This window comes from Gopherus evgoodei, chromosome 3 (assembly GCF_007399415.2).
Source record: "Gopherus evgoodei ecotype Sinaloan lineage chromosome 3, rGopEvg1_v1.p, whole genome shotgun sequence".
Lineage (NCBI taxonomy): Eukaryota > Metazoa > Chordata > Testudines > Testudinidae > Gopherus > Gopherus evgoodei.
This window is the reverse complement of record NC_044324.1, coordinates 124070601-124131548: the sequence shown is the minus strand read 5'-3', so window position 1 is coordinate 124131548 and position 60948 is coordinate 124070601. Positions and strand designations below refer to the sequence as shown.

The following is a 60948-nucleotide window of genomic DNA, read 5'->3' as shown; positions in this document are numbered from 1 at the left end:
CCATGCCTATTATTTCAGGCATATTTACATCCACTCTTCTACCATAGTTAAGGATATGATTTGGTCACAATTCTGTAACTGCACTGGTCTGCTTCAGCTGGAGCCAGGGCTGTATGCCCCCTTGCAGCTGTGGCAGGAGCTGGGGTTGTGTCCCCCCAACATTGCTGTGGGCAGAGCTAGGGCTGTGTATTCCTGACCAGTGGCTTCAGCTGGGACTGGAGCCAGGGATGTGCTTCCCCTCCCCGCAGTATAGCTGTGGCCAGGGCTCAGGTCAGGGCTGTGTGCCCCTGTGTGCATCTGGGCCTGCATCTGTGCACCCCTACCCTGTGGCTTTGGCCGGGGCTGTGCAACCCTAACCCTTGGCTTCAGCCAGAGCTGTGTCTCCCCCTCAGCTGCAGCCAGGGCTGGCGCTACGGTTGTGCACCCCCTGTTGCAGTGGGGCTGTAACTCTCCCTCACGCTTTGCAGTAGGGCTTGGGCTCTCAGTCTCCCCAGTTGTGACTCACCCCCCTTATTCTTAGTAAAAGTCAAAGACAGGTCATGGCTCCCATGCATTTTTGTGTATTGCCAGAGACCTATCTGTAACTTTTAGTAAAAATAACCGTGACAAAATCTTAACCTTAACCATAGTTGCCAGTTCTCTGCAATACTGCTCCAGTCAGTGTTGTAGAGTGGAAAGTGTAGCAAAGCTTGTGACAAAAACTGCTAAATATTTAATCCACCCTACCGTCTACCCTCGTGCTGCCGGTTATGAATAAGCGTGGGGTGACGGATTTACGGTAGAGGACCGGGACCCGTGGCGAACTTCAGGACCCGCAGAGAAAGTGATATATAGTCATGTTGCTTTGCACCCCAGTCAGTGCCAACCCGGGTTTGATTTCCCACTAAGGCAATGGAGCCTTCTGAACCGGTTTCGTATGGGGCACGGAATTTGCGCCGCAGCGGAACTTCAGTGGCGTTTGAGAGACAGGTCACTGTGGGCAGCCACAAACCACGATACGCAGGGATGAGGGCTGCAAAATGACTCAGCTTCTTGGAGGCCTCCCTGCCTGGAACCCGCTGATACCAACCCACCGCCCCGGCCTGGCTCCGCCACCTGACTGTGCATGCACCAAATAACCCTGCACCCGGCAGCGGGGCGGCTGGCAGGAGATCGGAATCCTCCTGCATCAGCCAACCACAGACGGCGCCTTTCCCGGGGGGCGGAGCTGTGCTACGGGCCGCTGCAGGAGCCAGCACGAGAGCGCGCGCGGCCCGTTCCCCCACCCCCCCCGCGCAGGGCCCGGCCCGGAATGCTGACTCCGAGCTACTCGCATTCCAGCCCAGGGGGAGCAGCAGGGAATACGCGCAAAGGAGGCCGGGAACTGCCCATATCCGGGAAACCCTCTGCGCCAGACCCACCGAGAACATGGCGGCCCGGAACTGAGCCCCACGGGGGGTGGGGGAGGGGACGAGCTGCCACCAGCACCGGGGACCCGAACGGCGCTGCCGCCACCCCCCTCGGGCGGAGCCCAGCGCCGCACGCAGCGCGCCGCGGCCCACAACACGCGTGGGCCTGGGGCGACGCCGCCGCCTTGTCCCCGCAGGTAGGTCCGGCTCCGCGAGCACCCGCGCCCCGCTCTGTCCCGGGAGGCGAGCGCGACCAGGGGGATCCCGCGCCCGGGGGAGGCGAGTCCCGACCGCGCCTCGTGCGTGACTGTGACCCGGCCGCCGCCTCTCGGCACGGTGGGGGGCGCTGCCCCGCGAGTGAGTGGAGACAATAACAGCCCCTCCCCGCCCCGTGCCCTCGGGAGCCGCAAGCGGGGGGGTTGCTCCTGTCTCCCCGCTTGGCTCAGCCCGTTTGCAACTCTGCCCGGCTGCTGCATTTCCCCCCTCCAGTCCTCCAAGCTCCTGCTCAGATCCCCTCGCCCCGGTACAGCGCTTTATCCCTGGGGGTGTCCCTCACATCCATGTCTCCGGCGGGGATTCCCCGTCTGCTGCCCAGCGCCTCTCCCTAGCTGCTCTGGGGACTGGAGAGGGGCTGGGCGGCGCCGACTAGAATCCAGTTTGTGCCCCGGGGTGGGTACGGTCTGGGGTCTCTGCCTCTCTGCGCGCTTCTCCCCTGCAGCTGGAGCTTTTGTATATTTCAACCTTGGATTAAACTTTGAAACGTTTCCCCTCGGTCCTACAAAATAAAGATAGGGGAGAGGGGTAATTGAAAGCTTGTGCGTAACTGACTGGAGACCCAAATCTATTAATCTTTGAGGACTATGGGGTTGGGATGACACCAGGTTGAGGAAGAGACACTGGATGAGAGATTATTCCCTCAACATGGTGCTCCTATATGGTCTCTTCAGCTGTTACTGGCACTGACCTCTAGTCAAATAAATTGTTGTATGAAACTAGGTCAGCTTTGGCTAACATACTTTCATTTAAGTGAAACTTGGTTTAATTTGTTTGTCTATTGGTGTCCAATGAATATCCCATTATAGTGATTTAAATTTGGTGGATGTTCACACATTAGTCCAATCTTCAGCTCCAACTACCCAGCTGTCACAGATAAGGGAGAATCTGATACTTTGGCAGATAGTATTTATGTTGCTCTGAATTTTTGTATATAGGTTGAAAACTAAATTGGTCCCAGGTCTGGTATGTGCTATACATTCATGGTCTGTGCCAAAATACAATGCTGATCTGAGGGATCAGTGACTGTCCTGTTCCAATATTTTGCAAAGCACCAGAGTTAGAAACAAAAGCTGTTAACCATTGTAATACTATGGAAGAGGAAATCATAAGAACATGGGAATCGCCGTACTGTCTCAGATTATTGGTCCATGTAGCCCAGTATTCTGGCTTCAAACAGTGGCTGGTGCCAGAGACTTCAGAGGAAATGAACAGAACAAGGGCAGTTACCAACTGATCCCTTGTCATCCATGCCCAGCTTCTGACAGTCAGAGGCTTAGGGACACCCAGAGTATGGGGGTTGTGTCCCTGACCATCTTGCTAATAACTATTGACAGACCTATCCTCTGTGAATGTATCTAATTATTTTTTTAACCCAGTTATGCTTTTGGCCTTCACAAGATCCCCTGGCAATGAGTTCCACAGATTGACTGCATTGTGTGAAGTACTTATGTTTGCTTTAAACCTGCTGCCTATTACTTTCATTGGGTGACCCCTAGTTCTAATGTTATGTGAAGGGATAAATAACACTTCCTTCTTCACTGTCTCCATACCATCTGTGAACTTTTCCTATATCATATCATATTTGTCTTCTAAACTAAACAGTTAAAAGTCTTTTTAATCTCTCTTCATATGCAAGCTGTTCCATACCCTCTCTCCCTCCCCAATAATTTTTGTTACTTTTCTCTGGACTTTTTCCAATTCTAATATATCTTTTTTGAGATGGAGCAACCAGAACTGCAGGCATTGTTCAAAGAGTGGGCATACCATGGATTTATACAGTGGCATTGTGATATTTTCTGTTTTATTTTCTGACCATTCTCTAATGATTCCTAAGATTCTGTTAACTTTTTTGACCGCCGCTGTACACTGAGCGTGTTTTTCAGAAAATTATCCATGATTACTCCAAGAGCTCTTTCTTGTGTGGAAACAGCTAACTGAGACCCTATCGCTTTGTATGTATAGTTGGGATTATGTTTTCTAATGTGCATTACTTTGGCAACACTGAATTTCATCTGCAGTATCACATTCATTTCTAGCCCTGGTGGTCTATGAGCTGCTGTACCTCTAAAATTGCTTTATTCTAATTACTTTAGTACGTCTCTGTCATTATGGCAAATACAATGTGATTTTAGTGGCTACTGTCCTTGTAGCTACTAGGATCACTTCTGTACACTATGTGAAAGCAACTAAGAATACCAGCTTTTAAATGGGTGTAAAGAATTTACCTCTAACATGACAGTCTTGATTGAGAAATTTGGACTGGTTAAATTATTTAGAAGTGAAGCATGGCGGGAGAAATGAGTTTATTCTAATTACAGTTTTTAAGGATTGAGTGTTTAAATATTGTTGCAGTTATGAAATAATAACTATGTACAACTTTGTGATAGTTTTATAAAACTTAAACATTAATATTTTTACCACTCAAATGGTTCTCTTTCCCAGTGAAGTTTGAAAGGCCTTACGTGGTACTGTCAGAAGCTGCAACTGTTCACATTCTCTCAAATTGAGCTACAACTACCTAAATTGTCAGACTTTCTCTTCCCAGCTCTCAAGTTTTATATTTTCTTGGCTTAAACAACCTCCATTTTTAAGGCCCAATATTTTGTGAAATACAGGGGTATAGAAGTACTAGGGCAGATCAGTACAGATATTTCTAGGATCAATAAACATATTCTGAGAATTTGGCCTGGAAAGTAAGAAACCTGTTACCCTGGTTTTTGTCTCCTTAAAAGGAAAGAAAGGGCAAACTGATGCAGCTTCATTTGAGAAGTGGAGATAGATGCAGCTGAAAATGTACTGATGGACAATGTTTACAGAATTGCAAGTGGGGCTATCATCGGTTCTTCAAATACAGAGAGAATAGTTATTGTCTCCTGGCTCAGTGTGCAAGATGAAGGGAGTGGTGTTGACCACCCAGCAAAGACTTTTTTACTTTTAAAGTGGGCATGTAAATTCCTTGTTTATGAAATGTGATGACTTGACAGCCTTGGGGTTTGAGGTTCCCTATACACAGAACAAATATATCACAGTCTGTGGCAATACTTGCTTCCTCATACTTCCCTAAGATAGAGGGACAATCTCAGTTGAGGAACCAACTCAGTTTGGCTTCAAAGCAATTCAGTTTTCAAGCCCGTTGGTCTTTGGTCTGTCTTGCTGAAACCATCAAGAAAACAATAATTTATATGTAACACTTATTACATAATATTCCTCATCTGAAGATCTCAAAGCAGTTTACAAAGAAAGATAAGTATAATTATCTCCATTTTATAGATGGGGAAAATTGATGCACAACGTTAAGTGGCTTGCCAGCGGCCACATAAGTAACTGTCAAACAGAATAGAATCCGAGTCATCTGACTCCCAGTTAAGTGCCCTATCCATTTGACCACAGAGCCTTTCAAGGGTGGCAAGTCTGTTTAGCTTAGGTATTTAAAAGATACTTATCCCCTAGATATCTAAGCACCAAACAATATTATGGAAAAGCATAAGAGTGCAAAGCAACTTTTTTTCCCCCTCACACTCCACTTTTCCCCATAGTTACAGGGGTATGCAAATTTTATATAGGAAAATTCCTTCAGTCCGCATTGTTCCCTGAAAAATATGTAGTCAGATTAAATTGCAGTGGTTGTCTATCATAGCGTGGACTGACAAAACTCATTTTAAGTAGCTTATGTAGTAGTGGTGAGATAGTAATTACTTCTGGGTGCTACCAGCTTCAACTGAATTCTAATCAGTAACCTAAATGTTCTGTTACTAATCTTCTGAGTCATCTAGTCTTACAGATAATTTTGAATGGAGTCTTGAATAAGTTTATACCCCCTGAGTACCTTCTTACTGGATGATGGTGGGTTTTTTTGCAGAACTATTAAAATGTAACGCCATGTTCACTTTTGTAGCCAATTATTCTTTGTAGCTGTTAATGCAATCTCTTGGAGGCAGAAAAACTTCCTTCTCCATTATGTTGGCCAAGCAAGAACAAGTCCCACTTAAAATTGGCAATAAGTTACCCTTGCCTTCACCTTTCTTTGGGACACGAGGGTGCTGGGCTGCCTCAAGGAGGTGGGACTGATGGTAAAAGCTGTAAGTGTAGATGGGGACGGCAGAGGTGTTGTATCTGGGCCACAAGGCGGGGAGCCCAAGCCCAGAGCTGGCCAGGGAGGTGGGGGGGGCTCTTAACCAAGAGAGCCCGAATTGCAGACCAGAGTGCTGGAAGAATCCCAGTTTGAACCCCTGGGGTATTGGGGTGGCAAAAGGGTTCAGGCCACATAAACCTTCCTACATGCGGCCTGCAAGTGCCATCAAGCACACTCGACCTAAGGGAGGGAGCAAAACTGGACTGTCCTGGGGTAACTCGCAGCAAGGAATGGGACAGATGCTGGGGCTTCCCCAGGTCACTGGCTGAAGTGACCTTGCTCAGTTCGGTCTCGAAGGGGGGAGAGATGTGATGAACTAGGAATGTTCTTAATGTTTTCTCTGAATACTGTGTTGGTGCCTCAGTGTCCCCTATGCAGTTCTTAAATATCTAGGTGTTGGGATAAGGGTGTATGGTTGCTACAGAGCAAAGGGCCAGTGCACCTAAATGTCTGACACTCTGTCTTCTGGCAACTAATGGCCTGGGCCCCTCCCCTGCAAGGTGCCAACTGAAGGTGTTGGAGACAAAGAGATCAGGTGACCTCCTGGTGCAGGGAAGGAACTGAGCAGAGGAGGGGCTGGAGGGGTTTTCAGTCTGGAGCTGGCAGGGGACAAGGAGTGAGTGCAGACGTGGGGGTCTGGCTCACTGCCCCCCAGAATGGACCCGGCGGAGGTACCTACAAGCTCTGTTTTAGACCGTGTTCCTGTCATCAAATAAACTTCTGTTTTACTGGCTGGCTGAGAGTCACATCTGACTGCAAATTGCGGGTGCAGGACCCTGTGGCTTCCCCAGGACCCTGCTGGGGCGGCCTCGCTGTGGGAAGCGCACGGAGGGGCGGAGGATGCTGGATGCTCCAAGGAGAGACCCAGGAGGTGAAGACATGAGCTTCTTGTCCTAAAAAAGTCTGCTCCAAGGGAGAGGAGGCTCTCCAAAGTCCTGACTGGCTTTGTGGGGAGCAGTTCCAGAGCATTGCCTGGGGACTCTGTGACAACTGTGTCTTTATTCAAACACTCGCATTGAAGTCACATTTCAAACATTAAAGGCAATAAAAAATAAAGAAAATGAAGTAAAGAACAAAAATCAGTTTATCTAAGCATAATGATTTTAAACAGTTTTTAATAACTCATTGCACACTTCTTGCTTTATCATATTTCACTTCAACTACTTATTTATTAAACTTCTGACTTTTTGAAGTTTTTTAATGTTAAAGTTGCAGTTAACTTTTACATTTCCTGACTTAAGAGTTTAAGGTTGCACAGAGAAGCTTAACTATGTTCTCTTGCCTATATGTATTATAACTCTTGATACACACCTCTAGCGTGATATAACACGACCCGATATAACGCGAATTTGGATATAACACGGTAAAGCAGTGCTCTGGGGGAGGCGGGGCTGTGCGCACCGGTGGATCAAAGCAAGTTCAATATAACACGGTTACACCTATAACATGGTAAGTTTTTTTGGCTCCTGAAGACAATGTTATATCAGGGTAGAGGTGTAATCCCATACTATTTCTGTAATAGATATTATACAGGGCTGAGGGTTTTTTGTTGTTTTTTACAATTTATATTCAAACGTTGCATCTTGTAATATTTTATATATGCCTGCTAGTCTCTGGAAGTATATACCTAAAGATTTCTGCTTTATTCACTGAGCAGCATAAAAACGCACATTACAAGACTACAAAAAAATTGATTATATATTGTGTTAAAATAACATGAACAAGTAGAGATTTGTGACATGAGAGAGATCATAAAAATGAAAACTGGATTGAGAGAGAGAGTAATTGTTATGCAAACTGTTAAAAGTACTTACATACACCAGTTTAACTCAAATGCCTGATAAGACAAAGGCTTTTGTGTACATCCTGTCTCTTTAACTTAGGGATGAGAGAGTGCCCTTTCCACTTGTCTGGGTCCTCCAAGGAAAGCATCCAGCAAAACCATATAGAGAAGGTTTGGCATTGCTGATATTTCTAAGATGATGAAGCAGAAAAACTTTTTTGGGCAGTCACAGTGCAGCACTTTCAGGCCACCTTTACATGTAATAAAGAGGGGATTTGTGCCTTTGTTTTCTTCAGGTTGCCTATAAAAAAAAAATAAAATTAAGGTATCACAAGAATGCCCCATTCCTTGCACCTTACTTTGTTGGTAGGATGGAGTTCCTTTCCTGGGGAGCCTTAGAAGCTGCATGGGTTTTACTTTATAAGATGCATGCTGAGTGAGCAGGGGCCCATTGTGTTTCTGCACACCTCTGCTTGTCTTGTTCCACCACCTGAAACTTTTTACCACATAAGTTAACCAATATGATCTTCCTTATCTGTGCACACCTTATGAGCTTGGTTTAAAAGCTTACTCTGTGTATACAGTGTCATTTGTTTCCTTACTGAGTCAAAATAAAAAAACAACTTTTACAGGAACATTCAAAGGCATCTCACACTGAGGATTATTTTCATGAAATATGGCATGGTTCTACCCATGTTAGTTAACCTTTTTCTTTAAATTTAAAATATTTTTACAATAGGAAAACCTTTTTTTGAATTTTTTTTGTTCAGACTCTTCTTCTCTCCCCCCCCCCCCCGGATTCTCCTCATCCCCAAAATGGCTGAATTTGCGACAATGACCAGTCATGGGAGAACTTAGGGGTGACATTTGTAGAAGTTTAAGAGCATGTGAAAACAGGGTTGGAATGGAAATGGCATAGGAAACTACTGTCACTAGCATGACAAATGCAGGCAAATGTTTGGTTTTATGCACAAGGTGGGTAAAATCAATGGTTAAGATCCTACTGCAGAACTAAAAACTAGTTGGTCTGTTTTTAAGAGGTGCTGAGCATCCACAAGAGAGGGAGCTGCAAGTGTTTGGCACATCTAACACTTCTCTCCCCCCTCAGCTGTAATGCTTGTAAGAGAAACATACATGCCTACCCCATAATTTGTTTTATAATCTGAAGTAGTTTTCTGTAAATATAGTCATTTTACTGTTCGTTACTCTTTGTGAAGTTTTAAGAGTATTTCATCACATGCCCCCATTCCAAGAAGGGATGGCGGAGGAAAGATTGTAACACTTGGACCAATTTACATAGGGACGTAATGGATTCTTCATTACATGCAATATTTAAATCAGGACTGTATAGTATCTCCTTTTAGAAAGATATAGTTCTAACATAAGTTATGGACTGGGTGTAGAATTTGTCGGATGAGGTTTTGGCCTCTGTTATGCAGGATGACAGATTAGATGATCCTAATGGTCCCTTCTGACCTTAAAATCTATGACATATTATAAAAATAAATTACTAGAACTATTAAAGTTTGTATGTAGGTTGTTTTCAATTCACAACCTTATTAGTGTCACCGTCCTTCCTCTCCCATTGTTTTCTTCCCCAACTGGTTTGCTTGATGCCAATTTTTGTCATGTTAGACCTGTACACAGCAGATGATTTTTACTTGGTTTTGTAAGGCATTCATTTGGGAGCTTAAAAAATGATGAGTCTTATACATTATTCTCATATTCAGGCATATATTGTGCATTATAAAGGGAGCATAAGACAAGGGGTATCAGAACCAGCTTGTATGGTTTGACTGGGCATGGAAGAAGTACAATTCTTCATGCTAACTCAAACCAACATATAAAATTTTGATTGAAAATTATATTTAATGAGAACTTGCAGTGTTATCATTTTGTATAAAACACTGAAAAATTTCTTTTGAAACCGTTTACTGTATTGAGTTCACTTTTGCTAATTTAAATATATTTCAGTTTTTGTGATACTGTAAGAGCACATAGTCTGTTGCACTGAAGTTTTTACAATATCACAGTTTCAGATAGCCTGCTATTTGAAATTGTTTGCAGAGTTGTAGTCGTGTTGGTCCCAGGATATTAGAGAGATAAGATGGGTAAGGTAATATCTTTTTAGACCAACTTCTATTGGTGAGAGAGACAGTCTTTCGAGCTTACACAGAGCTCTTCTCTTCAAGCAAAGCTGATATCGGACATCTGCATTTAGCTAGGAAATTGAAACAGATGATATTCATAAAAAAATCTGTTTTATGATTAAATTATTAATGTCCTTTAAAATGAAAGGTGGGAGGAATGATGGGGAACAAACTCCAGTGCATTGATGTGATGGAGAGCCAAATGACTTGACTCAAGGTATCACAGTGAGTAGAAATAGAGCAAGAAACAGGATCAAGGAGTCCAGGTTCCTACTCTCCATTCTTTGTCCATTAGATCACATTCTTTTTGATGTGTAGATCTTTGATAATCCTTCAGCTGTGCTAATAGGTTGTGTTTCAAATAGTAGCATAGTAAAGCAACCTGTTAGGACAGTGATCAGGATAAACTACTGTCAAGAGGAAAGTAAATTATATATATTTTCCTCTCTTGTCTTCTAGGTGAGATTAAATTCAAGCAAGTTTCAGGATTTAAACATTTGGGCCATAATTTAAAATAACTCAAGCATGCAGTTAGTTTTTGTAGCAGGTACCAAGGGATTCTTTCAAAGATTATAGTTAAGTTTGCAGTTAACTGATGGCTGTACACTCCCTGCTTGAAAAAAATCAGCAGTGTTTATCATTGTCAATAATTTTAAGACAAGTTTACTCCCAAAGTTTGATAAACCTGATTTCAATCCCCCCCAATTTTGGGATCTTTAGACTTGAGAGGCAACTAAAACATTGTTTACTAATTAAATGTTGCCAGGCCAAAATAGTTCTTAATTTAGAATGGTTAAAGACTGCATGAATGATAAGTTGCATATGATGAATTTAGTAAATATGGAGGAAATATATGCCCTGCAAATGTTTCACTGTTAACAGCATGTGTAACTTGAATGTTCTTTTGTTACAGGGTGGCTGACTTTGTTGTTGTGAATTTCAGCACTGTTGGAACTACAAGTAGTGGTGAATGTTTTCACTCTTGCTTAAGAGTGAGTTCTGAAACTACCAACGAGCCTTTCTTGAAATTTTTGTGACTGAATCCTTGGTGGAGGTTACATAGATACATGTTTTCATGAAGAGAAGTGAGAAGCCGGAAGGATATAGACAAATGAGGCCTAAGACTTTTCCTGCTAGTAACTACACTGGCAGCAGCCGGCAAATGTTACAAGAAATACGAGAGAGCCTTAGGAATTTGCCTAAGCCCTCAGATGCTGCTAAAGCTGAGCACAATATGGGTAAAATGTCAGCTGAAGATCCCAGACAAGGCCGAAATCCCCCCAAATTTGTAACATACCATAAAGCTTTGCAAGAAATTCGAAACTCCCTGCTGCCTTTTGCAAATGAAACCAGCTCCTCAGCCAGGGGAACATCTGAAATCAATCGACAAATGCTACAAGACTTACAGGCGGCTGGGTTTGATGAGGTAAGCATTTTTGTTGAATATTAATCATGCACACACATTTTAGCTGTATGTTACCCTTTTCGTAATTAAAGAGTGTAAGTAGCATGATAGTCAAAATATTTCCCTGAAATACAAATTAATTTTTTACTGTGACCGGGCCAAAAAGAAAATGGGGTTGGGGCATTAGTTTGGTTAAAATAACCCATGTTTTTTCCTCTACATCCAGTGTAATCTATTCTTTCTATGAGATTAGTAGTAGTTTGATTAGTCATTTACATCCCTGTGTGTGGAAATGAGTGGATTCAAAGTCTGGAATTTTCCTCAGAGTAATTTAATGGCATTTTGGATTATGTAGTTTAAAATGTGTTGTGAGAACAATACAGTTGAGAATAGTAAGACAAGGATACCAAATGTAAGTAACTTCACAATATTTAAATACTTTTATTCTCTTTTAGATGAGTATTTCAGAAGCCCCGATTTATGAGTAACTTAAACTTGTTCAGAAAAATGATTCATTATCTGAGCTGAATATTAACAAAAAACTGCATTTGTTGTCTTATCTGAACACTTCAGTCTTAGTTATATGCAAATGATGTACATTATCCTAAATCAGATACTAAAGAATGTACAATAAATATACCGCAAGGAGAACCGTGCAGAATGCCTTCAACAATGTAGTGTCTTCTAGGAAAAAATGTAGACGTTATATAGCAGAGCCCCATAATGATGTCTTTGAAAGTTGGTATTGTTGGTCAGTATAAAGACATGGATGAAGTGATTGACAGGCATCTGTCTGAAGTCCTGTCATCTATTTCAATACCAGCTGAACTTGTTTTCATTTTAGTATGGAAAGTGTGTAATGTCATTTATTGACAAAATATCTGGTTTCCATGAATAAAGAATTAATACATTTAGAGACCTTTGTATGTGTTTATTTGCAGTGTATGCATTGGCAAGTGGGTCTAAAAGACCCTTTTATACATGCACTTGTAAACCTGAGCACAAAAGTACACTTACAAAATGAGCACAGACCTCAGGCCCATCACTTTCAAAAATTTGTAATAGCAGGCCAAGGATAGCTTACAAGCAAACAAGGTAGAATGGTGTCAAGTATCAGAGGGGTAGCCGTGTTAGTCTGGATCTGTAAAAGCAGCAGAGTTCTGTGCCACCTTATAGACTAACAAACGTATTGGAGCATGAGCTTTTGTGGGTGAATACCCACTTCGTTGGATGCATGAATGAATAAGGTAGAATGGTTTATTCATAATTGTACTAGTCAAAATAATGATCGTATCCAAAGTTGTAATTGCAGGTTAATATTAAAGAATCAACGTATTTTGCACTAATTTCCTTTAAAGGTTAGGCAGAGTGTTTTGGTGTGCCATATTTGTTGTACACCAACATAATGTTGTTAGCAAAGACTTCAAGAAGGAGTGGTTAAGCGATCGCCATATTATTGCCCATACAGAAGGATTATGAAAAAGAGCTCCTCAATGACATACAAATGCATTCAGCTCATATAAATGATATATCAGCTCAGTACATTTACTTTAGCTGCTGAAAGAACTCATTGACAACAGGGGTTTTCATAGTATCTGTTCTCCATTGGCTTTCTTGTCTCCATTTTGTTGAATGATAAACAATTGTGTCTAGTTTTCAAATATCCAATTAAAAAAAAATTCCTACATCCTTGTTGAAAATGGCATTTCACACATCAGTATCTAAACGGTTGACATTTACAAAGATTTCACTGTGCTTCTGTACTTGGCTTAAGAAATGGTGACACTGCATCAGGGAAAATCTGCTTAAATTATGGATTTTGCGGTGATGTCTGATTTCATTTGGTGGGGCACAGAGATGTTAGATACCTCAGTGTTTTCAAAAAGAAGCCTTTTTTAAAGGAATCTTGTAATCTCAAAAAGTGCTTTAATTTATTCAAAAATATCAGACATTTTAATTATTAATGAGCCTGAATTCTAAACTTTTAAAAGCAGAAGGTTTTTTTGGGCGGTTACAAGAAAGATCAAGATAGATCAGTTATAGTTACGGAAAGACTACTACTGCTCCAAAGTGAACTACACCTTGGCAGAGCAGGGAGTAGTCAGCTGGTCCTATAGACATCTATTACTTGAGCTACAGGAACATTTCTTATTTGTCACCCATTGAAGGACCCTTTATACTTTGGTTTGGTTTGTTTCTCTCCAAAAGCTACAACCAGTTGTCAAAGTTAGAATCAGGACTCACAATTTGTCAGACCACTCTGTTTTATTAGCACAGCGCTCTGCCAATAACATTCAGAATATGTGAGCGCCCATGCAAGGCTCAAACAGTCTTATTTATACAGATAAAAGAGCGGGAATTAGACAAAGGGACAAAGATACCAAAACAGTAAAATTCAGCTGGGGCACAGCATGCATATCCTATTTCCTTACTAACTGTTATCGATCTAAGGCTAATGCTTCACCAATTGCCCTTAAACGGTGCAATTGTTCTATGTTAATGTCGTATTCCTGACACCTGGTTGCAACATTCCAACATCTTTGCTTAAAGATACAGACAACATTTCTTTAATCCTTTCTATTTTCACAATATAATTCATTCTACTTTCACAATCCCTCCTTTTGGTCAAGCGCACGCCATGACCAACAATTACTGGGTTCCACAAATTAACCGTTTCTTATCTTTTTGTTCATCAGTGATATTCAAAATCATTATATTAGCACTCTGTTTTGGGGCAGCCATCTGGGTGACACAATTCTGGATACAACAGATTAACTGAAAGCATACAAAAATCACTAAGATTTCAAACAGGATAGTTAGGGCTCCCTGAAACAACCAGTTTCCTATGCCAGAGAAATTGAACAGGTTACTTAGCCACTTCCATAAAGAACTCAGCTCTTCATGAGGAAGATATGCGATTTGTTCTAAGTGGCTATAGCGATCTATTACCTTATTGGTATTGTATAAACATACAACATTGTTTTCCAGTGAGAGCACAGGTCCCTCCTTTGGCCGCGAGCACTATGTCCAATGCCTGACGGTTCTGGAGGGCCACCTGTCCGATCGCCTCTGTTTCCTTGGCCAGGGCTCTTAAACTTTCTCTGGTTTTATTTGCCATAATTTAACTACTTAGGAGCCTTTTTGCCTGGTGTATTGCTCCCCCAAGTGGGGTAAAGGAACTGCCAATAGCCTCTTCCCAGGTGTCATTACTGTTCCATATTGTGTTAAACAGACAAGGTCCTCCAGTGAGGTCTGGGTAATTGAGTGGGATAGCCAGGACAGGAACACCAGTTTGAGAGTGGGCTGGGATGTGGCTGCAGACCCAGCATTTAGAAATAATAAGGGTCTGAGCTATTCACACTTGCTGCTGGATAAAAGAATTGTCATTGTGTGCACCCCAGACCTTAAGATACCAGCAGCCGAGGAACAGGCGCTACCAGAGCTGCATGTTGGAGGCAAGGCCCTTCTGGTTCTGACAACCTCAACTGAGGGAACTGCACTCACAGTTTTAAGTCCACCAGGCAGCAGGCGCTCGGCTCACTACTGCTTCTTCTTGGGCCTTGCTTTATGTAGTCATCTGCTTCTGGCAACCCTTACGAGAGCGTAGATTGTAAGGTATTGCAGGCTGTTCCTCTACGTCTTCTTCTGGAGTCAAAAAAATTGACTCTGCGTGGTCCTGAGGTGGTGGTTGGTTCACTGGGGTCTGTGCATTCTTACACTGCAAAGCATGTATCCACTCTGAGATGCCAGACAGTTTAACAGCCATCCCTTGACTCTGGCTGTAACAATGGCCTTCACACCTTATCTTTTCCTGATGCATACATTCCTCATTCACACAAATAGATTTGAGAATACAAACAGTACTATTTTATATTGAACAAAAAAAACATTGCAAATTAAACCTTGCTAAGTTTTACAATTGATAACTAAGACAATTTACATTGAGACCCAGGCCTTAAATGTTTCTCTAATTTACTTAACACAGACACAATAGAGAATCCTGTCTCTTACTATCTAAATCTTAAAACAAAGAGTTAGAGAGGGCCCAATTTGTAATGCATATGGGAAAACAGAATCCTATAGTCCCAGGGGGTCATTTCTTTCTGGTATTTAAAAAAGATGGCTAGCAGGATGAAATCAAATTATACTGTAATTCTTATGGGACACTGTAATTCTTATGGGACATTATAAAATCCTGCTCCTACATATCCCCCTTTTGACACTAAGATTATTAATCGCCAGTGTCACTTCTTATTTAGTCCACGTAATAGAAAATACTGGGAGGTGATTTGGGCCTGTGGCTTTAGCTTTACATACATTTGTTTTATCCACCAGCACATTTTAAACATTTCAATTAAACACATACAATTTAAAACCAAAAACAATTAGGGGTAGTAACATTAGTATGCCAGTAGTTGTGGGAGACCATCCAGAAAATGTTATACCAATGGTAAGCTGTTATGCTTTTATGCAGTGGCAATTTTTAACATGTTTCCATTTGCGTGTATAATATGAATAGTTCAGTTTTCGACATTTTTGTTTTTATTTTTTTAGGAGCCATGTTACCTTTTTACCTTTTAACAGATGATTGGTAACTGTTTGCCATTTAATGCCAAGGTTGATAGAGAACTCAGCTAAATCAGTGCTTACAGTAAGCGGAGACTCTTTTGTTGTTGTTGTTGTGGCAAATAGTAAATGTGATTATTGGTAAACACAGTACTTACATTACATGTACATTTGTCTTCTGGTAAGTTGCTAACACTTTTTAAACACTTTTCCCCAAGAATTAACACATACACATAGTCCATTATACAGTACTTTGGATTATCTGAAAGACAAAAAGAACATTTTTCTGCCCCTTTTGGGGTGGCATTGATTATTGCTTAAAGATTCCATTCTTTTACAAATACCCTTCCTGACTGCAGGCAAAACAGAGGAATTACCCCCATATTTTCCTGTGTGTTTTTTTTATTTTAAATAGGCAGGCCAGGTTTTAATGGCTTCTACATTTTAAGGGTTATGCAAGAATTATTTCACTGTTTAGTTATTAAATTCATGAGGTGGTGTACCTCAAGTTTTGCCTCTTATATAGCAGACCAAGTTTGTAATGTTTTCCCTGCTGTGTTAAGCTTTAAGTTTATTTACAGGTAATAGCTGAGAAGCATTATTACCATATTACTTTAAAGGATTTTTCCAAAAATCATACACACTACAAGTTGTTACAGGGGTACTCACTAACATTAAAGTTATTTTAATGTTTAATATTAACAGTAACATTAGCATCAAATTTATTAAAGGTATCTTGTTATACCATGCCTTTTATGTAGGCAGTTTGTTTGCTGACCAGGTATGTTCTTTATTTGCAGCTTCGTTTGTGCTGGCAGTTTTCACCTTTCTTTATCAGTTAGGTAATTTGCATTAACACAGGCTAGGCTTTTGGATTCAAAGCCATCAGCAGAGCTCAGAGACTCTGTTTTAACACACAGGGATCTGAAAAAGAAAACACAGCCTATTGCGGCTCTTTTTGGAGCCCTAATAGGATTTTAATTCAGCAGCATGTTTCATTTGCATTTTATTTTTTTTACATCCCTTTTTACAATATACGCTGCACATATCCTACGGAAAATGCACATTCTTTCTATACTATAACTTTTCAAAAACATTAGCCATATTAGTTTTTACATAAGGTATAACTGTTTGTTTTGTTTTTACAGAGTTTTCATGTACTTTTATTAAAGTGACAGTCTGATTACACATAGTCATTTTAAGGCTCAGTGTTTTTAACATTGCTTCTTTTTGTTTTGTGCACCTCACCTCTGCTGTTGCTTCAGAGGGTCACTGTTAACTTTTTATTCTGTCATTACAGCTCTTATCTGCTATTGTTACAAAAAAACAAACCAACCAAACAAAAAGACTCCAGAATCTCTACCTATTCTCCTGATTCTGACTGCCCTATTGCAGCCATGACTTGGTCTTCATTTAAAAACATTTTAATTTTTGTAAAGAATCAAGTTACCCCTTAAGGGTTAAATGCTAAATCCCAAAGCCAAACAACACTAATTACCTGTGTCTTGCAAAAAGGTCTGTCAGTTTTGCAACTTTGAATTAAAGAGTCAAATGAATTTTTAGTGGCATTAAAAACAAAAACAAAATCAATTTATCTTACACCTACAAAACAGTAGTTTTACAAACCAGATGTGCTGGTTTAGATTCTTAGAACTTTACATATTTTCACAGACATAGATACATACACATTTTCTTTTCCTTAACATTCCTTTACACTGTTTTGTTTTTACATAGCTGTATATATATATGGATTATTTACAGGCACTCTTCTGGAAAAGGGCCCATTTTCCCTTCAGAATGTCTGCAAAGAAACCAAGAATTCTCTCTCTTTAACATGGTCCTTTTTAACATTTTCCACAAAGTTTAACTGCTTAATTTTCTCCAGCCTTTATAGTTAACTTTTCACTCTCTTTTCTTAAAGCACTTGTTTATGTTCCAAAATGACACCTTTATCACCTTAGATTTCACCCTTTTAAGTATTGTTCCAGGGGTTCATGCCTGCACTTACTACTTTTTTTTTTTACTCCTGACACTATTCCCTTAGGGCTTTCAACCTGTTTCTTTTCTGTTGCTTGCCTGCTTGTCTGGGCCCGATCCTGCTTTTTTCAATGAACCGTTTGTGAATGATATTGTGGTCATTTCACAATTTTGAAAGAAATGTTCAAGGAAAGGGACCAGAAAGGGTGGGGGCTAGTTGAGGAGCCCCCTCCTCGCCCCCAACCTTGCTGAATTGGTAGTGGGACACTATAAAGAATCAGTTTCTGAGGCAGACAACAAAGGGGAACAGAATAAGGGACTTTTTGTCCTTTTTACAATGAGATGGGAGTATGAAGGGGTTTGGATCGATCCGGGGTTTGGAGAACGGGGTAAAGGGGAGCGCTCGGTCTAGTGGTGGGAGAGGAGGCTTTTAATAAAGCTTTTAAACTTATTATTTGAATAAGTGAGAGAGGCCAGTTTTGATTTTGTCTACCTATGGTTTGCCTCTTCCCACCACTGCATGAAACAATTAACCTCTCCTTTAGCCAATTTAGTTTTAGGTTGGCCGAGTTTGTCCTTTAAGACGTCCACTCAGTCTTTGTTCCAAGATTTTAACAGTGGCCACTGAGTTTTGGGATCCTCCTGAGTTAGCCTAGACCATTTTCCCAGAAATTTACAGGAGTCTGGACCCTTTTTACAGGAGTCTGGACCCATCCTAAATACATAAATGAGCCGGCGTTCATTTAGGGAACTGTCCCAGCTTAGACGTCTGGTTACCAGTACAGGAGGACTTTCACACACCAATCACACAAGAAGGAAATTCAGGTTTGTCAGAGCGATGCCTGCTGCAACACATAAAAGGAGCCCACAGGCTACTGCCTCAATTGCCCTTGCTTTCTAAGGGTTTTACCCAAGGTGTGGTGCGGCTGCAATTGTGCAGATTTTACTCACTCAGACCGCAGGGACAGGAACCCCTTGGTCGGCCGATCCCCAGACAGAGACGGCACCCAGACTCAAACACTCCACAAGAGGACAGATAGACACAGAGACAGGACAGTCCTCAGTCCGGACAAAACACAGAAATAATTACCTGACCAGATTCCTGATGTCAGATCCCGGGATCCCTACCAGAACAGAGTGGGAACCAACAGGTTCGATGGCGTAGACCTCACTGTGGCTGTGCACCTTTCCGCTCTAGTGGGGGACCGCTTGGGCCAAATGCCCAGGTGCCGGCTGCCACGGTCATCCCACAAAAACAGTCAGGAATCACACAGCCCCAGTGAAGACGGTTGCCATCTCGGTGGAACCTCCAAATTGTCAAAGTTAGAATCAGGACTCACAATTTGTCAGACCACTCTGTTTTATTAGCACAGCGCTCTGCCAATAACATTCAGAATATGTGAGCGCCCATGCAAGGCTCAAACAGTCTTATTTATACAGAAAAGAGCGGGAATTAGACAAAGGGACAAAGATACCAAAACAGTAAAATTCAGCTGGGGCACAGCATGCATATCCTATTTCCTTACTAACTGTTATCGATCTAAGGCTAATGCTTCACCAATTGCCCTTAAACGGTGCAATTGTTCTATGTTAATGTCGTATTCCTGACACCTGGTTGCAACATTCCAACATCTTTGCTTAAAGATACAGACAACATTTCTTTAATCCTTTCTATTTTCACAATATAATTCATTCTACTTTCACACAGTCAGTAGAAGACATGTTCAAGGTTTTTTTAAAGGAGTCTAGGAGAGTTAGGCACACAAATCTCACTGAAATTCAGTGAGTATTGAGTGCCTAACTCTTCATCCTTTTTAAAAATCCAACCCAAGTGTCTGATGCTACTGTCACTGAGATCAGTAGCAAAAAATGTTGCCTTTGAACAGAAATAATTAAGAACATAATGGCCATATTTGATCAGACCAATGGTCCATTTGGCCAATATCCTGTCTTCTGACTTTGGCCAACGCCAGGTTCTTCAGAGGGAATGAGCAGAACAGACAGTTATCGAGTGATCCATCCCCTGTGGTCCACTCCCAGCTTCTGACAGCCTAGAGGTTAAAGACATTCAGAGCATGAGGTTGCAGCCCTCACCATCTTAGCTAATAGCCACTGATGGATCTATCCTCCATTAACTTACTTATTGTGAACCCTGTTGCAGTTTTGGCATACACAACATCCCCTGGCAATGAGTTCCACAGGCTGACTTCTTCTGTATAAAGAAATACTTCCTTTTGTTTTAAACTTGTTGCTATTAATTTAATTGGGGGACCATAGTTTCTCCACACTGTTCATGATTTTATACGCCTCTATCATATCCCCCCCTTAGCCGTCTCTTTTCCAAACTGAAGAGTCTCACTTTTTAATCTCTCCTCATATGAAAATTATATACCTTTATTAATGTATGTTGCCCTTCTCTGTACCTTTTCTAATTCTAATATAGTTTTTTTTTTTGAGATGCGGCAACTAGAACTCCATGCAAGTATTCAAGGTTTCGGCATACTATGGATTTATATAGTGGCATTACATTTTCCGTCTTATTGTCTATCCCTTTCCTAATGGTTCCTAACATTGTTAGCTTTTTTGACTGCAGCTGCACATTGAGCAGATGTTTTCAGAGATCTATCCATAATGACTCCAAGATCTTTCTTGAGTGGTAACAGCTAATTTAGATTCCATCATTTTGTACGTATAGTTGGGATTGTGTTTTCCAATGTGAATTACTTCACATTGATCAAATCTGAATATCATCTACCATTTTGTTGCCTAGTCACCCAGTTTTGTGAGATCCCTTTGTAACTCTTCGCAGTCTGCTTTGGACTTGACTGTCTTGAGTAATTTTTTATACTCCGCAAACTTTTCCACCTCGCTGTTTACCCCTGTTTCCAGATCATTTATGAATATTGTGACAAAGTTCCTCCTCTACCTTGGTAGGTCCTGCGCTTATTGGCGGATTTGTTCACCTCAGTGATCTTTCCCTCTGGTGGAACCCACAGTCTGGGTCAGCTCTTCCTGTGTCTGATCAGGAGTTGGGAGGTTTGGGGGGGAACCCGGGCCCGCCCTCTACTCTGGGTTCCAGCCCAGGGCCCTGTGGATCGTAGCTGTCTCTAGTGTCTCCTGTAACAGCTGCATGACAGCTACAACTCCCTGGGCTACTTCCCCATGGCCTCCTCCAAACACCTTCTTTATCCTCACCACAGGACCTTCCTCCTGGTTTCTGATAATGCTTGTCCTCCTCAGTCCTCCAGCAGTACACTCTCTCTTACTCTCAGCTCCTTGCCCTGTTGCTCCCAGCTCCTCACGCACGCTCCTTCTCCTCTGGCTCCTCCCTGGCTGACTGGAGTGAGCTCCTTTTTAAACCCAGGTGCCCTGATTAGCCTGCCTTGATTGGCTGCAGGTGTTCTAATTAAAGTAGCTATCTTCACTGCCTTCTAGAAAGATCTTAATTGGCCCCAGGTGCCTTGATTTACCTGGAGCAACTGCCATTTGGTTACCAGGGTACTAGGGATTTGTTTAGCCTGGGGCAAACATACCTGTTTCTCAGTACTTTACTGTAATCATCTGGCCTTGCCCCATCACATATCCCCCCCTCTGCTCAACACCATAGGGTTGGGCAACTTGGGATGCCAGGCAGTGTGCTCGTGAAAGACTATCAGCGTTGCCGTGGTGGCGTCCAGCCCTGTGCTGAATGCGGAACTGGAATGGTTGGAGGGACAAGAACCACCTGGTAACCACTGCATTATTTTCCTTATTTCTCTGCATCCACTGGAGGGGTGCATGGTCTGTCACAAGAGTAAATCGCCAGCCTAAGAAGTAATAAGGCAGTGTCTCCATGGTCCATTTGACAGCAAGGCATTCTCTCTCGACTACTGCATACTTCTGTTCTCTTGGGAGCAGCTTTCTGCTTAGGTAGAGGATTGGGTGTTCTTCTTCTCCAATCATTTGCGACAGAACCGCCCACAATCCCACCTCGGAAGCATCTGTTTGCAAAATAAATTTCTTGGTAAAGTCCAGGGCTATGAGTATGGGGTCATTACAGAGAGCTGTCTGAAGGTCTATGAACGCCCTCTCTGCTGCGTCGGTCCACTTCACCATGTCTGGACCTCGGGCCTTCACCAGATCCGTTAGAGGACTTGTCATACTGGCGAAGTGAGGAATAAAACGTTGGTAGTAGCCTACCACACCTAGGAACGCACGGACCTGCTTCTTTCGGGTCAGCCGGGGCCAGTTTTGAATCACCTCTAGCGTATTAGTTTGGGGCTTCACTATACCCCTTCCTGCAATATATCCCAGGTACCTAGCATCTGCTAGTCCTATGGCACATTTAGCAGGATTAGTGGTGAGGCCAGCCCACCTTAAGATGCGTAGTACGGCCCCAACTTTCTCCAAGTGGGTTCCCCAGTCTGGCGTATGGATGATGACATTATCTAGATATGCGGCTGCATAACTAGTATGGGGGCGCAGCTGCTTATCTATGAGGCGCTGGAATGTGGCTGGGATCCCATGTAGCCCAAAAGGGAGGACTGTGTACTGGAATAGCCTGTCCGGGGTGGAGAACACTGTCTTTTCTTTAGCTGCTTTGATCAGGGGAATCTGCCAATACCCTTTTGTCAGATCCAGTGTAGTCAAGAATTGGGCACTACCCAGTCGGTCAACCAGTTCATAGATGCGTGGTATGGGGTATGCATCGAATTGGGATACTTCATTCAGTTGGCGAAAGTCATTACAGAATCTCATGGTACTGTCAGGTTTAGGCACTAGAACTATTGGACTGCACCACTGACTGTAGGATTCTTCAGTAACGCCTAATTCTAACATTTTCTTTACTTCAGCCTTGATTTCCTCTCTTTTGGCTGCTGAGATTCGGCAGGGTCTCAGTGTTACCTTGGCTCCGGGGATCATGCAGATATGGTGATAGGTCTCAGTCGTCCGCCCTGGTTTTGTAGAGAACACATCTCGATTGCGATTAATCATGTCGGCTGCCTCAACCTTTTGATTTGGTGTTAAGTCGGGTGATATCCTCACTTGCTCGTGTAAGTTATCCTTCTGGGGAAGGGTCTCCTGGGTGACTAAGCATGCCTCTCGATCATCCCAAGGTTTTAGAAGATTGATGTGGTAAATTTGCTCAGGTTTCCTGCGGCCTGGCTGCCGCACCTTATAGTTTACCTCTCCCACGGCATCAATCACTTCGTAGAGTCCCTGCCACTGGGCCAACAGCTTGCTTTCTGCTCTGGGCACCAGGACCATTACTCGATCCCCTGGTTGGAACTGTCGAAGCTTTGCTTGGTGGTTATAATGGGTTCGTTGGGTCTCCTGTGCTTTCTCCAAGTGTTCCTGTACAATGGGTGTAACTCAAGCTATCCGATCGCTCATCTGTAGTACATGCTCGACTGTGTTCCTTCTGGGATTTGGCTCTTCTTCCCAGGCTTCTCTGGCTATATCCAATATGCCCTGGGGAGTGGCGCCCGTATAGTAGTTCGAATGGAGAGAAACCTGTGGAGGCTTGTGGGACTTCCCGGATGGCAAACATGAGGTAAGGCAATAGGGTATCCCAGTCTTTCCCATCCCAGCTTACCACTTTCCTGATCATGGCCTTGAGGGTCCTATTGAACCTTTCCACAAGGCTGTCTGTTTGTGGGTGGTATACAGAGGTCCGTAGGGCTTGTACATGGAGCAATGAACAGAGATCTTTCATCAGCTTGGACACAAAAGGGGTCCCTTGATCAGTCAGTATCTCCTTGGGTAGCCCAACCCAGGAAAAGAACTGTAGTAGCTCCTTAGCTATTGTCTTGGAAGCTGTGTTGCGTAGGGGAACGGCTTCTGGGTACCGGGTTGCATAGTCTAGTACAACCAGAACATGTTGGTGGCCTCGAGCTGTCTTCTTTAGGGGCCCAATCAGATTTGTGACTATGCGTTCAAATGGTACCTCTATTATTGGAAGAGGTATCAAAGGGGCCTGCAAGTGTGGGCGAGGGCTATGTAGCTGACACTCTGGACAAGAGGTGCAGTATCGCTTGACATCTTCATGTACTCCTGGCCTGGGTTTTCTCTACCCCTAGGTGTCCTCCAAACAGGTGACTGTGGGCGAGGCTCAGTATGGCTTTTTGATGTTTTTGTGGCACCAGAAGTTGATGTATCTCCTGCTCCTGCATTTGCACCACATGGTACAGGAGATATTTTTTCACTATAGAGTAGGGTCCTGGACCCTGGACCTTCCCCTCCACTGGTGTCCCATCTATCTCAGCCACCTCTTTCCTGATTTTATCATATCTTGGGTCCTCTGCCTGGTCCCTCCTGAAAGTGTCTCTCCCAGGACTAACCTGCCTGAGCTCCCAGGGGCCAGCTTCTGTTTCTTCCAACGGCTCATCACCATCATGGCTGGGGCCAGCCTCTGGCTCATCTTCCATGTTGGTAGTTTCTCTGATGGCTGCTCGTGTCCATCTGCCTATTAGCGCGGTCTTCTGGCCCTGAGTCAGGATCCGGGTTCCCAAGGCCTTCACGGCCTTCCTCTCTTTTTTTTGTCTTCCGGGCCTTTTGGGGGGCTGAGAATAGATCCTGAGAAAACTCTGAAAACGTTGGGGCTTGACATTCCCCCAACGATGAGTCGCTGCCAACAGGGTCCCCATCTCCCTCCATCCTCTCTGGGGAGAGTAAATTATCAAACCCTGGATAGTCCCTCCTAATGACTAGGATATGTGAGTTTAGGAACTGCACCCACTGTCACCTCAATGGGGTTCCCCTGAACCTCTGTCTCCACTGGGATGGTGGGGTAATGGCTCATGGCCCCATGCACACATGTCACTGCTACGCGTTTGGCTTGTAGCAGCTGGCTAGTTTTTACCAGCTTACCCGATATAAGGGTGATAGCACTCCCCGAGTCCACAAGCGCTGTAGTCTCTACTCCATTTATCTTCACCAGCCTGGTATAGTTATGCGGGGCTAATGCGATGCCTGCAAGGTGGATAAGGGAGCATGGGACTTCCCAATCCCCCAAGTTGCATTGCATAGGCTCCTCGGTGCTGGGACACTGTGCTGCTATGTGTCCCCACTCCCCACATGCATAACATTTATAATTGTTTCTAATCATTCCCCTATCATGTGGATTAGGGGGTTTAGTCTCAGGGTTTCCCCCACTCAGGCCAATCCCTTCCTTCTGGGGTCTCCGCTGGTTTTCGGCCCCCCTTCCTCCACCTGGGACACCCCAGGGGTTTGGCTGCCCCACCTTCCAGGGTTGGGGTTGGGCGTTTGCTATGAAAGGGGCTTTCCTTGGGTAGTTGGGTCAATTCCCTGGCTGTCATGCGTCTTTCTACCAGCGTGATCATCTCATCATAGGTGGATGGATCGTTCTGGCCTACCCATTTGCGGAGATCTGGTGGCAGTGCCCTCATGTATCGGTTGATGACCAGACCTCTAGTATATCTTCCGGACTCCGGGACTCTGTTTGCAACCACTTTCGTGCAAGATGGATGAGGTCATACAGTTGGGACCGCGAGGTTTTGTCTTCCTGGTACCTCCACTCATGATACTGCTGGGCCCGCACTGCAGTCGTTACCCCAGATCTGGCCAGGATCTCTGCTTTCAGCTGGGGGTAGTCTGCTGCAGCCTCTTCAGGCAGATCATGGTAGGCCTTCTGGGCCTCCACACACAGGAATGGGGCAAGGATGCCAGACCACTGATCTCTAGGCCAGGCCTCCCGTAGGGCTGTCCTCTCAAAGGCCAGAAGGTATGCCTCTACATAATCCTCCCGCGTCATTTTCTGCAGCCAATGGCTGGCCCGTATGAGCTGCGTCCCATCATGGCCACGGTTCAGCTCTGTAAGGGTCTTTACCTGGTTTACCATTTCCCGCAACGTAGCTCGGTCTTGAGAAGCCTGGTCCATCAGCAGGCAATTAGTCTCTTGCTGCAGCCGCACTGCCTCCTGTTGGGCGGCTGCCTGGACACGGGTAGCCTCCTGCTGCGCTGCTGTGGCTTGTATCAGTGCCCGCACTACTTCATCCATTGTGGTGGGGAAAAAAAAATAACCCCTTTTTTTCTTTCTTAAATCACTCTCCTTTTTCCCGCCGCAATGTGTACACCAAGGATCCCACTCCGGACACCAGTTGTGATAAAGTTCCTCCTCTGCCTTGGTGGGTCCTGTGCTTATTGGTGGATTTGTTCATCTCAGTGATCTTCCCCTCTTGTGGAACCCACAGTCTGGGTCAGCTCCTCCTGTGTCTGATCAGGAGTTGGGAGGTTTAGGGGGGAACCCAGGCCTGCCCTCTGCTCCGGGTTCCAGCCCAGGGCCCTGTGGATCGTAGCTGTCTCTAGTGTCTCCTGTAACAGCTGCATGACAGCTACAACTCCCTGGGCTACTTCCCCATGGCCTCCTCCAAACACCTTCTTTATCCTCACCACAGGACCTTCCTCCTGGTGTCTGATAATGCTTGTCCTCCTCAATCCTCCAGCAGTACACTCTCTCTTACTCTCAGCTCCTTGCCCTGTTGCTCCCAGCTCCTCACGCACGCTCCTTCTCCTCTGGCTTCTCCCTGCCTGACTGGAGTGAGCTCCTTTTTAAACCCAGGTGCCCTGATTAGCTTGCCTTGATTGGCTGCAGGTGTTCTAATTAAAGTAGCTATCTCCACTGCCTTCTAGAAAGATCTTAATTGGCCCCAGGTGCCTTGATTTACTTGGAGCAACTGCCATTAGGTTACCAGGGTACTAGGGATTTGTTTAGCCTGGGGCTAACATACCTGTTTCTCAGTACTTTACTGTAGCCATCTGGCCTTGCCCCATCACAATATGTTGAACAGCACTGGGCCCAGTACAGGTCCCTGGGAGCCACCACTAACTCTTCCCATTCTGAAAACTGACCATTTATCTCTACCCTTTGTTTCCTGTCTTTTAATCGGTTACGAGCCATGAGAGGACCTTCTATCTTATCCTATGACTGCTTACTTTGCTTAAGAGCCTTTGGTGAGGGACCTCATCAAAGGCTTTTAATGTTACTTGATATCAGCCTATCTTCTTCCAATATAGTCAGTTCATTAGTGTACAAGGAGATTCAGAGTTAATGCTGAAGTAACAGTAAAAAGCCAACATTCACAATTTCAAATCAGAGTACTTTTTGTGACCTGTAATTCATTATTTCCTTTGCTTCCACAATAAATCAGTTGATTTTCAGCCATACAGTTTTTAGCTATTTTGAAAGTTTCAGTGGGGGCTAAAAATAGAGCCTCATATTGGAAGCTGGTTGCAACCTTAATTGTGTAGAGGTTACTGTCTTTCAGTAATATATAGGCACATGAACAAATTGTAACAACAGTAATTTTGAGACTCAGGCCACACAGTAGATACACTAAAATGAGACTCTAACATGTTAATTTTTTGGGGCATCTCAGCAGTGTGAGATGTAACTGTAGTTTTTCTGACTCAAGGAGATGCTTTGAGATTTTACGGATCTGTCAGTGAGATTTAGCCATACATTTTCTATTAAAATTAATGGAAGATGTGTGGCAAAATCCCTCTGCAGTGCTTTGAAAATCTCAACTGTGCTTTTGACTCTTTCTTCTGTTAATTTTAAAAATAAAATATTTTAACTTAATTTTCCCTTTAGGATATGGTTGTACGAGCTCTTAGGCAAACCAACAGCCGTAGTATAGAAGCAGCAATTGAATTCATAAGTAAAATGAGCTACCAAGATCCTCGTCGGGAGCAGATGGCTGCAGCAGCTGCCAGACCTGTTAATGCAGGCATGAAACCACCAGGTATGTGTATCAAATAGGTATTTTTCTTATAAGAAGAAATCATAAATTAGCCAAACATTTCAATTAATGCACTCTCAACTGGAGGATGGAGGGGAAGTGAAGCATAAACTTTAACAATTAAATAGGAGGTTGAAATACCATTTTTATTGAAAATGGTGAAATTTGTTAGTATAATTTATAAAGTAATCCACTTAAATGACAGTACTTGACATTAGTTTATAACAAGCTTTTAGGTTATATTTTCAACATCATACATAATCACGTTCAGACCTCTAATTGTGGTGGTCGTTTCCTGTGTTGAATAATTTTAAATAATTTCTTAATTTTGGGAGTCATATCACTTAATTTCTGTGCAGTTACAGTTAAATTGTTAATTTATGTACAAGAAAGTAACATAAAAACAACACTAGCAAAGTAAAACAGGTCTTTCATTTTCAGTACACTATCTTTCAACCTGTTAAATTGAGTTAACTAGAATTTGTGCAAAGCTTTTGGTGGGATACTGGAATTTAGCCATGATTTTCATTCTTACTTGCACAGTTTATCACAATTTACCAATTTTTCATTTATGGAAAAAGTGTTGATTTGCAGCCGTGACAATAATGAACGAAAACTTTCAAAATTAAACACAAAATTGCCCTGTTCATATGACGTAATGTCTCTGTTTTGTAATTACTTTCTGGTACCTCCAATAAAAGATTGCTATGTAATTCTTAAAGGAGTTAAATTTTAAGAATTCAACGGAGAGATGGTCATTGTAAATTTTGCATGTATGCAGTCTTATCTTACACTTACAAACATATATCAGAGGGGTAGCCGTGTTAGTCTGGATCTGTAAAAGCAGCAAAGAATCCTGTGGCACCTTATAGACTAACAGACGTTTTGGAGCATGAGCTTTCGTGGGTGACATGCATCTGAGGAAGTGGGTATTCACCCACGAAAGCTCATGCTCCAAAACATCTGTTAGTCTATAAGGTGCCACAGGATTCTTTGCTGCTTTTACAAACATATAGTATCTTTCAGACGAATTTAAAACAAAACCTTTTGATGAACAGAATTTTGCATACAAGGAACATAATACACTTAGATTAAACTGTGTTAAGTGCATGATCTTTTTAATTTAATGTGCTCATTTACAGGTGTACAAGTCTTAGCCATCTTTCAGCTGACTAACTCAAAGGTTATGAACCCCTCAAGTACATCACTGAGTTGTCACTTTATCAGATTGATTTGATGTAATGTTTATATTATCAATGTTACGTAAAATGTAGGTCAATACATTTTTCTTTGCTCAGCTTTTCTGTGCTAGAAATAGTTCTATAGCTTCCTTTCTGATTAGTCGCAAATCAGTCATGTGACTTATTGTGGCTTACATTAAAATTTATTATCTAATTCATAGCAGTAAGGTAACTTCCAAAAAAAGGAAAAGTAACTGAATTAGAATAGTAGTAAAATATTGCAAGATGCAACTAGAGCTTTTACTTTATAACAAATGCTGTGCTTTTTTTTTTTCTTTTGTAAAAGCAGGTGGTGTGCAGCAATCAATTAACCGCAAACAGAGCTGGAAAGGTTCTAAAGAGTCCTTGGTACCTCAGAGACATGGCCCTCCATTGGGAGATAGTGTAGCTTATCGTTCAGAAAGTCCAAGTTCTCAGTCAGATGTAGGAAGGCCCTTATCTGGTTCTGGGTTAGCAGCATTTGCTCAGGCTCATCCTGGCAATGGACAAAGAGTGAATCCACCTCCTCCACCACAAGTAAGGAGTGTTACTCCCCCTCCTCCTCCTCCAAGAGGGCAGACTCCTCCACCAAGAGGAACAACTCCTCCACCTCCTTCCTGGGAACCAAATGCTCAAACAAAACGTTATTCTGGAAACATGGAATATATGATCTCTCGCATTTCTCCAGTACCACCAGGAGCATGGCAGGATGGCTATCCGCCGCCGCCAATGAATCCATCACCCATAAGTTCTTCTACACAGGGACAAAGAGGCATTAATTCTGTTCCTCTTGGCAGGCAACCAATAATCATGCAGAGTTCTGCCAATAGCAAGTTTAGTTTTCCATCAGGAAGAGCTGGAATGCAAAATGGCAATTGTCAGACTGATTTCATGGTTCATCAGAATGTTATATCTGGGAACTCAGTCAATCGTCAGCCACCCCCTCCGTACCCAATATCCCCAACTAATAGGCAAAGTCCTACAGCATTGCAGATGCAAGCAGGAGGATCTGTTCCTCCTTCAGCATACACCAATGGAAACATTCCTCAGTCCATGATGGTGCCAAATAGAAACAGCCACAACGTGGAACTTTACAGTATAAATCTACCTGGAATACCAATGTCCTGGTCACAGCCTTCATCTGCTCCACCCCAATCACCACCTGGCAGTGGACATGAAATCCCTACATGGCAACCCAACATTCCAGTAAGATCAAATTCTTTCAATAACCCTCATGGAAATAGACAGAGTCACTCTAGCAGTTCTCAGCCTTCAGCCACCACAGTAACAGCTATAACCCCAGCTCCCATTCAGCAGCCAGTAAAAAGTATGCGAGTATTAAAGCCAGAGCTGCAGACTGCCTTAGCACCAACTCATCCTTCTTGGATGCCGCAGCCAATGCAAGCTATCCAACCAGTCCCCTTCTCTGAGAGCCCATCTACCAACATGGCAGTTATGACACCTGTTGCAGAAGCTCCAAATTACCAAGGTCCTCCACCACCTTACCCAAAACACTTGCTACACCAGAATCCATCTGTCAGTCCATATGAGACAGGAACCAAACCTAGCAAAGAAGATCATCCCAGCTTACCTAAGGAAGAAGAGAGTGAAAAGAATAATGAATGTGTTGATGGGACAGACAAAGAAAAAAAACAAATAACAACCTCACCTGTTCCTGTTAGGAAAAATAAGAGAGATGAAGAGCGAAGGGAGTCTCGCATTCAAAGCTATTCTCCTCAGGCCTTTAAATTCTTCATGGAGCAACATGTGGAAAACATACTCAAGTCTCATCAGCAACGATTGCATCGTAAGAAACAACTAGAGAATGAAATGATGCGGGTAAAACCTTTATTTTCTTTAATATTTGAATGGAACTACTTTAGCTTTTGGAAAATTTTTTTTAAAACTGAATATCTAGACAGGTTTCTTGATTTATACTGCAATTTTGTGGGCAGTTGTAGTATCTTTTGGTATTGAAGTTCATTTTTAGTTTGACCACATGTTTAAGAAGCAACCAGCCTTTCGGTATTTGTTTAGGTAATCCCATTCCTCTCTTTAGAAAGTACAGTTTTAAATTAATCAAACCAAACCAAAATATTTTGTATTCTAAACACTAATAATCTGAGTCATTTATGAGAAGACTGAAGTAAACTTATTGAAGCTTGCATTGGGCGTAGCTGTATGGCTCCCAGGTTTTTATCACTGATGATATTAATGCTGATTTGTGGGAAACTATTTGTTAAAATTGTCACAATTAAGTATTATTAAAGATTTTTGTATATGCAGTTTAGGAAGAAATGGTAATAAGGCTGGCTAAAGTCTCCATATAGAGCCTCAAAGAATGATTACTCCCTTCACTTTCACCAGTTTGACACCACTGTGTGATGGTATTTGTCCAGGAAATTTCGTTCTAAAAAATGTAGTTCTAATAGTCTACTCAGCTAAATGTACTGAGGGTTTGATCCTCTATTCCATAGTCCTTCCATACTGTGCAATATTGCTATTAATATCCGTGAGAATTCTGGGTACACAAGGAATGCAGGGTTGGGCTGTCATAGTACATTAACTGAACCTTGGGTAGGGAATTTAAAACTCATTTTAATCTCCACTTTAAAACACTGTAGCAAGCAACAAAAGTGCCACAGTTCTGTAAAACCTATACTCTTTTATCTAGCACTGGCACAAGAGTACATGTTCTATTAATTGAAGTTTTTTTTGTTTTGTTTTTTTTTTTTAAAGATTGCTTTTTGTTTAAAAACTGGCTTTAGGTGATAAATCTGATGACCCTTGCCAGTTTGTGTTTTTTACAGTCGCATTTTGTCTCTTTTACAGTTGCATTTTTTGTCTGTCTTGGTGCTATGTAAAGACCCACACAACAGAGGAAACAGTGAAACTGACTTTATAGAAAACATTGAGAAACACCCACATTAAAACAAGAAAATAGAGAATTTTAGCTATGATTTTTATAATAATCTTAGGTTTTATTTGTAATCTTAGTTTTTCTGGGAATATTAGTGGGTAACAGAATTTTAGACAAAAGTGGTTCTTTAAAATTGATACCTTTTTAACTGAATTTTTTTTGCTTGACTGAGACAATATTTCAAAATCCATACTCCTGCTCTTAAAAAAATCTTGCTTTAAACTGTACTCTTATATAAGTGTCTACTTAATCACAACATAATTAAATGTTAGCAAATAAGATTTATTCCTGGAAGTCTCTCTAGATGTTTATTCTTAGTCTTCTTTTTCCTTTTCACTTTCACTAACAGCTGATTTAAACTCTTAAGGTGTTGGAAGCTTTGCTGACTTCTATAGCCTCCATTACTGTGTGGGCAAGTAAGACTTTGAAGTAACAGTATTATATTAAGAATAGCATGAACCCTTTCCAAAGGACTTTGCATGTATACCTGCATCAGAACTAAAGCATGAAGTTGATGTATTTTTTTAATATTACATTTGGGTACTTAAGTGCAAGATCATAACTAATTTTGATTTGCAAACCTCAATTTCATTTCTTATTTGGAGCACTTTATTGAGTGTGCTCTGCAATGGTGTAAACACAGTTACTTATGTGACACACATCCCTCTTAGTGGTAATGATTGTTTTTCCCCCTGCATGCTTGACATAGATAATAACATTTTGATTTTAATTGACTATTTTACACTAAATATGTTTTATGGTAATTGTGCTCAATTCACATAAAATGTGTTTAATTCAGAAGGAGGGTCTTTGGGGGGTTGGATGGTGAAAAATGGGGTGTCATTATGGGAGAAGTGGCTCCCATTAGTATGCAATGGGAGAGAAATCTGACAGGAATAGGCCAACTCACCTTACATCTTGAGTAGGAAGAGAAGAAGTGAAACTTGATGGCCATGTGTCTCTCCTAGCATTTTTTTCATCGTTATTTGCAGGAGAGTTAAGAGGATTAAACCAGGAGTGGATTTCCTCATTTCTCTCCTTCTGCAGGAAGTTGAGGGAAAAGGGTGACCAAAATGTTTCAGCCAGTGTATATTCCGTGTGGGAGGGCAGGTGTCTAAAGGAAGATGCTTAGTGGAGAGACTGGGTTTTTTGGGTGTGAAGCAGCTGTCTCACAGGTGGAATAGTAATGTATTTAGAGGTATGCACTTGCTTCTATATCTTATTCTGTCTAAGGGTGCTAAAAGTGGTCTGAGGCACCTCCCAGAACGCACACACTTTTCTGCTCTGAAGAGTGTGAAAACAAAATTAGTTATGATGTAGGAGTACCAAGACCATAGGGAAGGAAAATAGAGGTAATGTCAATGAGATCACATGGCTATTCAGCAAGGGCTAGTGCAAGGCATGGAGTAAAGAGAATGGAGTATTTTGTGGGGGAGTGTGGAGTGTATGTATGTGTACATATATAGTTTAAAAATAATAGATTTCTTGGTTAATTCTTGTAGCCATCATAGAAGTGGGTCCTAAAAGCAATATTAATAAGGAAGAGGAGGGGACTTTGCAGATCAGCTCAGGAAGGGTGTTTGAGGTACAGTGTGGGTGGTGTGGAGGAAAGTGTGTAGGTCTTTTGGGGGGAAAAGAAGATAAATAAGATATTGATTCTGAGATTTTGGATGGAGCAAAGGGGTTGGCAAGCAGCATGAAGAGATAAGGCTAGTGGAGAGCAGAAGCTTGTTGGTTCTTGAAGATAAGGACAAAACACTTAAATTTGATGCCATGGAGGAAGGAGAGCTAGTACACTGAGGTTAGAGAGGATGGAATGGTGTGACTGATGGGCAAAGAATATGATCTTGGCAGTGTTTTGGTGGAGCCAAAGGAGAGCATCGTTAGTGTTCAAAGGCCACAGAGGAGGAGGCTGCAGAAGTCAAGCCTGGAGATTGTGAGGACTGCACCAGATATTTTTGTTGTATGGACAGACACAAGGTCAAATTTTCAAATCTCTGCTTGAGACCCACTGTTGCTGTGATGCCTGTAAGAAATCTGCTATGGTTTAGTGTATGCCAATTGGCTAGTTGATTTTCATTTTAAAACAAAAAGTGCCTTCAGGAATCATTACACTGTACAGTAGCTACCTATGAACCATGATTTCTATTGTTCTTGTTCTTGTTCTCCCTCATTTCTTCTTTTTGTTTACCTATTTTGTCTCAAATTAGACTGTAAGGTAGTGAATGTAGGGACTATCTCTTACATGTGTTCATAGAGTGGTTCTCTAATACAGATTGCTGTTGCTAGATGCTACTATGGTACAAATATTAACTTAATATTTTGAGATGTTATGGAGGTAGAAATGGCAAGATTTGGGTACCACCTGAATGAATAGGTAATGAAAAAGGGAGGAGTGAAAGACCTCTAGATTATGGGCCTGAATGCTGATGCTGTTTTCTCTGGTAACATCATGGAGGGTGTTGGAAAGAGATTGGGAAGTTAGCTTAGAAATTCAGTTTAAACTGATTGAGCTATCCAGAAGAAAACATCAGAGAATCTGAAATCCAGAATTGAATTTGCAAGTATATTTGCTATATATATATATAATTGAAAGAATTTGCTATAAAGATTACTGAAGTCATGGAATTGCAGGTAAATCACCAAAAGAGAAAAGGAAGAGATTTTGAGAAAAGAAGGGAGTATGGAGAGGTGGAGGACTAATAATCCTTTTATAGTGCTTTTATCAGCATCATTCCCATTACAGATGGTGAGGCTGCTCAGTCACCCAGCAGGCCAGTGGCTGAGCCCAGAATAGAGCTCATCTCCTAGTTCCTGTTAAGTGACCCATCCAATTAAGCAAGTTGGGAATCGGAAAAGGCAATAAAATAATGAATTATGTAACCAAATATGACCTGAACAGGTGTGTTGGTAGAAAAAGTCTTATGTCCTATTTTGCTGTTCTGAATCTCAGATGGCCCTAAATGGTTTAAAAACAATTTATTGTGCATTTGTTCTGCCTGAGAAATATCAGGAGTATCAAATTTGGTTTTTCATATCTTTATATGAGATCTCTTTAGGGTTCCAGAGGATGTTTATTGTGAAGTCTAATACCTTACTTAAAAAGATACCCTTTATCAAAATATTAATTTGCATTAGACAATAGTAACGAAAACAAGAAGTATTAAATACCCTGACTGAAAATCTTCTCTCCACTCAATTGGCTCCCCTTTTGCTATCTTGGCTTCTGTTATTTGATAGTTTCATTACTTCTCCAGCCACTATAGTATCTTCCACGATAGACAAGACTTGTCTTTTTAATGTAAAAACACAAGCAGAACCACCTTTCATTGTGCCTTTTGTATTTTCATAAGAAGCAAAATAGGACAGAAGCCTTGAAGGACACCTTTAATTAAGAACCAAATGGAAATAGTTATGCAAAAACAACTAAGTATGCAAAGAATCAGTGATCAAACAGTGGATAACTAATTGGAAAATCTACAGAGCAATACATTCAGTTAATGTGTCAGGAATCAAGCAAGTAATGACTCCCATTAATGCAGAGAATCAAGTAAAAGTTAGGTATGCAGGGAATCATGGACAAATCTGTACAGTTGTCAATAGTAAGGGACGTATTCCCATCTGGGAACATCTCTGTGAAGGATAGTGGGTTACCAGTGGCCTGCCTCCTACCTACAATCCTGTTTCCTTCTACAGAGGACATGAAAGGCAACCACCGTCAGCTTGTCTTTTTCTCCCATCCTATTCCGTTCCCAAAAAGTGGCTCCCTTAATCAAGAGCATGGTGGTGCATGGCACCTTGTGCAATTGTTGTTATAACTGCCCCTTAGATTGCACATTTTGTGGGGATTTTTTGTTTCAACCTTAAGTGTTTTTATAGAGACCTAATGTGTATTAGGGAAAAAACGTGAAGGATTACTTCTCATTTTACATGCAAGTTTTTACTTCACTTTGCCTGAACCTTCTAAATGTATGATGATCACAACAACGAGAAAAGTGTTTTTCACTTGTGAAATTTAACTTTGTTACATAGGTTGGGTTGTCCCAAGATGCCCAGGATCAAATGAGAAAAATGCTGTGCCAGAAGGAATCTAACTACATTCGTCTCAAAAGGGCTAAAATGGACAAATCAATGTTTGTAAAAATTAAGACTCTTGGCATTGGGGCATTTGGAGAGGTCTGCCTAGCAAGGAAAGTGGACACTAATGCTTTATATGCAACAAAAACCCTGCGGAAGAAAGATGTGCTGCTTCGGAACCAAGTTGCTCATGTTAAAGCTGAGCGGGATATCCTTGCAGAGGCTGACAATGAGTGGGTGGTTCGCCTGTACTATTCATTCCAAGATAAGGACAATTTGTACTTTGTAATGGATTACATTCCAGGAGGTGATATGATGAGCCTATTAATAAGAATGGGTGTCTTCCCAGAAAATCTGGCACGGTTCTATATAGCAGAGCTGACCTGTGCAGTTGAAAGTGTTCACAAGATGGGCTTCATTCACAGAGACATTAAACCTGATAACATTTTGATTGATCGTGATGGTCATATTAAACTGACTGACTTCGGGCTTTGTACAGGTTTTCGATGGACACATGATTCCAAATACTATCAGAGTGGTAAGAAGCTATTTTTGTTACTTATTATTCATTAATTAGGTAAGAGGAGAAAGATGAACATGCCATGAAAAAAGTTAGAATTTAATACCCATAAGGGAAATGGAATAAGCTAAACCAATATAGCAGCGTGCACACTTGTTGTACTGATATAACTATTTTGGTAAAAAAAAAAAAAAAATCTAACTAAAATAGGTATATCAGTGCAAAAATTCTGTATAGACCAGGCCTAAGTCACTTTTGAAAATGGGACGTAGGAGCCTAAGTCATGTGGATGTTTTTGACAATTTTACCGAAGATCTACTATTCTTCATCTCTCTTCTGCAGTTATGTGGAAATTCACTAATTGAGCTTCTTTTAAAAGAAGATTAAAGTTTATTTAATGCCTTCAGGGTAGTTGCGGGAAGCTTACAGCAAAGATAATTTTGCATTTAGTTCTGCAGGTGGCACTATCTGGATTCCTTCTTCGTTTTACGGTTATTTTTTCTTATAGGTAACCTGCAAAGAATTAAATGAAAATTGGGCTTGTACCTTTTTTCTTCCATAGATTATTTTCAAAACTCACTTTTTTGGCTTGTTTTCACACTAGAAATTCAGCTCTTCTTTAGCCTGGTATATTTTACGATGATTGGAGAAGTAGCAAGAGGGATGACATTACATAAGGCAAGAGAGTGAAAGTTGAACAATTGTGATAGGTAAGATTTTTAATCAGGCTGTTTAAAACTTTCTATTTTTTAAACACATATTTAACTTCAGTGATTGATATTTTGGAGATGGCCCTCCTTCACTGCAGGTGAGAGAAATAACCATATACTTCCTATACTTCCAACAAGTTCTGCAGTAAAACTAGGGAAGATCAGAATTGACATTTCCTATTATTTCTTGTTAGCAAACAAAAGAGAGAACTTTCAGGCATTCTTTTACATCATAAGCAAAAAAAGCGCACACAAGCTCAATATTCTAAGTTCTTTACAAGTTCACTTTTAATTATGTTTATTTTAAAGTACTTTGATTCATTAGAGAGTGTTCTTCATAAAAAGGAATGTTAAAGAATTTGGAAAGAAACTGGTCTTAGCTGAGAACCCCAACTAAGGGGTTAAAAACCCACAATACTTCATTTTTATATTGTAGGTGACCATTCACGTCAAGACAGCATGGATTTCAGTAATGAATGGGGTGATCCAGCAAACTGTAGATGTGGAGACAGGCTTAAGCCACTTGAGCGTAGGGCAGCACGTCAGCATCAGCGTTGTTTGGCACATTCACTTGTTGGCACACCTAATTACATTGCACCAGAAGTACTGTTACGAACAGGTAAAGCTTTTTTATTTGATCCCTTTGCAAAATGACTGATGTCCAGAGGGTTTGGCCCTTTCTGAAGACCAGCACTTGTACAGAGTAATTAATAATGGTGTCAGTAACAGATAAGTTAAATGAATTCTTTGCATCAGTCTTCACTGCAGAGGATGTGAGGGAGATTCTCATATCTGAGTCATTCATTTTAGGTGACAAATCTGAGGAACTGTCCCAAATTGATGTGTCAATAAGAGGAGGTTTTAGAACAGATTGATAGATTAAACAGTAATAAATCAACAGGGTATATTCATCCGAGAGTCCTGAAGAAACTCAAATATGAAATTGCAGAACTACTAATAGGTTACATTTCACAATCGCTTATATCAGCTTCTATACCAGATGATTGGAAGATAGCTAATGTAAGGCCAATTTTTAAAAAAGGCTCCAGAGGCGATTGTGGCAATTATAGACTAGTAAGCCTAACTTCAGTACCAAGCAAATTAGTTGAAACTATAGTAAAAAACAGAATTATCAGACACATAAATGAACACAATATGTTGCAGGGGGGGAAGTCAAAAGTGATTGAGGCATGTAAGATGAAATCATGACTCAATCTATTAGAATGTTTTGGAATGTGTCCACAAGTATGTGGACCAGGGTGATCCAGGAGATATAGTGTACTTGGACTTTCAGAAAGCCTTTGACAAGGCCCCTCACCATAAGTTCTTAAGCAAAGTAAGCAGTCTTGGAATGAGAGGGAAGATCTCACAAACTAGCAACTAGTTAAAAGATAGGAAACAAAGGATCAGAATAAATGGTCAGCTTTCACAAAGGGGAGAGGCAAACAGTAGGGTCCCCCAGCAGGCTGTACTGGGATCTGTGCTGTTCAGCATTCATAAATGATCTAGAAAAAGGGCTTAATAGTGAGGTGGCAAAGTTTGCAGAGGATTCAGAATTGCTCAAAATAGTTAAATCCAAAGCTGACTATGAAGAGTTACAAAAGAATCTGACAGAACTGGGTGAGTAGTCAACAAAATGGCAGATGGAATTCAGTGTTGATAAATGCAAAGTAATGCATATTGGAAAGACAATCCTAACTATACATACAAATGATGGGATCTAATTGACTGTTACCACTCAAGAAAAGAGCTTGGAATCATCAGGATAGTTGTCTGAAAACATCTGCTCATTGGCAGTCAAAAAAAATTAACAGAATGGTAGGAATCATTAGGAAAGGAATAGATGATAAGAGAATATCATAAGACCTCTATATAATAAAAATATATATTAGAATTGGAAAAAGTACAGCGAAGGTCAACAAAAAATATTAGGAGGGTATGGTACAGCTTCCATATGAGGATAGATTAAAAAGACTGCTCATTTTAGAAAAGAGATGACTAAGTGGGATATGATAACCGTCTATAAAATCATGAATGGTGTGGAGAAAGTGAAGAATGAAGTGCTATTACCCCTTCACATAACAGTGGAACAAGGGGTCACTCCAAAAAATCGATAGGCAGCAGATTTAAAACGAACATAAGACAGTACTTCTTCACACAATACAGTCACCCTATGGAACTTGTTGCCATGGGATGTTGTGAAGGCCAAAACTGTAACTTGGTTCAAAAAAGAATTAGATAAGTTAATGGATAGGTCCAGCAGTGGCTATTAGCCAGGATGGTCAGGGATGCAAGTCCATGCTGTGGGTTTGTCCTAAGCCTCTGACTGCCAGAAGCTGGGTCTGGATGATAGTGGATGGATCATTTGATGATTGGCCCGTTCATTCCCTCTGAAGTATCTGGCACCGGCCATTGTCAGAAGATAGGGTGTTGGGCTAAGTGGACCATTGGTCTGACCCAGTATGGCTATTCTTAAACTTTTCTGGGTCAAAAATAAATATTAAATTATTATTAATCTGGAAGATAATGCAATAAATACTTGTAACTTGATATGTTGGTTATCCATTTAAATGTAAATCTAAGTAACCAAAGCACTGGTTTCATTTTTATAAGTTTGCTTTTGTTTCAGGATATACACAACTGTGCGATTGGTGGAGTGTTGGAGTAATTCTCTTTGAAATGTTGGTGGGGCAGCCTCCCTTCCTGGCACAAACACCACTGGAAACACAAATGAAGGTAATTAAGAAAATCGAGTGTTAAAATTATGTAATAGTAGTGTGCAAAAGTAATAGTTTGTATAACCCTATAAGCATTATCATGCTGAAAAAGCAGTCAGAATTTGTGCAAAACTTTCTAATTATATAAAGTGAGAGGAGAGTTTTAAGTGAATAAGCACTATGCACAACTAGGTGATAAACTAACCGTATTTCTAAGCCAAAAGGTATCTTTCACAGAGGCTGAATATTGTACGATCTGATTTGTTTAGTTTAACGCAATAATCTAAGCTTGTCATTTGTTCATGCTTGGTCAAGAGCTTACCATTTTTGCTCTCTTACACTATGCCCTTCTCAGTACCATATTTCTCTCAAACAGTCCCATGACTTGTGAGAGAGACTGTTGGCCCAGCATCCTTTTTGTCAGACAAGCAATGTAACAGTGTTAAGGGGCACTTGAGCGCCTCCTAGTGGCTGGATGTAGTAGCACAGTCCTTTTTCTCATCCGTGGCACCCCTGGCAGGCTGCCAGCTGACCTTCATGGGTCTTCGGTGGCTTCACTCTTCAGCCAAGTTATGAAGTTCAAATAAACCCTTTTATGGGTATGTAAGAATCCAGTAACTGAACAGTCTATTTGCCCTTTCTTGGGTCTTCATCCCCAGTTCTGGACTCTTTAAATTTGGCACTTTGTTCAGGTTCCCAGATAAGGCTTGTTCCCTTTTGGGGGTTTACACCACTTCACCTGCGGCCAGAAGGGGAACCCGGGCCCACTGTAACATACTGTGGCACAGTCCTCACTAGTGGGGGGCTGTGTCAACCCTGCCCTGCAACCTTGGGTGCCTTACAATTCCTTGCTGTAGTAACTCCCACCTGGGCTGCTCATAGACTGCCTTCCAGCATGTATTCCACACCAAGTGTCTGTGTAACTGCAGGCTCCCAGCTACATCCTGGCTCCTACCAGCCTTGGTTATACTGCAGGGTGACCTAACACCTCCCCTGCCCTGAATCTTCCCCCAGAAATGTATGTCCTATACTGCTGAGCCTTCTTCTGGACAGTACAAATATATGAAGTCCATTAGATCATTAAGGAAATAATATAACCACTTATTACTTAAAATAGTTACCCAGACACTTTAACTTAAAACACTTATTAACTTCAAAGAAATTTTAAGGGAATATAAGTAATGAGACATAAATGTCAAAATGGATACAAGAATAAAGATAAAACTGTGATTGGTACCTACTTAAGAAACTATCTAAGGGCTTGTCTACACTGGCGTTTTACAGCGCTGCAGCTTTCTCACTCGGGGGTGTGAAAAAATATCCCCCTGAGTGCAGCAGGCTTCAGCACTATAAAGTGCCAGTGTAGACAGTGCACCAGCACTGGGAGCCATACCCCACATGGAGGTGATTATTTTAGAGCTCTGCCGCAACTACACAAGCCGTTTTAAAGTGCTGCTGTGGCAGTGTTTTAACGTTGCCAGTGTACAGGAGCGGCTCCAGGCACCAGCACAGCAAGCACATGCCTGGGGCGGCAAGCCGCGGGGGTGGCCTGCCGGTCGCTGTGAGGGCAGCAGGCAGGTGGCTTTCGGCGACACGCCTGCGGGAGGTCCACCAGTCCCACAGCTTCGGCAGCGATTTGGTGGCAGGGACACCGATGGCGTGGCACTGGCATACCTCCCGCAGGCCTGCCGCCAAATCCGCTTGAGGCCGCAAAAAACATAGAGCCGCCCCTGCCAGTGTAGACTAGCCCTTCGTTACAAAGCAGACATATTTCCAGCAAGTTTACTGACCAAACTCTTCGGGTCAGGACCCCTCCCCCAGAGTCCAGTGGCTGTTTCCTTTTATCTTCTCAGTTGTGGAGAAGGTGAAGGGCAGGAAGAGAGAGAGGGGTCCCTTGGTGTGTTTGTCTCTCCTTTTTATAGTTTCAGCCCCCCTCTTAAAAAACATTTGCAGCTGAGAACCAGGAGACAGTGTGTATGTGGAAGGATGTTCCCTGCTGGGTTGTTTTTTTTTCTCACCTGTTTGAACTTCCTTTGTTTTCCCTTACTGCTTGATGACACTATTTACTGCTTAAATGCAAAGAAAGGCAAAAACACATTCCTTCCGTTGTTTAGGACAGACCTAACTTGTGCCTGGGCAGGGCTGTGAGGTTTGGAACAAGTGTTAATAACATCATATGAGGGAATCTTCTAACTTGACATAGTATTACCACACACATTTTAACAAGACAATACTGACCAGCAAATTGAGTTTTCAAATAATACCTTACAAGGCATAGCTTGTATGAAGATAATTACAATAGCATGTAAGTATGAACACAGGGGTGTATTCAGTCACACCCACCCACTATTCTGGGTTCCAGCCCAGGGACCCTATAAACAGCATCCGCCTATGGCTTGATGCTATTCATTGCTGCTTCTTCCCCGCACCTTTTCCTACTTGCCCACTTCAGCTTGACCTTTATCTCACAGTTGTGGTTCTTAGGTGTTCTCTCTCCCTGCAAATCCAGCTATGCAGAATTGCAGGCAGAAAACAAGCTGGCTATCTCTCAGGTTCCTTTTGACCAGAGAGGAGCACCTTCCTTTCCAGGTCCCAAGAACTGAACTGCTATCTGTCTTTTGTGTTTTTGTTTTTTGGCACAGCAGTCTCATACAAGGCTATGACAGCTACTTTTTTCTTTTATTTTTAGGCCAAGTTTTTTCTTAATATCCTTTGACTCAATCTAGTAACCTTAAGGAAATGCAGCAAGGCTTTTCTATGTGTGCACTATTCCATTTCCCTGATGTTCTCCTTTAGGGAACAAATCTTTGATTCTAAGTTGTCTCAATTTTTCATAAAGAAACTCTTTCCATAGAATATTGCACAGAGTGCCATAGAACATGGTCATCAGTTTCTTTGGTTTTGCATACACTACACAGTCTGTGTTTTAAGTTCTTTTAATAAGTTTACCTTATCATTTAAGGCACAATGATAACTCTGTTAACTCTCTAAAAATTACCACTTTGCTTTTTCTGTCATGAGTGGAGTGTAGTATCTTCGCTTGTTTTTAGCATATATCATAAAACCTTTTGTTTCCTCAGTCCATAATTCTTTCCATTCCTTTGCAAGCTCCTTTGCGATCACACTTTTAAATTCTTGTCTACGTATGGGTATCTTAATATCCACCATATCCACTTCCTCATTTTTTTTAGAGCTGTGTCTTGCTGCTTTGTCAGCCATCTTATTTCCAGGTATTCTGATACGTGCTGGAACCCATTCTATTGTTACACAGCTACCTGCTTGCATTATTTCCATAGTTAGGAATTTTATTCACTTATGTCATTTCTGCTTTCTAAAGTCCCTGTTCTGAGTGTCATAATACCTGATGAGGAATCAGATAAAATTACAGCTGCAGTCCGTCACACATCTCTTACCCAGGTTAGTGCCAACATTATCCCCGTTAGTTCAGCCATTAGTGCAGTCACATAATTCAATAGCCTTTTAGATTTCTGGATTCCAGAATTAGGACCACAAAAGGCTATTCCTACTCTGCCCAGTGTTGTCATCTTTTGATCCATCTGTATACACTTGGCAAAGGTGGCTCCGTTTTTCATAAATAAGTTCAGAAATTTCATTGGTCATAATGTGTGGGTTGTTTCCCTCCCTCTATTTATTTATTTATGTTTTCATACAATTTCAAATCCACCAATGGAGGAATAACTTTCGAGCTAAAATCTCATTTCCTGTGACTAAAAATTTTTAGTTCCGTTTTTTTATTTTTATACATCTCCTTTAATCATTTTTTTGACCCTGATAGTATAAGGACACCCTGGTCCGATTTTATATATATATATAGAATAATGTTATGGAAACAGTGGCGGAGAAATTGACCATTACTGTGTGGGATGGCCTTCAGGAGTCAGTGACCCGTATGACTGCTAGTGGTGAAAGCTGAAAGGAAGCCACTGGCATGAAGACTGCAGTGCTTAACGCCAATTCAAAGACCAAACTTGTTTTTTGGAACATACGGACAAGGTACGAAACAGGGAAGCTAGCTCAGGTCACAGCAGAAATGAGACGCTACAGCTTACAAATTCTGGTGTGACCGAAAGCAGATGGATGGGATCAGCAAGATTAACAGCAGCCTAGGATGAAACTTTGCTGTATTCTGGACAGGATGATGGACAAGACCATAAGGGTGTTTGCCATCCTTTTGAAGAAGGAGTGGAACATTCCCCGCTTGAGTGAAAGTCCATCAGCAGCAGACTTATGAGAGAGCTAGACTGAAAGGGAAACACAATAATATCGCCCTGATTCAGTGCTATACTCCGACAGATGACAGTGATGAAAAAGCAAAGGACAAATTCTACCTTGCATTACAGGCAGAGTTAAAGAGAGTACCATGCCACGACCTATCGTCATGGGTGACCTGAATGCCAAGGGCAGTAAGGACAACACAAACAATGATAGAGCAATGGTAAGACATGGGTGTGGTACCATCAATGAAAACGGAGAGAGACATGTTGATTTCTGCAATATGAATGACCTAGTTATTGGCGGAACCCTATTTCAACATTGTGAAATTCACAAGCTGACATGGTGTTCTCAAAATGGCAGAGATAAGAACCAGACTGACGATATGATGATCATTGACAAATGACTACACTCACTGACAGATGTGAAAGTAAGAAGGGGAGCAGATGTTGGCAGTGACCGCTACCTTGTGACAGCCTCCATTAATCTAACTGAGGAGTGTGGGTCCACCAAACAAGGGACATAGACATTTTGACGTTTGCAAGCTAAAGTTCCCATAAATACGGAAAGTCTTCATTCTGCAGTTAAAGAACAGGTTTCAAGCACTTGCAGATAATGAAGACGAGGGGAATGTAGATGAGGAGATCAACAAAAAGTGGAACAAAGTAAATGGAGCAGTGAAGCCTGTCTAGGCTACGGGCAGAGGAGAAGGAAGGAGTGGATCACACCTAGCACATGGAACACCATAGAAACCAGGAGAGCCCTGTAGAAAAAAGCTTTAGACACAAAATCCCAGAAGCTAAAGGACAAATACCACCAGCAGTATAGCAAGGCACACCGTGAGGTCAAATGCCTTGTGAGAGCAGACAAACAACATTATATTGATGATCTGTCAACACAAGCAGAGGATGCAGCTGCTTGTGGTGAACAAGGAACCGTCTACATGGCTTATCAGTGGTAAATGGCAGACACCAACAAACATTCTCATCCGGAACAAACAAGGCCATCTACTGGCAACAGAAAAAGAACAAGACATGCACTGGACAAAGCATTTAGAAGAATTGCTGAACAGAGAGCCACCTAAAGAGGAAGCAAACATCCAGGAGGCAGAAGATCTTGATATCAACACAGACCCCCCACCCCCCGCACCCCAAAACTAAGGAATAGATCATTCAAGCCATCAACTCCTTAAAAAATGGCAAAGCTCCTGGCAAGGATAGCTCGAATGCAGAATTGTTCAAGATGAATCCTGAGTTAGCAGCATCTATCCTGGCCCCTCTATTTATATCAGTCTGGGAAAGGGAAAAAAGTGCCAGATGAGTGGACCAATAGGGTTATAGTGAAGATATCAAAGAAAGGAACTCTCAGGGATTGTAATAACTGGCATGGTATCACATTTTTATCTGTGCCAAGCAAGATGTTGTACAAGATCATAGTCCAGCATATATGAGAGGCAGTTGATAGTATTCTCAGACAAGAGCAAATTGGTTTTCGGAAAAGGCATGGATGCACAGATCAGATTTTAACTCTATGAAACATAAAAGAACAATGCTTGGAATGGGAACGGCAACTCTGCATAGACTTTGAGAAGGCTTCTGATAGCTTTCACAGGACCAGCCTATGGTACATTCTGTGGGATATGGAATCCCTCTCTGTATAATCAACATCATCAAAAGCTTCTATTCCAACTTTATATGCAGTGCAGTGAGCTCAGTTTTGAAGTCAGAACAAGAGTACATGGGGGAGAGTCACGTTTACAATCCTTTTCAACATTGCCATTGACTATGTAATGCGGTGTACAACAGAAGATATGCCAAGAGGCATCAAATAGACACCCTTTTTCATCCCTTGAAGACCTGGACTTTGCAGATGATCTCGCTGTCCTATCACATTCCCAACACCATATACAAGAAAAAACAACTATACTCAACACATTCAGCTAGCAAATTGGACTGAAAAATGAACCACAATAAGACAGATATCGTGACCTTTAATATTGTCTCATCATTACCAGTACAGATAGAGGATCATATTCTCGGTGTGGAAGTAGAGAAAAACATCACCAATGTAGAAACATTCACATACTTGGGCAGCACCATCAGCCAGGTGGGTGGAACAAGCCAAGACATCTGAAATGAAATCAGTAAAGCCAGGAACACCTTCAGGAGCTTAAATACAGTCTGGAAATCATCAAAATACAGCACCAAAACCAAACTCAAGATTTATCAGAGCTGCGTACTTTCAACACTACTTTATAGTGCAGTATGCTGGTGAAATGAGAGAGTATGACCTGTCCAAACTGTCTTCATTCCATACAGTCTGCCTCAGAAAAATCCTCTGTATCTTTTGGCCCAGAACAATCTCAAATGAAGATCACACAATGCAGTCAAAAAAACATGAATGCCATCATTCCCAGGAGGCATTGGAGATGGATTGACTGTGTTTTAGCAATAAGATGGACACCTGAAGGCATGTGAAAACAGGGCTGCCCAAAACAACATGGGCGAAGAGTTGTAGCAGTTGAGTTGAAAAACCGTGGGGCACAGAGGGGGAACCATTGAAAGACTTGCCAGAAACAGACAGGAATGGAGGAGCTTGGTCTACACTACGTTTTTAAACTGATTTTAGCAGCGTTAAACCGATTTAACACCGCACCCGTCCACACTACGAGGCCCTTTATATCGATATAAAGGGCTCTTTAAATCGGTTTCTGTACTCCTCCCCAACGAGAGTACCGCTAAAATCGGTATTACCATATCAGATTAGGGTTAGTGTGGCCGCAAATCGACGGTATTGACCTCCAGGCGGTATCCCACAGTGCACCACTGTGACCGCTCTGGACAGCAGTCTGAACTCGGATGCAGTGGTCAGGTAAACAGGAAAAGCCCCGTGAACTTTTGAATTACATTTCCTGTTTGCCCAGCGTGGAGCTCTGATCAGCACGGGTGGCGATGCAGTCCCAAATCCAAAAAGAGCTCCAGCATGGACCGTACAGGAGATACTGGATCTGATCGCTGTATGGGGAGACAAATCTATTCTATCAAAGCTCCGTTACAGAAGATGAAATGCCAAAGTGTTTGAAAAAAATCTCCAGGCTACACAATGCTGCGTGACAAGCATAATGGAAAGCCAAAGAATCAAATAAACGCTCAGGGAGGGAGGGGGTACTGAGGACTCCAGCTATCCCACAGTCCACAGCAGTCTCCGAAAACTGTTTGCATTCTTGGCTGAGTTCCCAGTGCCTGTAGGTTCAAACAGATTGTCCAGCGTGGTTCAGGGTATAGCTTGTCAATTTACTCCCTCCCCCCACCACATGAAAGAAAAGGGAAAGAAGTCATTTCTTGACTTTTTTCAGTGTCACCCTATGTCTACTGAATGCTGGTGGTAGACGCGATGCTGCAGCAGTGAAGAGCAGTATCCGCCCCTCTCACCTCCCTGGTGGCAGACGGTACAATATGACTGATATCCATCGTCACCATCAGCCTGTGAGTGCTCCTGGCTGGCCTCAGGTGAGGTTGGCCGGGGGTGCCTGGGTAAAAATAGGAATGACTCCCGGTCATTCCCAGTAGATGATACAGAACGGCTGATAACCGTCCTCATCATAGCAACTGGGGGATGAGCTCCATCAGCCCCCTCCCTTTCCTGTGTAAAGAAAAGATTCTGTACTGCCTGGACTATCATAGCAGCAGGTGGGCTCCTCTCCTCTGCACCACTTAATGTCTTGCCTGGACTGTCATAGCACCGGGAGGCTGCCTCCCCCTCATTTTATCTCACTAACAAGTCACTGTTTCTTATTCCTGCATTCTTTATAACTTCATGACACAAATGGGGGGGGGACACTGCCACGGTAGCCCAGGAAGGTTGGGGGAGGAGGGAAGCAATGGGTGGGGTTGTTGCAGGGGCACCTCCCGTGAATGGCATATAGCTCATCATTTCTGCGGGATCTGACACGGAGCAGCTGTGCTCTCTGATACACTGGTTCTCTAGCACACTTGCCCCATATTCCAGGCAGGACTGACACTATTTTTAGAAACCATAAAGGAGGGATTGACTCGGGGAGTCATTCCCAGTTTTGCCTTTGCGCCCCCGGCCGACCTCAGCCAGGGGCACCCATGATAGTAGCAGACAGTACAGAATGACAGATAACTGTCGTCTTACTGCCAATTTACAATGGCAGCAGACAGTACAGAATGACTGATAACTGTCTCTGCTATCATGCAAAAGCAAACGAATGCTGCTGTGTAGCGCTGCAGTAACGCCTCTGTTAGTGGCATCCAGTACACATAAGGTGACAGTTAAAAAGCTGAATGGGCTCCATGGTTGCCGTGCTATGGCGTCTGCTAGGGCAATCCAGGGAAAAAGGGCGCGAAATGATTGTCTGCCGTTGTTTTCCCGGAGGAAGGAATGAGTGATGATATTTACCCAGAACCACCTGCGACAATGATTTTTGCCCCATCAGGCACTGGGATCTCAACCCAGAATTCCAAGGGGCGGGGGAGACTGCAGGAAATATGGGATAGCTACAGAATAGCTACCCATAGTGCAACGCTCCGGAAATTGACGCTAGCCTCGGACCATGGACACACACCACTGAATTAGTGTGCTTAGTATGGCCGCGTGCACTCGACTTTATACAATCTGTTTTATAAAACCGGTTTATGTAAAATCAGAATAATCCCGTAGTGTAGACGTACCCTTAGTCGCTGCCGTAAACACCAGAGGCATAATGGGAATGATGATGATGGTTGGTTGGTTGGTTGACTGATGAGTATGAGGCAGTCTATGGCAATCCCATATCACTTTGTCTACTAAGCTTCCAGTAATACTTGTAAATCAGTTGTTTACTTCCATTGTCATGATTGCCTTTTACCTTTGCCCAGAAAATTAGAGCTAATAGTTTCATCCTTAGATTTATAGGTGCTTCCGCAGTGGTTGTTTACAGCACACACACTAATGATGGTGTTGGCCAGCAGTTCCAAGTTTCTAAGAGTTGTTTTTGAGACTGAATCAAAAGCTTGGCATCTATAGTCTAAAACTGGTCTTATCAATGCTTAATACATCATCATCATCATCAGTACCTTTTTAACTGCACCCCATTTGTTTCCAGCTATTCTTTTAGGTAAGTTCATCCTAGTTCTGTACATTTGTATGATTATCTATGTGACCTTTCCAAATTAATTTATTAACAAACACTATTCTTAGGAACATAAACTTTTGAACTGATGTGTTTTTCACTGTAAAGAAATAAGTCCAAGTCTTCTCTTTTTTCTTCCTGGTTGAAAGCATTCCCTTAGTTTTTGCAAGCAAGAATTTAAATCCCCAATCCCTTCCCCACTTGGAAATTCTCTGGATTGCCTCATTTATCTTTAATATGGTTACTTTTAGTATTTATACTTAGTCCATATAGCACAGTCATCTGTGAAAAGGGAAATAGTTATTCCCATCTGCACAATTTCTGGGAGATTATTTATCATAATGGAAAACAAAATAGAGCTAATAATACTCCCTTGTGGAGTTCCATTTGTAAGCATGTAGGTTTTTGATGAAGCTGTTCCAACTTTGACTTGTATAGTTCCATCACTTGAAAAGTCCCTTTGCCACCAAAACATTCTCCCTTTTATTTCAATTTTGGCTAATTTACATTGGAGACCTTCCCTCCATACCATGTCATATGCTTTTTCAGTGTCCAGGAAGACCGATATCATAAAGTTCTTAGTTCTTTATGCTTTTTTGTACCTCCATTTCTAGTCTCACTATATATGTTCAACCATACATCTTCCTTTTATGAAACTTAGTACTATTATAGTATCATTTTTCTCCAAATAGTCCACTAGTATAATTTTTTACCATGATTTTCCCCACACATGATGTGAGGGCAAACGGAATTGCTAAGGCCTTGCAGCTCCTTTATCTGAACCTGGTGAGCTCTGATTGGCTGTCACTAGCCCTTCTAACCCTTGAAGGACCTGGTGTCTCTAGCTTTTAGGATGAGTGCTCCTGTGAGGTCTCTCTAGGTAGGCCTGGAGGACCCACCTTTGTTGCTCTTCTCCTTCGACCTTGCTGCTTCCTAGGGCAGAGTGTAGTGGAGAAATATGGCCTCTAGAGCAGGGCCGCCCAGAGAGTGGGGCAAGAGAGGCAATTTGCCCCAGGCTCCGCAGGGGCCCCCACGAGAGTTTTTCGGGGCCCCTGGAGCGGGGTCCATCACTTGCTCCAGGGGGCCCAGAAAACTCTTGCGGGGCTGGGCCCCGGAGCTTCTTCCGCTCCCGATCTTCGCCGCTGGGGGGGGTCCTTCTGCTCTGGGGCGGAAGGACCCCCCGCCAGCGAATTACCGCCGAACCGGGACCTGCTGCCAAAGTGCAACCCGGTCTTCGGCGGTAATTTGGCAGCGGAGGGCCCTTCCGTTCCGGGACCCACCGCCAAAGTGCCCCAAAGACCCGCGGCGGGGGCCCCCCACCACTGAATTACCACCGAAGAGCGGGCTGCACTTCGGCGGCAGGTCCCGCTTCGGCGGTAATTTGCTGGTGGGGGGCCCCCGCCGCGGGTCTTCGGGGCACTTCGGCAGCAGGTCCCAGAATGGAAGGGCCCCCCGCAGCCGAACAGGGCCGGCTCTAGACATTTCGCCACGTGGGGGGCACCCTGCCGCTTGCCGGTCCCGTGGCTCCGGTGGACCTCCCGCAGGCATGCCTGCGGATGCTCCACCGGAGCAGCGGGACCAGCGGACCCTCCGCAGGCACGCCTGTGGGAGGTCCACCGGAACCGCCTGCCAGCGACGGCCCCAGGCCCCCGGAATCCTCTGGGCGGCCCTGCTCTAGAGAGGCTATGAAGGCCTGGTGCGTCCCAGCACAACCAGATAGTTATCTTTTTCTCTTACTTTCTTCCAGAACTTAAGATCAGTAAAGAGCAAATTCCTCAAGAATGGTAACAGTCACATAGCACAACTACATTCAATCCTGAATGACTAAAACAAATTACCATATATGCTTGTTCATAAGCCGAATTTTTTTAGTAAAAAAGGGAAGCACCAGAGATGGGGGTTGGCTTATGAATGGGTATAGAGAGGGAGAGTTGCTGTCCCGGCCCATTAGGGTAAGCAGCTGGCGGGCTGGGACACTTTGTTTACTTAGGTTTACCTCCGTGCCTGCGGACACTCAGGGTGAACCATCTCTGCCCACCAGTGGCTTATCCTGATGGCACGGGAGCCAAAGTTTGCTGACCCCTGAATTATAGGGTCGGCTTATGAATGGGTTATAAAAATTTTCATTCTTACTTATCCATCTTGGAGGAGTCAGCTTATAAATGAACCAGCTTATGATCAAGTATATACAGTACATATTTTTATTTTTATCAATTAGAGAAAATATTGGTAAGAAGATTTAGAAGATAATGCATGTTATTTTTAGTCCTATTTCTAGGCCCTGGTGAAACCCTTAGAAATCTTAGTTGCAAAGGAGAAATATTAGATGGCATCAGAAAGTTTACCCAGATAAACTGTATAGAATCTCCTTGTCTTTCCAGATTCTGTCTCATGCTTCCTGTGGGAAAATACATTCATAGTTTTTTTTTAAATTTATTTATTCATTTATTTTTAAGACTAGAAGGGATCATTATAATCATCTAATGTGATCACTGGTATTGACAAACATCTGTAAGCACTGTAGTGCTGGTAGGAATAACATGTCATAGAATTTCACCTAGTAATTCCTACATCTAGCCCATAACTTCTGATTGAGCTACAGCATATTTTTTAGAAAGATATCCAGTTTTGATTTAAAGACTTCAAGGGCAAAAATCTAGCATATTCTTAGGCAAGTTGTTCCATTTAATTACTCTCACTGTTAAAACTTTGCACCTTATTTCTAGTTGAACTTGTCTAGCTTCAGCTTCTATACCTTGGATCTTCTAATGCCTTTTTCTGCTACATTAAAGAGCCCTCTGCTATCAGTCTTCTCCCCATGTAGGTTCCTGCAGACTGTGATCGAGCCATCTTTTAATTTTCTGTTGGATAAAGTAAATAGATTATGTTTCTATAGTCTGTCACTGGAGGATGGGCTTTCTAGACCTTTAATCATTCTTGTTGCTCTCTTCTAAACCCTTTCCAGTTTGTCAGCATCCTTTTTTAAAGAGTGTACATGAGACCTGGACACAGTATTCCAGTAATAGTCTCGCTAATCCCATATACAGTGGTAATATCACCTTCTTACTTCTCAGTATTCCATTGCTTATGCATCCAAATATCACATTAATTTTCTTAGATCTGGTCTATATTGCAGACCTCTATCAATAGAACTATATCGTTCAGGTCAGGGTTGTGGATTTTTCACCCCCTGAGTGATGTAGTTATACTGACCTTCCCTCCCTGTAGACAATGCTATGTCAGCAGGAGAGCTGCTCCTGCCAACATAGTTAATCCACCTCCTTGAGAGGCAGTAGCTGTGTCGATCGTCTTAGAGCATCTTCATTAAAGCAATACAGGGGCACAGTTGCATCGGTGCAGCTTATTCAGTGTTTTAAGTGTAGACTTGCCCTTAGTCACAGCATCAAATTGGGAGCTCATGTTCAATTCATCTATCATGACCTCAAAGTCCTTTTCAGAGACAGTCTTTTCCATAATACGCCCTCCTCTCCCACCCGGTAATTGTGTCCTCCATTCTTTTTAGTGAACTACCTTGCATTTGGCTGTAGGAAAACAAATATCTTCATCTCTTAAGGCTTGTACACACTAGTGCTTGCTTCGGTATAACTTCAGTTGCTCAAGGCTATGGAAAACCACCTCCCCGTGCGACATAAGTTACACTGATCTTAAGCTCCAGTGTGGACAGCACTGTGTCAGCAGAAGAACTTCTCTTTTCGACACAGCTACCGCCATTCAGGGAGGTGGATTAATTATGCCAACTGTAGAGCTCTCTCCCCTGGGCATAGTGTCTGCACTAGTAGTGCAGCTACATCTGTGATGCTGCAGCAATTCTACTGTAGACTAGCCCTTAGTCAGTACAGGTTTCCTATCTGTACAGTGAGGATAATAGTGCTTTTCTTCCTCACAGGGGTGTTGTAAGATAAATACATTAAAGATTTTGAGGCAACTTCGATGCTGTGGTAAAGGAGGATCCTATAAGTACTGGAGAGAGAGAGATGATGGCAAAATAAATAAAAAGTCAAGTGTGGAGGCTGTTGAGTTTTTAGGGGAAAACACTTATAGGTGTTAAATGATCACTCTTGAAACAATTTTCATTGTGCATTTCATACTTGGGGTTTTGTTTTGTTTTTTTAAAGAAATTACAAACAGAAAATGAAAAATTTAACTTTTATTTTCTGATCTTTTTACACTTTCTTTTTAAAGGTTATCAATTGGCAAACAGCTCTTCACATCCCACCTCAAGCTAAATTGACTCCAGAGGCTTCTGACCTTATCATCAAACTCTGCCGAGGGCCAGAAGACCGCTTAGGCAAAAATGGTACAGATGAAATAAAAGCTCATCCATTTTTTAAAGCTATTGATTTTTCAAGTGATCTACGACAGCAGACTGCTTCATATGTTCCTAAAATTACACATCCCACAGATACATCCAATTTTGACCCAGTTGATCCCGATAAGTTATGGAGTGATGATAAGGAAGGAAATGTAAATGATACACTGAATGGATGGTACAAAAACGGGAAACACCCTGAACATGCTTTTTATGAGTTCACATTTCGAAGATTTTTTGATGACAATGGCTACCCTTACAACTGCCCTAAACCCATTGAATATGAATACAATAATCCACAAAACTTGGAGCAGCAATCAGATGACGATGATGATGAGCAGGCAGGCAAAGCGGTTCAAAATCGTGATCTAGTTTATGTTTAGCAGAGGAGTTGAAGATATTTGAACCGTGTGTTTTGAACTTGGGATTTTTCATAAATCCCCTGTGATGAGAGAATTAACATAAGATTGCTTGGGTAAATATATGCACACTTTATATTAAAAAAAAAAATACCATTATCACAGAGTTCTGTATTTTTCCTTTCTGTACATTTTGTTTTCCCAAAATGCAGGGAAATCATTTTAAAACGTTAATTTATTCCAGCATTATTAATCATTAATTTAGAAAATAATTGATGTTAGGAAAAATAAATTATGAACTGAGTTTTATGATCAGTTCTTTGTACTTTAAGTACTCAATATAGGAAATAGTGATTTCTTAAAAGGAGATGCCTGTTATCTATTTGTACATAGGCTAAATAATTTTTTAAAAAAATCTTTGTTCCAGACTTAAACAGTTCTGCCTTGCTTTGACCAAATATAAATCTTATCATACACTTACAAAACTGATACCTCTCTGATACAAGGCTGCTGTACCATGGCTTCCCACAATATCAAGCTCCATTGTTAGCAAAATTAAGCCTGTTTGATAAGTAATTCCCAGTTACTACAGCTTTGAAAATAGGAAGCATCAGTCTGTTGTAATGTGACTATAAATGGTTAAAAAAAACTTAGGGTTTTTATTTATATTTAACTTAAAATTATATTGAAATCTGTAACTAGATTTAGGGCACTGTGATACCTAAAACCAGTAATAGTATTTACTTAGTAGCAATTTAGCTCTTTCCCTGTCAGCCCCTCTTAAAGATGTGGGAGGAATAAAGCTTTAGAAAAAAATAGCCTGAAATCTGCTCTAACTTCATTTTTTGACTGAAGCCAAACTGTGCTGACTCTAAAACTCTGTTCCAATCAGAATAATTATAGCTTGAAAAGTTGTTTTTAAAATGGTTCTATTTCTTGCTCCAGCCTTTTAGTTGGTTATGAGGAAGGACTGAGAGTATGATACGTGGCTTTCATTAGGCTTTTGTGCTGCGAAGACCAGTTTTGTGTGTTAAACCTTAACCAGTGGGAAACACTGCTGTGCGTGTACCTGGGAACAAACAAGTTAAGCTGTTTGTCAATGACAGAAATGTAACAAGGGGGAAACAGTTTAATTCAAAGCAGATTTATCTCTGTGGTGTTTGATACTGCGATAGCAGATGCATATAATTCTGAATACTGGTTTCATGGCATTCAAGCAGCAGCTGAGCAGAAGTTCTAGTATCACAGCCTTACGATGCAAAATTAATAAGCCTTTTGTGATGCTCAGAGGAGAGCACCCACTCACAAGACCAGCAGTTGTTTCAGGTGTGGAAAGAGAGAGTAATGCCCCTCAATCCCATAGCCAGCAGTTTTTTTGAGGGACAGAGGGAAATCTTAAGTTATTTTTTAAAAAATAAATAAAAATTTAAACATACTTTTAAACAACCACAGTTTCCCCACTCCTGGGTTGAAGTCCCATCTGTTAATATCAATGAGACATTTTTAACCTCAGTGTGTCTTGTTTACTCCGATCATCCAGGCCATTATTCTAGAATTCTTGCTCCCTAAGCATCATGAAACCACACTCAGAGCTGGTATCACAGCAGTGTAAGGAGTACGTGCAGTACCACTATGGTGCTCTCATGATAAATGTCTTTTAAAAATAAGTTTAAGAAGAGTCCTGTTTTTTATGGATATTTACTTATCTTTCTGTTCTGAAGCATCTACCATGGTGAAAATATATTTATGTAAAAATATGCATTCCTTATAATAAAAAAAAGCTGTTTATCTATGATCTCAATAGGACATGAATCAGTAAAACACAATTCAAGTCCTGTATGCCTGTCTTAAAGAAAGCTGTTCTATCTCAACATTTCTAAGATCTATAATGTTTAGGTTCAACATTATAAAATGGATGCAATATATAAATACTTCAGCTTTTTATTTTTGTTTGTAAAAATAGGCTTTATTTCACAGTAAATAATCATTTAAAGGACTGTCTTTATTCATAATGTTGGTAAGTGTCCCAGTAAAACTGGCAGTTTTAATCTCATTTACTTGTCCTGCAGTAAAGTGTAATATATTACTAGTTAAAACCAATTTAATCAAGTGAGCATTATTTGTGGGCATGTAATAAATAAAACTTCCTTAGACAATGTTGTCACCTTTTAATTACAAATACAATTTTTATAATTGATTATCTGAGCATATTTCTTCTTTCCCAGTCCATCAGGATCTAGACTTGTAATTGGTCTTAGCCAAATAGTGATGGGTTTTAGCTGAAGAAAGATGTCCTTTCCAAGGCAGTTCCATTCTACATAAGGAAGTTAAATCCAAAAGGAATTCCTATTAAACCAAAATAATTGATATTTTAATATAATATGCATGGTACTGAAATATGAGATACCGCTTTGCCATTTTGAAACACTTAAATATATTTGTCCTGAGAAACTGGTAGTATTTCCAATTATCTGCCATTACATTTCTGATATTCCTAATTTCTTAAGTTTGCAGTCTAGATGCTGCAGTACTCCATAAATGTATTTCTCTCCTGGATCTCCCAGTGCATTACAGCGCTAAGTCCTGCTCTGAGAGAACAGAAAATATCCTCATAAACAATTGTGTTATCTCAGTTCGCCAATTTATTGCCTTGTGCTCATGTGGGTAAACTCCCTTTGACTACAGTAGTAGTTCCAAACATGGATCCAGGACATGTTGTGACCTTTAATGTCTACTGTTTACAATATTGATATTTCAGTCCTTCATAAATTTTGCTCTAGAATCTTCTGGGGCATTGAAATTCAGATTGATCTTTGATCGGACTAGGTTGTATTGAGAACAGAGGAGAGATGCTTAAAACCAGCAGCTGTGAGATTGTATAATCACAGATTTAGTTCGGACTTCTTGAAAATATTTTCAATTGTAAAGAATTAAAATGTTACTGGCTTTTATTGCCTCATGTATACATATAAATTGTATTTATAAAATGTTCTGTAATCATGTAACTATTGTAAATACTGTTCTTATGTATTCAATTATATTCTATCCTAGGGCAGGCCCTTTTGCTGTATCTTTTCTATCTTCATATTTCTAATAGAATCAATAGAATGTATGACTAGAAAGTCATTTTGAAACTGACTTAAAAAAATCTTCTGCTGTTGCTAATTGCGAAGCTGAGAGTGGGTATGATTTATTTGGATTTAATTTTATTTAGTTATTAGCAAATGCAGTGGTTGGATTCTTAGACGCTGCTGTTGTTACCCTACATACCATAAAACTCCGTTCCAAATGTTGTTGGTATTTAAAATCAGACATTTAATCTGTTTGCTTTAATTCAACCAAAGCAAAGAGAGATCAAATTTCAGTCAACATAATGGTAAAATGTTATGAGTGCCTTAACATGCTTTTGAGCAAAGGCACTATTCAAGTTTACTATTGTATTGTGTGTGTGTGTGTGTCTTTTGTATGATAAATGTTCTGCTGACAAAACACTACAATTTTATAAAATGACACTAGATCAAGAGAAGGAATTGCAGCCTTCATGGACAATATAAATCATCTTTGCATACTTCTGAATGTAACAGCTGTTGGTAATCAGTGACATACCCTATACCTAGTTTATGAATGTTTCATTTTTTTCCAAATCAGTTTCTCTAAGGTAATATCTGCTAGGATAATAAAGAATAAAGTACAGTAAATCTTTTTCCTTATAAATGGTAAATAAATTCTGGTTCTACTAATCAAATACAAGTTAAAATTTTAAATTGTTCAAAAGTTGTTGGTCTTCCTCTGTTCTCTGTGCAAATCGATGTACTTGGACATAGTTTCTGATCTCTATCCTAGAAGTTCTGTAACTCAAGTCATACAATAATTGTAATTTGTCACTCTTCTTTCTCCCCTCCCACCATCAAATGATTAAAATGGCCCTGCTCCAGATCTACTTATTCAGTGGACAATGAATGGGTATGCAGTCTGTATAGACAGTATATCATGGACAACTCACTTCATAAATAATTGCTTTTCTTGGAGATCTAGAGGAAGTGCAGCTCTTAAGTTATGAAAATCCATTCCTAGCATAAGAGTGCCATCCAAATACAGGACATTGACTTTTTCTTTGATAGGCTTCAGCTTAAAGTGCATATATAAAAATGAAAACAGGTGCATAAATCCATGCTTCAGTAAAGAGGTATGTTACATGCTAACTCCTCTACCAGACTTGGACCTCTTAGGCTTGAAATGAAATACAGTGATAGTTTTGATGTTCTTAAGCGGTGAGTGACCATGTGACAGTTAAAACAAGAAACACATAGGCTTTGCAAAGGAACTTTTTAAACATATCAACTTTTTACTCTCAGGAGCATAAAACATTTACAGATCTATGGAAAAATAAACATCTAAATGCAAATCCTATCTTAGGCTGATCTCATCCCTCTGGTTTGGGTCTGAGATCTGTCTATGGTCCGTGTAGGTGGAGACTCCTGTGTCTCCAATGCAGCAAGTCCTACACTTGGCCCCTACGCACAAGTTCTCTTACTTATATACACCGACTTGGTCCTGATCCCCTGTTCCAGCTAGGCTGGAGTTCACATACTCAACCCCTTTTGGTTCACTGGGAGGGCCTGGTAAACCAAGACACATCATTAGCAAGTCAGTGCTTAGGGTCAGTCTGGATGGGTCATTCTGTGTTAGATCTCCAAGGTGAGGAAAGCTTCCTTCTCCTGCCTGGCTATGCATATATCAGTTCATACTGGCTCCTGATAATATATGTCCATACACAAACTGGAGGTTCTACTCTACAATGCAGGTTTACAATCCCTCTCTACGGAAAGGATGTGGACAAATTGGAGAGTCCAGTGGAGGGCAATGAAAATTATTAGGGGGTTGGGGCACATGACTTGTGAGGCGAGGCTGAGGGAACTGGGCTTATTTAGTCTGCAGAAGAAAAGAGTGAGGGGAGATTTGATAGCAGCCTCCAGCTACCTGTCGGGGGGTTCCAAAGGATGGAGGACGGAGCTAAGCTGTTCTTTGTGGTGGCAGCAGATGACAGAACAAGAAGCAATGGTCTCTAGTCACAGCGGTGGCAGTCTAGGTTGGATATTAGGAAAAAGTATTTCACTAGGAGGGTGGTGAAGCACAGGAATGTGTTACCTAGGAAGGTTGTGGAATCTCCATTCTTAGAGGTTTTTAAGGTCCAACTTGACAAAGCCCTGGCTGGGATGATTTAGTTGGGGTTGGTCCTGCTTTGAATAGCGGGATGGACTAGTTGACCTCCTGAGGTCTGTTTGAAACCTAATCTATGATTCTATGAAAACAAAGTGGAATTCATAAAGTGACATTACCAAACCCTCACACAGGTTCCTTCCATTAATTTTAGAGGTGCTTTGTGCTGGTCTTGCATATCTTAGTGAAGAAATCCAGCAGAAGAGAGAAATGTAAGGGCTCTGCTCTGAAATGTGTATGTGAATAGAAAAAAATATTCTGACATGTTTTATTCTAAGAAAATAATTTAAACTGGCATGTAAAGAAACTGGAGAATGGTCAGAGGGTTGCTAAAGGGAACAGAGCACCCTTGCTCCTGACTGCAACTTTAACAGGGCCCTGTCTGTACATGTTTTGAGCACTTATTTAGATTTAAATGGTTAGAAACTTAGCTCAAGCAAAATCAAAATATAGCACTCAATCTTAAATACGTATCTGCTTTAGGGGGTTGCACTGATTTAATTAAATCAGTTTGCTTGCATTTAGCTAAATCAGTGGTTCCCAAACTTTAACAGCCTGTGAACTCCACTAGCATGTCAAGTCTTGCGAACCCCCTCTTAAAAATGAATATTTCCGGATTTTCTCCTTTACCTGAGTATAAATTATAAAAGCAGTGATCTTGGAAATATAAACTTTGTTTTATGACATGCTTATTACACACTTATTAATTATCATTACAGTATTTTTATTACATTATGAAAACAGCAACACTCTTCCAAGATCTCACTTTTGTAGCTTGTATCACTTTGAATAAGCCTGTTATAATACAAGGCTCCTGTGTTTCATAAAGGAGTATCAGATGTGAAACAGCATGAAGGTATTTAAGAAGCCAACTCAAAAGAGTTCCTCCTACACAAGCATTCAGGTCTTGAGCAGTCAAGGCAAACAGCGCACGTTACAACAAAGCTTAAATTTGTTCATAATAATCTTAAAAACAATACTATTTGCCTGTTTAATTTTAAAAACAGCAAAAAATATTCACCTCCCTTTCCGTTTCTTATAAGGAGTCTTGAAGTTTAAATCTCCTTAGTGTGATAGATATGCTTGTGTTGATCTGCTTAGCTCTTGGAAGTCCAGGGGCTGTGGACTGCTGAACCCGTGCTGCCCGGGGTCCCTAGGGACAGCTCTGTCCGCCATTAGGGAATTTTTTCCCGAAACCCCCCTGTAACGTTTCACGAACCCCCAGGTGTTCATGAACCCCAGTTTGGGAACCACAGAGCTAAATCAATGCAACCAGCCCTATGGCTCCTGAGTAAAGCTGGAAGTACTATAGCGAATGATAGAATTACATAATTATTCCTTTACATTTAAGACATGGAGGACAAAAGAAATGTTGGGAAATTAGTAGGAGTGTGAGCATGGCTCACAACTTTGTCACATCACTTAAAAGTTTTAAAGTAGAGATTATTCTACTGGGCCTTCAATTTCAGGGAGTCCAACAAAGATTCCTAGTAGTGGGGACGAATGGAGCTTGATGCAGAACTTCCAAATGGATGTCCTGACCTAAAGTGCAAAGCAGGCACAGCTTGTATGGTATACCTTGAGTGGCAAACAAGGCACATTACCTCAGGCTCCACGTATCTCGCCCCCCAAACAACAATGGGGGAAAAGGTAAAAAGGATACATCATACATGCAGACTCATTGTGTCACACACTTATAATTTTTCAAATTCCCTTCTTCCTAAATAAGAATGTATTCCAATGATTTAACAATTTAAACCATTATGATGTAATTTTATTGCCATTCAGTCTGACTTGATTAAAGGGACACTGCCAGGTTAAAAGTGATGTCTTCTAAAAGACAAATGCTTTTACTTGTATTACTCATAGATTTGATTAGTAATGCTAATGATTTTCAAGACAACTTTTTATTATTTATATTTATGTATGTTACTCCACAGGAAATTAAAAGGATTTAGTTCTGCTTTGATTTATAGTAATTTTCTAGTAGATTTCACTTTTAGGTTCTAATGCACTACCACAGTGCTTGAATGCTCAGTTGGCAAACACTGCAAGATAGTAAAAAAAATATCCACTGTATTTTGTTATGAA

At 41.5% G+C, this 60948-nt stretch overlaps 1 protein-coding gene across 3 annotated transcripts; it reads left to right on the top strand.

The window, feature by feature from the left end:
- The first annotated feature begins 1252 nt into the window (after window positions 1-1252).
- On the top strand, window positions 1253-57346 carry LATS1 (large tumor suppressor kinase 1). Of its 3 annotated transcripts, none has more exons than XM_030556542.1 (8): window positions 1254-1585; window positions 10643-11155; window positions 27270-27420; window positions 28945-30476; window positions 35590-36172; window positions 37301-37483; window positions 39494-39600; window positions 53152-57346. In XM_030556542.1, the coding sequence occupies exons 2-8, from the start codon at window positions 10805-10807 to the stop codon at window positions 53659-53661; spliced, it is 3417 nt and encodes a 1138-aa protein (XP_030412402.1). In that variant the 5' UTR covers window positions 1254-1585; window positions 10643-10804; the 3' UTR covers window positions 53662-57346. The 3 variants fall into 3 exon arrangements, with proteins under 3 accessions (XP_030412404.1, XP_030412402.1, XP_030412403.1); XM_030556543.1 differs by having other exon boundaries at window positions 1255-1585; window positions 28948-30476; XM_030556544.1 differs by lacking the exon at window positions 37301-37483 and having other exon boundaries at window positions 1253-1585.
- The last annotated feature ends 3602 nt before the right edge of the window (window positions 57347-60948 follow it).

Bases quoted from the DNA above. Each gene is read 5' to 3' on its own strand.
- LATS1 (XM_030556542.1), top strand. From the start codon at position 10,805: ATGAAGAGAAGTGAGAAGCCGGAAGGATATAGACAAATGAGGCCTAAG. The intron at 37,484-39,493 runs GTAAAGCTTTTT...CTTTTGTTTCAG, and splicing joins AGAAGTACTGTTACGAACAG to GATATACACAACTGTGCGAT. The intron at 39,601-53,151 runs GTAATTAAGAAA...TTCTTTTTAAAG, and splicing joins CACTGGAAACACAAATGAAG to GTTATCAATTGGCAAACAGC.